Raw genomic sequence first — 72,089 nt, forward strand, 5'->3', positions numbered from 1 at the left:
TTAACCATTTTTCCTAAGGTCGACCAAAATTCCCTTCCACGACTTTCCCAGTTTTCATACGAATAATAAAACAAAATAAAGACAAAGCAAATTATAATTATATACCCTTTGGATTCCCAAACTCCACCCTCCCTTTTCCCAGTTTCAGTCCCCAGCAAGTGTCCATCAATCTCAATATACTATTAGCCTGGAGATCTCATGTCCGAGGCTCTTAAATCTCTCTCAATTCCTCTCTGCCGGCCTTTTTGATAGTCCTTAATGTTGAACCCCAAATCTCGGAGAAGCTCCGGCCCAACAGGACCCATGTTTCTTCCAGCCAGACCTCCATACTTAAAAGTAAAGCCTATGGGGTGTTCCAACTCTTGTTTCATACTCCTTTCCAGTCCAAATATCCCCAAGGCTCCAACTTCCACCTCAATCAAATTTATAATCCTTCGGTCTTCAGATCTCCACATAAGGAGATCTCTCAATTTTTCACTCTCCAATTCAGGCCAGACTTTCCACATCAAGTTTTTATTTTCCTTTGCTGCCATCATGTCAGGCCTCAGATTACAGCTCTCCTTTGACATCTGCAGAATTACAGCTCCTCCCTTTTCTTCAGGAGCAACATATGTCTCCTTTTCCATGTTCTCAAGGCTCTCAGGTTTCTCTATTTGTCCAATTGAATAGGCTTCCTGTTTCAAATCCTTATCAAATTCAACAATGTTTTTTACTGTTAAGTCCAGAGTTGTAACGTTTGTAGCCAAAACATCAATTTGGCCTTGTAGCTTTCCCAAGAGAACAAATGCTCTATCCAATTCAGCCTGGATTTTCCCTCCTCCAGCCATTCTTGTAGTGTCCCTAAACCCCCTCTAGAGGGATTTTGGTTCCTTAATGTTCCTTTCAGCTTAAATCCCAAAAACAAATTAGTTTGTATCAGCCCTTCCTTATTTTCAACAAATTGTAACAAATATAGCCAGCAGAAGCAACAGAAACAAAGTTCTCTTTTCCCGTCTTGACAGCTAACTTGACAGCTGTCAAACTCTTCAATTCTTCGTCAACAGGCTCTCTAAGCGGGACGCTCCCAGGTCCGGGGGGGGTGGAACTTCAACTCCCAAAATTAGTTCTTCATCCTGCAGTAAAATTTCTTATAATGCCAAACCGTGAAATTAAAGTCTTTTACAAAAAAGAAAAAAAAGGATTCTCTCGACCTTAGTTGGCAGGTCCTTTGCTTTAAATTATTTACAAAGGGGGGGGGGTGGACTTCCTTTTTATACCTTCCGCGCTCGTGCCTAATTCATCAAAATTTTCTTTAAAATTCCAATTGCCGTATTACTCACGGGTTGTTGCTTTACAGTCCAATTGTTCAAAGGAAAAAGTGAGCGCTCTCCGACAATGGCATTGCGGCTTCACTCCGCAGAAGAAGCAGTCTACACTCAGCACCGCGCCGCACCCCGTCCCCGTTCCGGAGCCTTTAAAAAGGCTCCTTCGCAGTTTGGGGGGGCGCAAATGGTGCCCGCCGAGTCACCACGCTCACAGGCATCTGCACCTGTGGTTTTTAAGGGTCCCCGCATCGCCGCAGCGGCAAGACCCGATCCTGCAGAGCCGATTCCCTCCGGAGCTCAGAGGGAATCCACCATTAGTTGATGGCGCTAACCCGGAAGTCCCTCAACCTGAAACTGTTCTTAACCTGAAGCACCACTTTAGCTAATGGGGCCTCCCACTGCTGCTGCACCGAAGCTGCGCGATTCCTGTTCTCATCCTGAAGCAAAGTTCTTAACCTGAGGTACTATTTCTGGGTTAGCAGAGTCTGTAACCTGAAGCGTATGTAACCCGAAGTACCACTGTAGTATGTAAATCAGATCAACCAAAGGCCTGGTTAAAAAGGAATGTTTTCACCCGGCGCCTAAAGGTATATAATGAAGTCACCAGGCAAACTTCCCTTCCACAGATGGGGAGCCACTGCATAGAAGGCCCGTTCTCATGTTGCCACCCTCTGGACCTCTCAAGGAGGAGGCACACAAAGAAGGGCCTCAGAAGATGATCTCAGAATCTAGGTAGGTTCATATGGAAAGAGGCGGTCCTTGAGGTATTGTGCTCCTGAGTCATTTAAGGCTTCATAGGTCAAAACCAGCACCTTGAATTAGGCCTGGAAAGTAATTGGTAACCAGTGCAGTTGGACCAGAATCAATGTAATATGCTCAAACCATCTTCCTCTGGTGAGCAACCTGGCTGCTGAATTCTGCACCAGCTAAAATTTCTGAACCGTCTTCAGAGGCAGCCCTACGTATAACACATTGCATTAATCTAACCTTGACATTACCAGAGCATAGACAACAGTAGTTAGGGATCCCTGTCTAGATAGAGGTGCAGCTGGCCCACCAGTTGAAGCTGATAGAAGGCACTCCAACCCACTGAGGCTAACTGAGCCTCAAGCGACAAGAAAGGATCCAGGAGGACCCCCAAGCTATGAACATGCTCCTTCAGAGGAAGTGTAACCCCATCAAGAGCAGGCAACCTCCCTCCCATCTGGTCTAGTGAACCCCCCAGTAACAGTGCCTCAGTCCTATCTGGATTGAGCTTCAGTCATCCAGTCCATTACCAAGGCAAAACACTGGTCCGGCACTTCCACTGCCTCACCTGCAGATGTCAAGGAGAAATAGAGCTGAGTGTCATCAGCATACTGCTGACAAAGTACTCCAAACCTCTGGATAACCCCACCCAGCAGATTCATGTAGATGTTAAACAACATGGGGGATAGGACTGAGCCCTACAGAACCCCACATTGAAGGTTCCACAAGGCTGAAAACCACTCCCCCAGTAATACCCTCTGGGAACACCAAACCAAGTAGTACTGGAACCACTACAAAGCAGTGCCACCCATCCTTAGTTTGGAGAGTCGCTCCAGCAGGATACCATGATTGATGTTATCAAAAGCCACTGAGAGGTCGAGAACAATTAACAGGGACATGATTCCCTTGTCTTTCTCTCAACAGAGGTCATCATATCGGCAGAACCATAGCTAGGTGATCTTGCACCCCTGGAAGAACCATCCAGATTGCGCCCCCAAGCCATGGACAAATTAGCTCTTCTTTCTGCCTCTCCTCCCACACCTCCCCCCCTCCACCCATTCAATTCACCCTCTATTAAAAACCATTTCTTATGAGGCAATAATCAATTTTTATATCAATGGACATATTTTTAGCTGATGTTGCACCACCCCCATCACCTGTGCCCCTGGTGCGGGCCCACCTCACCACCCCCTAGCTACAGCCTTGCATACAGGTTGACCAAAGTGGTTTCTGTGCCTAAACCAGGCCTAAACCCTAATTGAATTGGATCCAGAAAACCAGATGATGATGATGATGACGACGACGACGACGACGATGGAATAAGACATCCCTATTTTGACTGGAGAAATGTTGAGGGGTATGGCCACACATATTTTGGGAGGGTCTTGGTGAGCAGGAAATTCATCCTGTACGTTAATAATGAAGGATACAGACACACTTCATCAAGGGAGGGCATTCCACAAATAGGATACAGGATGCACATATATGGACAAAGCACCCCCCACAACATCTACCCCTTTTTCAAAGTGCCATTCTTCTCACACACACACACCCCTCGCCACTGTTGGCTATTTGCAGTATGGTAGCGCTGCAGAGAGCTTGCTGGGGAGACCATGCATTAAAAAGGGACTCAAAAATAACTAAAACAAGGTTTTAATTACAAAAACAAAAACTCCATTTAAACTAAATACATCAACAACAAACCAGACCCAACCACCAACCCATCCCCCAGGGTAATGGGAGAGCTAGGTGCTGCTCCTTATATACTACACCCAAATGCTGACACACCTTAATCAGTACAACTCAGCAGCACCTGCTATGTTTCACAGCTGTAAAGCTGGGTCTCGTTATTTTGCTCTGGCCCTTTCTCTGGCCCCTTAAAGACATACATATCCGAGGAAGGATAAAAACTTTTTTCTGTACGCTACTACGGCAGCAAGGATTCTTCTAGCAAAATATTGGAAGACACAAGAGCTACCCATGCTGGAGGAATGGCAGGCGAAAGTGATTGACTTTATGGGATTGGCAGAAATGACCGGCAGAATCCGTGACCAAGAGAAAGAGACTGTGGAAGAAGACTGGAAGAAGTTTAAAATATATCTTAAGAGCTACTATAAAATTGAGGAGTGCTAAAATGCTAAGGGAGAGGAAGACGTAGAATTACAGCGGTAAATTTTGTTTGATTTAGGGTGAAATTGAAAAGGAGAATGAATTTAAATTTAATTGGTTAAAAGGGTTGTTGAATAATTGTTAAAAATAAAAAAGGATGCAAAAAAAGGAAGGTATGGGGAAGTCCGAGAAAAGAGGCTTATGAAAATAAGGTTAAGAAATTATGAATATATGTGTTTGTTTGTATGTTGTTTCTGTTGTGTTTTTTTAAAATTGGAAAACTAATAAAAAGATTTATATATATATAAAAAAAGACATACACATCGGGTGGAACAATGATGAACCTTTACATTTAAAGAAACCATTCAACAGCCACAACATTGCGCTAAATACCCAGAAGTATTTGTGAACACTCTGTAACCTGGAGTTCTGCTGAACTCACTTCTCTCTATGTCACTGCTACTTATTAACATATTAAATGGTTGCAATACCTGGAAAAAACCCAGCATATTTTATCCCACCTCCCTTTCCCTCCAATCCTAGGTCTTTGGTAGAAACTGCCCACTACCAGTTCAGAACAAGCTATATGAGTTCTAATACATTTTGTGACTCCCTGCATCAATAGTTAAATAACTCAGGACATGAGTAGATTTATTGAGGGCTAACATTAGGAATGCTGAATGAGAAGGGTAATCCCATTTGGGTCAGGCCCTTCTCCAGATTTTGCAATGCTGACCAATGCACAAGAACTGTGCCCCAAAATATGTATTTTACATGAAAGTTGTGTACATAAATGTGTAGTTTATGGATGAACGAATTGAAAAACATTGAAAAGAATGTATCTGGTATAAAAACATGTGTGTTGCATTTAAAAAGTACATTTGAAATGCATGCAGTTTAAAACAAGGCCTTTCACGCACTATTTTTTAAAAAATTCGATAAAATAAAATACTAGAGTGCTGCATTTGGTTTTGCAAGCATTCGGCCTTCATGAGATAGCTTTATAAAGAGATGTGAAGGTAGGACCTTCTCTAAGTCTCACCACTCTCTCAGGTAGGCTTGGTGGGAACACAGGAAAGGGCCATCTGAGTTGGTAGTCATTACCACATCTTGTGGAAATAAGTTCCATAGGAACATAAAAAAACAACCCTGCAAAATAGCCAGGTCTTCCTGCAAAATACCCAGGTCTTCCTGCAAAATACCCAGGTCTTCCTACAAAATACCCAGGTATTCTTGCAAAATACCCAGGTCTTCCTGCAAAATACCCAGGTATTACTGCATCCTATTCCTCTAGTTGCCAACCACATCCCTATGAGATGCCATCAAGCAAGACAGGGGGGCAGTAGCACTTTTTGGCTTGCGTCCTATAGCAACTGCCATAGAGAAGAATATGGACTCTGCCACTGGAGGTAATGTATAGTCATCATCAATAAGAATTAGAGGTGTACATCAAATCTGGCTGAATCCTGGACCCTGAACTGAACTGGATTGATTCTGATCAACCCAGAATTCAACTAGATTGGGTTCATAGGTTGGAATGCCCTTCTTATGAACATCTGCTGGAAGCAGACAACTGGAGGAGATGGACTTTGGTCTGAATCAGCAAGCCACCTCTGTTCTACTCCAATCTGAAGTCCTTTGTGGAAACACCCCACCAACAACTAGGGAATGGAAAAAAACACCATGTTGCGTAATTGTGACATTTTGGCCACCTTATGTATCCAAAGGGAGGGGGGTGTAGTTTTGTAATACGCTTGAATACCTCTTTAATTTGTAACTCTCAGTGGATTATTAACCCCCCTTTTCTTCTTGGGTTCCACACCAACTTCATAAATAGCCAGCTCCTCAGCTGCCAAATTCTACTTGACCTGACTTTCAGATTCCTGTCTCTAGCAAGGATTGCATTGAGCTTCAACCATGAAGACCCTTTTCCTTATCTTTGCCATTGTTCTGATTTCATCCCAAGCTGTAACAGGTAAGAAGATCACTTAAAAGACCCATAGGGCCTCAATCACAAATAGAGCTGGAAGCGAATTTGCTTGGTAGATGTCTGCTATTTATCAGCAGCCTTGGGAAGTGGTGAGTGTTTTGGTTTACAGAAGTGTTTGTGCGTGTATGTGTCTTCCCAGTGAGAAGGGAATTTAAGGATGACCTCTGGCTCTGGACCTCTTTCTTCATTGTGAGAGAGCACTATAGGCTAATAGGCTGCTGCTGCTGCACTGTGAGTTGGGGAAGGCCGCTTCCTCCTCAGGCTAATTCCATCTGGCCCAGGGGGCGGGGCCTAGACTGACTCACTACCGCCACAGCTTAAGAGGCCTCATGAGGCACTGGAACATCGCTGCTGCTGCACCGTGGGTGTTGAGGAAGGCCGCTCCCTCCTGTAGGCCCACTCCACCAGACCTAGGAGGCGGGGCCCACACCCGCCACCGCTACAGCTTTAAGGACACTGGTGCTGTTGCAGCAAATGTTTAAAATGTTTTTATATGTTTTAAAGTTTTTTAAAGGGGTTTTTACTTTTTACTTTGTTTGTACCACCGTGAATGGTGTATTCCTATTTTGTTCCATTTTATTTTGGTTTGGGGTTGGATATTGAGTGGGGTGGGGATTGGTTTTGTTTGGTATAATTGTTTTTGGTTTGGTTTGTTTTTCTATTTTGTAAATGGAGGTTGGTATGAGGCTTGGGATTGCTACCGTGGAGGGGTGAGGGAGGTATGGCGGTGGGGGCAGATGTCATAGGCGAAGGGGCTCGAGATATGGATATGCTCGTACCCCTTCCAATCTGCGCCCCATCCCGAAGGACGAGGGTAGGGTGAGCAAGGATTACTCACCTCCGTCACTGGTGTTGTGCAATGCCAGGTCTATAGGCAACAAAACCACCACCCTGCGAGATTTCTTCACCTCGCAGGGGGTTGACCTGGCTTGTGTGACGGAGACCTGGGTGCGCGAAGGGGAAACTGTTATCTTACAAGAGATGGCGCCCCCGGGTTTCTCTGTCCTCCACCAGTCGTGGACTGTGGGCCGGGGGGGAGGGGTGGCATTAATAATCCGGGAAGATTGTTCTTTCAGGGCTCTACCATCGCCATCGATCCCCGGCATTGAATGTGTTGGCCTAGTGTGGGGCTCCGAGGTGAGCCTGGCTGTCTGGCTGGTGTACCGGCCACCTAGCGCACCAGCAGCCACCCTGTCAGGCCTGCTAGAGGCGGTGGCTGGCTGGGCCTTGGAGTTCCCTAACCTATTAGTATTGGGGGACTTCAACATCCATGCTGATGCCACTCCCTCCTCACAGGCTCTGGACCTGGTGTCTTCCATGGCGACACTAGGGCTCTCCCAGTTTGTTTCGGGCCCCACACATCAAGCAGGCCACACGCTGAATCTGATCTTTGGCGTCGGTATAGATGTGATCATGTCTCCTTCGATGAAGGTGCCATGGTCTGATCACTACGCTCTGAAAGCCAGGATTGATTTTCCACCCCCACCCTGCTTAGGTGGCGAGCCAATTTGGGCTCGCCCGCAGAGGCTGATGGACCCTGATAGATTCCATCAGGCCTTGCGGGACCTTGCTCCCCCTGGCGACTCATTGACTGAGCTTGTTGAGGGCTGGAATAGCCAGCTCCTGGCAGCCATCGATGATATCGCACCTAAGCGCCCTCTGCGACCCCGCAGAAACCGGGCTCCCTGGTTTACCGAGGAGCTTCGGAAAATGAAGCAGGACCTCAGACGGCTAGAGCGAGTATGGCGGGGTGTCCGTGACAGAGCCTCAAGAACATCTTATAGGGTTTTAATGAAAACCTACGAGATGGCAGTGAAGGCCGCTAAGAAGTCCTACTTCTCAGCCTCCATTGCCTCCGCTAGCTCTCGCCCAGCGCAATTATTTAGTATAATTAGGTCTTTAACGTCCCTTGAAGGACAGCCAAATTTAAATAACAATTTGACACACAACTGTGAGGCATTCGCAAGCTTTTTTGCGGAGAAGGTCCTGTTGCTCCGCCATGACCTCCCTGCCAATTTGGATACAATAAAGGAACTGGAGGCCCCTCGACTGTCCTCGGGTCCAGTATTGGACCACTTTGACCAGATATCCCCAGCCGATGTGGACAGACTCCTCCGAGCTGGAAAGCCCACTACCTGTCCTCTTGACCCGTGCCCGTCTTGGCTGATTAGAGCGTGTCCAGACGAGGTGCGGGCCCCCCGGGTGATATCATCAATTTGTCCCTTGGCACCGGGATATTCCCAGGGGAACTGAAGGAGGCAGTGGTGCACCTGCTCTTAAAGAAAACATCATTAGATCCCTTAGATCTATCCAATTACTGCCCAGTTTCGAATCTTCCATTCCTGGGTAAGGTGATTGAGAGAGCGGTTGCTGAACAGCTTGGTAGGTTTCTAGATGAAACATCAGATCTGGATCCATTCCAGTCCGGCTTCCGCGCTGGTCATGGGACCGAGACGGCTCTGGTCGCCCTAACAGATGATCTCCGCAGGCAGCTGGATCGAGGCGGGTCGGGGCTGCTGATTCTTCTAGACCTGTCAGCAGCCTTCGACATGGTCGATCACGAACTCCTGGACCACCGCCTTGCCGACGTGGGGATTCAGGGCACAGTCCTTCAATGGCTGCGCTCGTTTCTCTCTGGTCGGGGACAGAGGGTGGCACTTGTGGGGGAATTGTCATCGTGCCACTCCTTGGTGTGTGGAGTGCCTCAGGGTGCGATTCTCTCCCCGATGCTTTTTAACATCTTTATGCGCCCCCTCGCCCAGCTTGTCCGGAGTTTTGTGCTGGGTTGCCATCAGTATGCCGATGACACCCAACTCTATCTGTTGATGGATGGCCATCCTGACTCAGCCCCAGACACACTGACCAGATGTCTGGAAGCTGTGGCTGGATGGTTACGTGGGAGCCGGTTGAAGTTAAATCCTTCGAAGACAGAGGTCCTCTGGCTGGGACGGGGCGATATGGGATTGAGGGGGCAACTCCCATCTCTTGCGGGGGTGCAATTAGTGCCAGCATCGTCCGTTAAGAGTTTGGGTGTAATCTTCGATACCTCCCTCTCTATGGAGGCGCAGATTACAGCTATAACAAAGGCAGCATATTTTCATCTCTGCCAGGCTAAGCAGTTGGCTCCTTATCTCTCTCGCCCTGACCTAGCCACTATGATCCACGCGACGGTCACCTCCAGACTGGATTATTGTAACTCGCTCTACGTGGGGCTACCCTTGAGACTGACCCAGAAACTCCAGCGGGTGCAGAATGCCGTGACGAGACTCCTTATGGGGTCTTCGCTGCGAGATCACATTCATCCAGTACTATACCAGCTGCACTGGCTCCCGGTGGAGTACAGGATCAGGTTTAAGGTGCTGGTTTTAACCTTTAAAGCCCTATACGGCCTAGGACCCTCGTACCTACGGGACCGCCTCTCCTGGTATGTCCCACAGAGGAACTTACAGTCTGCAAATAAAAAGATCTTGAAGATCCCAGGCCACAGAGAGGTTAGGCTGGCCTCAACTAGAGCCAGGGCCTTTTCAGCCGCGGCTCCAATCTGGTGGAATGCTCTGTCACAAGAGACTAGGGCCCTGCGGGACTTGACATCTTTCCGCAGGGCCTGCAAGACAGAGCTGTTCCACCAGGCCTTTGGTCAGGGCGCAGCCTGACCCCCCTCCTCTGGCAATCTGCACAGAATTTTGCTTATTGGTTGCCATCAATTTGATTTTAATTAATTTTTATAATGAAATGTTTTTAGAATCGTTGGATTATTTCAATTGTTAGCCGCCCTGAGCCCAGCTTCGGCTGGGGAGGGCAGGATATAAATAAAATTTATTATTATTATTATTATTATTATTATTATTATTATTATTATCATCTTTGTTTTTTTTAAATAAATATTTATTAAAATTTTTAACAAAATACAACAAAAAAGAAAAAACACAAAACACAAAAATTCACAAAACACAAAAAATAGATAAAAATAAAAAGAAAGAAAAAATCCATCATTCTTTTTCTAACTTTGAAGCTCATATCCTTATTTTCTTGACCTCCTCACACCTCCCCTTTTTGTATTCCCATTTACAAAATCAAATCAGCAAATCCTTACACTCTTTCCATTTATCATCTTTAACTTTGTTCCTTAACATATCACAATTCCAATATTTTCATCCATAAATTCATTTTTGCATACTCTTTCTAACTTTGTCACTAATACCACTTATTTTTAATCCAACATCATTTTAACATTCATAAATTTTACACTGTTTCTGTAAATAGTCTTTAAATTTCTTCCAGTCCTCTTCCACCAGCTCTTCTCCCAGGTCTCGGATTCTGCCAGTCATTTCCACCAGTTCCATGTATTCCATTACTTTCATCTGCCATTCTTCCAGAGTGGGTAGATCCTGTGTCTTCCAATACTTTGCGATGAGTATTCTTGCTGCTGCTGTAGCGTACATAAAAAAAGTTCTATCCTTCTTTGGCACCAATTGGCCGACCATGCCCAGGAGAAAGGCCTCTGGTTTCTTCAGGAAGGTGTACTTAAACACCTTTTTCATTTCATTATAGATCATTTCCCAGAAAGCCTTACTCTTTGGGCACGTCCACCAAAGGTGAAAGAATGCACCTTCATTCTCTTTACATTTCCAACATTTGTACCACCTGTATATCATGTACCACCTGTATATCATTTTCATAATATTCTCTCTTAAGGCATTACATGCCGTGAATTTCATACCGGTGGTCCATAACTGTTCCCAGTCAGCAAACATAATGTTATGACCAATATCATGTGTCCATTTAATCATAGCTGATTTAACCGTTTCATCCTGCGTGTTCCATTTTAACAGCAAGTTATACATTCTTGATAGTATCTTAGTTTTGGGTTCTAGTAATTCTGTTTCCAATTTTGATTTCTCCACCTGGAAGCCAATTTTTTTGTCCGAATTGTAGGCCTCTTATTTGAAAATAATGAAGCCAATCTCGCACTTTATCTTTTAATTTCTCAAAACTCTGCAATTTCAGTTTGTCTCCTTCTTGTTCTTATATTTCCCAATACTTCGGCCATTTGGCCTCCATATTGAATCTTTTAAAAGCTTTTGCTTCCATTGGTGACAACCACCTTGGGGTTTTATTTTCCAATAAGTCTTTATATCTTATCCAGACATTAAACAATGCTTTCCTGACAATATGGTTTTTAAATGCTTTATGTGCTTTAACCTTGTCGTACCACAAATATGCATGCCACCCAAAAGCATTATTGAAACCTTCTAAGTTCAAAATGTCTGTGTTCTCAAGAAGCAGCCAGTCTTTCAGCCAGCAGAATGCTGCTGATTCATAGTAAAGTTTAAGGTCTGGCAGGGCAAATCCGCCTCTTTCCTTTGCATCAGTTAATATTTTAAATTTTATTCTGGGCTTCTTGCCCTGCCAGACAAATCTAGAGATATCTTTCTGCCACTTCTTGAAACAGTCCATTTTGTCCACAATTTGCAATGATTGGAACAAAAATAACATTTTTGGCAATACATTCATCTTTATAACTGCAATTCGACCCAACAAGGAAAGCTTCAAATTTGACCATATTTCTAAGTCTTTTTTCACTTCTGCCCAACATTTTCTTTAAATAAATTATCTTTAAATAAATTTAGGTTCTTAGCAGTCATATTAACCCCTAAATATTTTACTTTCTTAACCAAAGTCAGACCTGTCTCCTTCTGAAACCTCTCTTTCTCAATCGGTGTAAGATTTTTCTCTAACACTTTAGTTTTTGACTTGTTCAATTTAAATCCAGCCACATAACCAAATTCTTGAATCAGTTCTAATACCCTTTTCATACTAGATTCTGGCTCCTGTAACGTCAAAACTAGGTCATCTGCAAAGGCTTTCAATTTGTATTGTTTTGCTCCGACCTGAATACCTTTGATCAGACGGTCCCTCCTAATCATATTCAGCAAAACCTCCAGGACTGAAATAAAAAGCAGTGGGGAAATAGGACAGCCTTGTCGTGTCCCTTTTTCTATCTTAAATTCTTCTGTCACCACATTATTAACTATCAACTTAGCCTTTTGTTCTGAATAAATTGCACTTATACCATTTTCAAACCCTTGTCCCACCCCCATTCCCTGTAACATCTCCAAAATGTTAATTATATTCCTCGTGTTATCAGACAAGTGTCTACCTGGGAGGAAGCCAGCTTGGTCCTTGTGTATTTCTTCAACTAATAACTTTTTTAGTCTGTTGGCCAAAATGTCAGCAAAAATTTTGTAATCCACATTTAACAAGGATATGGGGTGGTAGTTCTTAAGTTGTGTCTTTTCAGACTCAGTTTTCGGTATAAGTGTAATAAAAGCCTCCTTCCATGACTCAGGCGCCTTCCCCCCCAAAAAAATCTCATTGCAAACCTGCTTTAGTGGTTGAATTAACCAATCTTTCAAAGACTTATAGTATTTTGAGGTTAGTCCGTCCGGCCTTGGAGATTTGCCTAGCTGCATATTCTGAATGGCACCTTCAACCTCCTGTTCTGTAATTTTATAGTTCAACATTTTCTTATGTTCTTGAGAGATTTTTTGTAGTCCATTTGTTCTTAAGAATTGATCTATATCAATCTCTTTTTGTGGCCCTTGTGTGTAAAGTTGTTTAAAGTATCCCTGGAAGCACCTTCTAATCTCCAATGGATTCTGAATGTTCATTCCTTCCACCTTTGGATTTGTAATGGTGTTTAGTTTCTGTCTTTTTTTCAACTGCCAAGCTAGCAGCTTCCCACATTTATTAGCCGATTCAAATGTCTTTTGTCTCATCTGCTTAATTTTCCATTCTACTTCCTGATTTATCACTTTCATATATTGTACTTGATATAACTTAATTTCTCTCAGAATCTCTTGAGATTTTGGTTTCGCTCTTAATTTCTTCTCTCCTTCTTTTATTTTTTCCAAAATTTTATCTTTTTTCTCATTTTGAGTTCTCTTTTTTATTGCATTCTGTTGAATCAGGAACCCTCTCATAACCGCTTTGCTTGCGTCCCAGATTCCTCTATTTTCAACCGTGGTTTTCAGATTTACCTCAAAATAGTCTCTCAAGGTTTTTTGGGCCTTCTTGGTAATCTCTTGGTCTCTAAATAAGGTGTCATTCATCCTCCATCTAAAGGAACTGATTGGTGTTAGTTTCATCTCCATCTTTACTGCATTATGGTCGGAGCAAGTTTTTGGGCAAATTTCCACTTTTCGTGTCTTAGGTACCAGACCTCTAGTTATCCATATTCGGTCAATTCTTGTCCATGTCATTTTGGCTTCAGAGAAGAATGTACCCTCCCTTCCAAGGGGGTTCTTAGTTCTCCAAATGTCAATCAAGTCCATATTGTCAGTCATTTCAAAAAAGGTTTTCGGTAGTCTGCCGTCTTTAGTTATAAACTGTCTCTGCGACTTGTCCATATTTGTAGATACCACCCCGTTCATATCTCCCATCATAATGATGTTGCAGTCCATGTAATCCAACAATGTTTCATGCAATTTCTTGTAGAATTCCGATTTCCCCTCATTTGGTGCGTAAACTCCTACAATCAAAAATGTTTCTCCTTGTGATTGAATTTCAATTGCCACGGTTCTTCCTTGTTCATCTTTAAAAACAAATTTTGGTGATAGGCTCTCTTTAGCATAGATAACAACTCCTCTCTTTTTAACCTTGTCCGATGAAATAAACTCTTGGCCCAATCTTTTATTAATCAATACTTTTCTATGTAGCCTAGTCACATGAGTTTCCTGTACACAAATTAAGTCCAATTGTTCCTTTTTTAATAAATGAAAAACTTTCCTCCTCTTCTCCGGGGAATTCAAACCGTGAATGTTCCAACTTAATAATTGCAGAGACATGACGTGTTTTTCTATTTTCCTCCAACTGCTCCCAAAAGTTCTTCTTCCTCTGATGGTGGTATTACTTTGCTTAATTTGTCCAACCCCAAAGGTATCAATACCTCTTCAAGTTCTCCTTGTTTCACAGATCTTGGTACTTCTAAATCTCCTTTTTGAAGGTCTTCTTCATAGTCTCTCAAGAATTCTTCCACTGAATTATCTTCCACTGATCTTATTTTAAACTTTTTCCCTTTGAAAGTAAAGGACAGCCCCTGGGGGAATTCCCATCTAAAGACAATTCTGTTTCTTCTCAACAGGGCCACCAAGTCTCTGTAGTTAGTTCTGAGATCCAATAAATGTTTCGGAATGTCCTTAAAGATTTCCACTCTTGAATCATTAATTTCCAAGGTCTTCTTGAAGTGCGCACTCAGTATTTTATCTCTCTCTTCTTTCGTTCGGAAGGTAACCAAACAGTCTCTCACCCTGTTTTTCCTCCCTCCTTTCCCAAGTCTAAACGCACTTACTATCTTGAAGTCTTCCTCCACCTCCAGATCCCAAAATGCTTCAAATTCCTGTGGGAGGTAGTTACTTAGGCTCTCTTTTTCAAGTTCTGGAACTGCCCTGATCCTCAAATTATTCTGTTTATCTCTCAATTCAATCATAGAAAGAAGTGCTTGGTGGTCCCCAATCTGTTTGCGGATTGGTTTTATTTCTTCTTTTTTTTTTTAAGTACTTTTTATTCAAGTTTTGAAAATACACATGTCTATACAAATATACGCTATACAGATCATCATATCACCCAACTTACAAGCATACATGTAGATATACAAAAGCATACATGTAGATATACAAGCATACATGTAGATATACAAAAAAGAAAGAAAGAAAAAAAAAAGAAAAAAAAAGAAAAAAGAAAAGAAAAACCTTTGGACTTTAGTTAGTCCTGGACTTCCCTCCACCCTATTGGTAAGTATCAAATAATCCTACATTCACGTATTTTCTCTTAAATTTAAATATTAGTTATTCTCTGTTAGAGTTAGTCGAAGCCCACCAGTGTCATCTACAATTTATTTTCAGTATATTTCCAGTATTTACTCCAATTTTTATGAGATATTTGCTCATCTTGGTCTCGTATTCTAGCCGTTAGTCTAGCAAGTTCGGCGTATTCCACCATTTTAACTTGCCAGTCACTTATATTAGGTATAATTTCCGTTTTCCAGTTTTGTGCCAGCATGATTCTTGCGGCTGTGGTGGCGTAGAGGAATATATTCTTATCTTCTTTTTTAATCTCTTTACCCAGCATTCCTAGCAGAAAGGCTTCAGGTTTTTTGGGAAAGGTATATTTAAGAATTTTTTTAAGTTCATTATATATTAGTTCCCAAATTTTTTTCACTTTGTTACATATCCACCACATGTGGTAGAAATCGCCTTCTGCTTCCCCACATTTCCAACATCGTTTGTTCTTTAACCTATAAATCTTAGCTAATTTCACCGGTGTATGATACCACCTATATATCATCTTCCACATATTTTCCCTCAATGCCATACACGCCGTAAACTTTATATTATTATTCCATAATTCTAACCACCTTTCAAAATCGATGTTATAGCCCACGTCTATCGCCCACTTTGTCATTGCCTCCTTCACCTCCTCATCTTTAGTGTACCACTCCAGTAGTATGTCATATATCCTGGACAGTGCTTTACTCTTTCCCTGTATTACCTCCACATTAAACCTAGATTTTTTATCTTCAAATCCTAATTTCTTTTTATCTTCAGTTAGCAGACCATTCACCTGGTAATATTGTAACCAACTTGTAAAAAGAGATTTTATCTCCTCATAAGGTCTAAGTTTCAAACCGTGTTCCGATTTAGTTATAAGTTCTTCATAAGTGGCATTCTTCTCTTCCATATTAGTTTTCTTAATAGTCAACACCTCTATTGGAGAGATCCACCAAGGGGTTTTCCTTTCCAAGAGATTTTTGTTCCTCTCCCATACCTGGAATATTGGACCCCTAAAAATATGGTTTAGGAAGCCCCTGTGTGCCTTCACCTTTCCGTACCACAGGTACGAGTGCCACCCGAACCTATTATCGAAGCCCTCCAGATCTAATAATTCTCTATTTTCCAATCTTATCCAATCTTTTAGCCACAATAAACATGCCGCTTCATAGTATAAACTCAAATCTGGTAGGGAAAAGCCCCCTCTTTCCTTTTTATCTACTAATATTTTCATTTTAATTCGTGGTCTTTTTCCCTGCCAGATGTATTTCGCCAAGGTTCTCTGCCATTCTTGGCATTGCTTTAGACCTTTGAGCACCGGGATAGTTTGAAATAGGAACAACATTCTGGGTAGAACATTCATTTTTACAACTGCTATCCTTCCTAAGAAGGATAGTCTCATTCTGTCCCAAATTTCCAAATCTCTCTTAATATTTTTCCAGGTGACCTCGTAATTATCTTTAAATAGGTTAATATTTTTAGCTGTAATCCATACCCCAAGGTATTTTACCTTTTTTACCGTCATTATTCCCACCCTTTGCTCTAGTTCTACCGTTTCTTCCTTGGTTAGATTTTTGACCAACATCTTAGTTTTATTCTTATTAACCTTAAGTCCTGATACGGTGCCAAATTCTTCAAATTTTTGTAGAGCTTCTTTTACACTATGCTTTGGGTCTTGAAGAGTTAGTACAATATCATCGGCGAAGGCTTTGATTTTATATTCATTCAATCCTACCTTAATTCCTTTAACTTCTGTTGTTTCCCTCAGTCTTTTATTAAATATTTCCAGTACTGTTATAAATAGTAGGGGAGATAAAGGACAGCCTTGTCTAGTTCCTTTGTGTATCTCGAAAAATTCTGATGTTGTATTATTTATTACAAGTTTTGCCTTTTGTTCGTAGTAAATAGCTTCTATACCTTTTCTAAATCTTTCTCCCATCCCCATCGCTGTCAGACTTTTCTTCAGGAAGTCCCATGAAACATTATCAAATGCCTTTTCGGCATCTATGAATACCAGGGCGCCCTGAACATCTATTCTGGTATCTAAGTATTCAATAATGTCTATTACGTTTCTTACGTTATCCCTCAGTTGTCTCCCTGGAAGGAAGCCCGTTTGATCTTTGTGAATTCTGTTGTTCAAGACCTTTTTTAATCTTTCTGCCATCACATCTGCGAACAGCTTATAATCGTTATTTAATAACGAAATCGGTCTGTAGTTCTTTACTTCTAAAGCATCTAGATCTTTTTTAGGAATTAATGTAATATATGCTTCCTTCCAGGAGTTGGGGATTTTCCCCTCTTTTAGAATATTGTTCATCACTTCACACAATATTGGGGATATTTGTTCATTTAATGTTTTGTAATATTTGGCTGGTAGGCCATCCGGCCCCGGTGCTTTCCCGATTTTCATCTTTTTTATGGCCTTTTTAATCTCTTCTTGTGTAATCATCTGGTCTAAGAGCTCTTTTTCTTCCTTTGCAATTTGTGGTAGATGTTGTTTTTGGAGAAAGTTATTTATTTCGTCGTCCGTTTCCTTTCCTCTTTTATATAAATTCTTGTAGTAGTTCTGGAATATCTTTTTTATTTCTTTTGGTTGCTCTACGATTCTATCTCCATCCTTTATCTTACAGATCGTATTTTGTTTCCTCCTCTCTCTTATTTGCCACGCCAAGTATTTCCCTATCTTATTAGCTGATTCAAAGTTTCTCTGTTTCATCATTTTTATTTTCCACTCAATCTCTTGATTAATTATCATAGAGAATTTAGTTTGCAATATCTTTATGTTATGCTTTATGTTCTCTTCATCAGGATTAATAGTTAATTTTCTTTCGTTTTCCATAATCTGTATTAGAATTTGCTCTTTATTTTTCTCTCTTTCTTTTCTTAAATGGCAGTTTTTCTGAATCAGGAAGCCCCTCATGACTGCCTTTCCCGCATCCCATACTGTCTCTACCGCTGTTTCCCCATTCAAGTTCCACTTAAAGTATTCCTCAATGGTTTCCTTAGCCTTAGTTACTACCCTCTGATCATTGAATAAAGATTCGTTCATTCTCCATCTGCCTGGTCTATTATCTTTACCTTTTATTTCCATAAAGACTGAATTATGATCGGATATAGTTTGGGCGGAAATTTCCGCCTTACTTAGATTCTGAGTTAGTTCTTTAGATACCCAAATACTATCTATTCTCCCCCAACTCTGCTTTGGGTTTGAAAAAAAGGTATATTGCTTTGTCGTGGGGTTTTTAAATCTCCAAGCATCTATCAAACCTAGATTGTTAATCAGGTCAAAAAATGACCTGGGTAGTTTACCTTCTTTCGAATCTTGTTTTTTTGTTGATTTATCCAAGTTTGGTGAAACCACCCCATTGAAATCTCCCATTAGTATTATTTTTTGGTCCATCCATTCCGTTAACTTATTGCCTAATTCAAGGAAGAAATCTGATTTTTTATCATTTGGGGCATATATTCCTACCACAATTATTTTTTCTCCTTGAAACACCATCTGTACTACTATCACCCTCCCTTGATCATCTTTATACAGTAATTGTGGATCAAATTTTTCCTTTATATATAGAACCACGCCTCTCTTCTTAACCTTGTCAGAAGTCACAAAATCAAGTCCTAGTTTCTTATTACTTAAAATTCTCTTATGCTTATTGGTTACATGAGTCTCCTGTAGACAGATTAAGTCAAGATTCCTTTTCCCTAATATATGTACAATCTGATTCCTTTTATTTTTATTGTTCATGCCATTCACATTCCAAGTCAACGCTTTTAATGCCATTATTATACGTTATATATAGGTTATCAAATCTGAATAAGAGTTACTATTTATCTTCTTTCTCTACTTCTTCCCTTTCTTCTGTTACTTCTCTTAATTTTATCTCTCTTTCTTCTTCTTCACTTTGTTCATCCTCTCCCCCCTCCCCCATTTTCCCCAGGTCCTTCTCGTATCTCCTTGCAAATTTTTGAAGTTCTGAGATAGTGGACAGTTTAAACTTTTTTTCTTTGAAATAGAATGAAATACCTTCCGGAAACTCCCATCTATACAAGATCCCATTTTTCTTCAGTTGATTTGTTAATTTTTTATATGGGTCCCTCCTTCTAAGAAATCTCAAAGGAATCTCTTTGTAAATAATAATTGGGTTTTCTTCAATATATAACCTTTTGACATAGTTCTGTTTCAAAATTTCGTTTCTTATCTCCAATGAGTTAAACATGGCTATTACATCTCCTGGCAATTTTTTCCCTCTGGCCTTGGCCGATTTTGTTCTTATTCGAAATATGTTTACCAAGCAATGGTTTATCTCTTCTTCTTTTCTATCTAGCCATATTGCCAGCTCTTTCACCACTTTAACTCTAATATTCTCATTTAAGTCCTCTGGTATTCCTCTAAGTTTTAGGTTAGATTGATTTTGACGCATCTGCGTCATAGCCATGTTGTCCAGCAACTCTTCCTGTGTTGCTCCTATTTCTTTAACTTCTAATCTAATCCTGTCCATCTCTTTCCTACTGTCTTTCGTGTCCTTTTGAACCCTTTTCACTGAATCCTCCAAAACCTTAGCTTTTACCGAGAGATCCTTAACTTTCCCTTTCAGTTCCCCTACCACTTCCTCCAATTTTTTGTCTAGAGTATCTTGTACCTCCATCAATTTTCTCTCAATATACTGTTCATTATTTTTAAATTCTTTTCTTATTTCGGCCATCAAGCTGTCATAATCTCTAATATCTCTTGCCTCCTTCCCCTCTTCTTGTTTTGAAGGCCTCCTTTCCGCTGGTGTTGCCACCCCCTTCTTAGAACCGTTCGGCATTTGTATATTTAAGTTTAGTTCTTCCTAGTATACTGTATAATGTAATATACTATGTGGGTAAGATATAGAGGTAACAAGGTTAACAAGGTTAACGTCTCTCAGATATTGCAACAAGAGTCCAAAATTGACTAAATTGGTACAGCACAAAAATTAACCCTTAATTAAGATCAGATATTAATAATACAGTTTTAACTGTACCTAAATTCAGACACGTATTTAAATCCTCAGAGTCTTATAATTAAATGTAGTAAACACCTGAACCTCCAGAAACACTTCCAGATTCAGGGGGTTCTCAAACTCATGAGCAAGGAAGGTCCTGCGAAAGCGTATTCTTTAACTTTGCATCCCGGGGTGTATGTCTCTTTAAATCCCGAAGAATCAAGAGAATCACAGCTGTCTCTGAAACTCAAGAACGTATCCGGTTGAGGATGAAGAAGGCGGGTCCCCTTTAACTCACTCAATATGGCAGTCCTTTCACAGTCTCACCATCTTTAAGCAAACTTTAAACAAACTTTAAACACAGTCTCACAGTCCCTGTCTTTAGACACAGAGCGCTGCTAAGGCACCTATATTCCACACTCCGTTTAAGTCCCAATTCTCCCCAATCCTGAGGTTTAAAAGCAAAAGTCCTCCACCGAAACCCGTGCTGGTTAAAGCGCTCTCCGTCCCGATGAAACAGAAAAGTCTTTTTCCCCTCTCCCTAATCGATATAGTAGTTCAACTGTTACCTTGCCTCTGACACTTTATACTTTGTGTCTGAGGTCTTTCCACCACACACTCACTGGCAGCTTGTTTCCTCTTTTCCTCTTTTGTTTCCTCTCTGCCAGCGTCTCGCTATACTTTCTTTTCACCTTACCGCCAGGAATGGACCCCTCCTCCTTTTCACCAATTATTTCTTCTCCGCTGGGTTCTTATCAAAACGTTCCTTTAATCTTATCTAAGTAATTTCCAGTATTTCTTTATCCCCACTGCTTTTTCCACAGTGATTTATAGCTACTTCCCAGCTTCTCCGCTGTTGTTGGAGGTCCGCCGCTTTCCCTCGGAGTTTGAGGCTTCACAGCATGGAGTCTGTTGCCTCCCCTTTACACTGCAGCTCCAGCCTTGTTAAACGCCGGCAACACAGGCGAGCACAGGCAGCGTCGCAGGGTACCTTGTCCCGCAGGATTCCCTACTGTGGTTTCAGGGTTCACGTAGCCTTCGCGACCCCTCTAAATCTCCATACTGTTCGAGACTCCCCAGAGGAGTTATCTCACACTCCTTTTCAGCGGCCGCGGCGTCCCGGAAGTCCCCAGTTCGGTTTTATTTCTTCTTCTACAGCCATTGCTTTTTCTAATGCTTCCTCAGCTATTTTTTGATTAGACGCAGATTCTTCCAGTAATTTTCCAATAGATTCCTTGTTAGAATTCACCTTCTGCCCCAAGTTGTTAATACTGGCAGTATTTTGGTCTATTTTAGTTGATTGTTCAGTAACTTGTTTACTTATAACTTCCAATCTTTCATAAATTTTATTTAGCACTGAAGTAAAATCCCCTTCTGAAGCCATTCCTTTTAGTCCAGCTTGTGTAAAATCTTCCCTCTGTGTAACAGGAGGGCCAGGGACAGATGATCTGCATTGCGGGGAAATTATACTGGGCTGCTCGGCTTTAGTGTTGGCCGATCTTGTTATCCTACCAGTCATCACACTTCTGTCTATAAGTCAAGGTCAATCCCACAGTAGACTCTTCCCGTGGGAAAATGCCAAAGGTCAAGAATGGAAAAATCCCCCAGTTGAGTGCACAATTTCAATATTCCTCTAGGGACAGTATAACAGTCATTTAGTTACAGTTTAAGAGCTTTATCAAACTTTCCAAATTGTCTCTTCAATAAACAGGCAACAGTTTCAAATCCGAAGAAAACCTTCACAGTTTCACTTTTGCAGAGTTAATCTCAAAGAGTTACTCTTTTGCCCAGTTGATTCTTAAGAAAGTTACAATGTCTATATGGAGTGCGGATCTCAAATGTAACAGTTCTAAATAGCCTGGCAGTCCGTTCTCGGGAGTTGAATAGTTTTCTTTATTTTACTCCACAAATAAAAGGAAGACAATCAGTTTCCCTCCCCCCCCTTTGTTAATGCAGGGGGGAGTTCTTCTGCTTTGATGTTCAGATTTGGAACTTTAAAGCACCACTCTCCAGGTCATTAGCTTTAAGAGTCTTTGCTTTGAGCTATATACAGAAACAGAAGGCGGACTTCCTGTTTACACCTTCCCGCTTCAGTGCCAAATTAATCCTTTTTTTCCCTTTAAGTCCCAAATTCTTAAACTTCACCGACTCACGGGTAGTTATTTGACAGCCGAATGGTCACAGGAAAAAGGACAGCGCTCTCCGGCAACAGCTTTTGCGGCTTCACCCCACGGAAAAAGCGATTGACTCTCAGCACCACGCCAGACTCCCGTTCCACTCCGGAGCCCCTTACGGGGTCCCTTTGCAAGGCTCCTTCTGCCTGTGATTTTTTTTGCAAGGGTCTCCGCTTCGCCGTAGCGGACGACCCGTTTCCGCGGAGCTTCCCCTTCCAGAGCTAGAAGGAGACAGCCATTGCAGTTGGCGCCGCCTCCGGAAGTCTTCAATTATTAGTGTCTTTGCAATGTATGCTTGTTTACAAATATACAAGCAGAGCATATTGAGAGCAAGGCAGCTCCTGAAGCTGATAGCACAACCACCGATCCTGAATTGATTTCCCAAAGAAAATCCTTTACTTTCACCAACCCACACTCAGCACTGCTAGAAGACAACTTGGTTAGCTAAATCAAGCCAAGTTCCCTACTCTGGGTTCAACTATTCTTCCCAAATTGATTGAAGGTACATAAGTAAAGGTAAAAGGACCCCTGACCATTAGGTCTAGTCGTGACCGACTCTGGGGTTGCGGCACTCATCTCGCTTTATTGGCCAAGGAGGCCGGCTTACAGCTTCCAGGTCATGTGGCCAGCATGACTAAGCTGCTTCTGGTGAACCAGAGCAGCACACAGAAACGCCATTTACCTTCCCGCCGGAGTGGTACCTATTTATCTACTTGCACTTTGACGTGCGAGGTTAGCATGGTTCAGTGAAGGCATCAGATTGGCTACGCACAGGGATTCATTAGTGAGGTTGAAGGGCTGGGGACCCCTCCTGCTGTCCCCTTGAACTCCAGAGAAAGCAGGAAAGGAGGATTGGAAAGTGGTCCTAAGGCCTTGGCAAATTGCAGGTGTAATAATAAGCAGTGCTTCCAATGATTTACAGGGTCTTAACATATCAATTGAGCTCCCGTTGCTCGGTCACAGCTCCTGCCAACCTAGCCATTCGAAAGCACGGCAAAAAAAGTGGATGTAGATAAATAGGTACCACTCTGGCGGGAAGGTAAATGGTGTTTCCGAGCTCTGCTCTGGTTTTGCCAGAAGCGCCTTAGTCATGCTGGCCACATGACCCGGAAAAACTGTCTGCGGACAAATGCCAGCTACCTTGACCTGTAAAGCGAGATGAGCGCCGCACCCCCAGAGTTGTCTGTGACTGGACTTAACTGCCAGAGGTCCTTTACCTTTACCTTTTTAACATATCAATAACATTAATGTCCTATATAATTACAGAGGTCATCCCCCTGTGCATCCTTATTATTAGTATTATTAATAATAACAATATCTTGGTGGGGGGACATAAAATCATGAAAAGGAAGAGTGGAATGAAGTATCCTGGCACAGGGCATGGCCTCCTTCTGGAATCTTGAGCAGGAGCCAACCCACAATGCAACATTTTGTTGCAGGTCTCACTCAATTGGTAATTTATTAACAGCAGTTCTGAGGGCAGGAGGGCAGGGGAAATAACCTTTCTTCTTTTTAAGAGCATTAACAAGCCATGATCACAATTAAAAAAAGAAAGAAAGCAAAACAGGGACAGAAGTGCCTCCAGCACTAAAGTAGTTTGCACAGCTCAGGAGAGGGCAAGCTTCTTTCGCTGTGGAAGGACGAGGGTGTGAGACGAGGTATTGCAGACCAGGAGCATTCGCAAAAAAAGTTTTCTGCTCTGCCCCCTGTATTTCCCCTACTCAGCTCCTACAAGCCAACTCAGGAGGTTCTTTCCCTTTCTCTTTTTTTATTGTAAAAGGAAGGGCTGGATATCCTGCAGATGATACCATGGAATGCAGGCTTGCAGAAGGTTTTTGTGCAATTGTACAATGCCCCCCTACGACAGAACATACTGGGGGAACATGCCACAACGGACGTCTACTATGCTGCAAAAGGTAATGCAACTGTCACCAGGATGGTGTCGGGCAGTGTGGTGGCAAGGTTAGCATGGTTGAGGCATACTGCTGGGGGCATCAGATTGGCTCCACCAGTGTGCCTGAACCACCCGAACCTTTCCACTGCCATGCCATCCCCTCTTGCTTTCCTGATCTGCAGCAGTGATCTTGCTGCCAGGAAACCAGGTTTTGGGCACTGCGCCTCCCCACAGGGGTCTTAATACAATCATGTTTTCAATTGGACAATTCCAACACTCTTTTCATTCATTCATTCATTCATTCATTCCATCCATCCATCCATCCATCCATCCAATCTGTATCTGGCCTTTCCACCAATTTGTCACCAAATTGTGCTCAGGACAGTTAAAAGCAGTAAGAGAGAGAACAAAGCATACAAGGTAACCATGGAAAACATCATTACCTATCAATAAATCCAATAAAAACAACAGTCAAACAGAATGCAACATATTTACAAATGGTATAAGGTCAGATTATAAGGCCCAAGACATGCCTCAATAATAATAATTAAAAAATCCCTATCTCTGTACAAACATCTTAAGGCACTTTCTTGATTTAACATGGGGTACTTTTATTCAAGCTCAGCCCCACCAAATGAGCACTGAATGGTAGAAATGTGAAGAATTGGCTGCTTTCCCCACATACACTTTCCCCTACGCTGCGTCCTCTTTTGGCTTGAGTTTTTCAAGAGTTACATAATGTTGGATGCTGCTACTCTTATGTCATGGTTCCTCTACAATTCTATGATTCTGTCTCCAGTCTGCTGCTGTAAAGGGTTGAAAACGTGGCTGTCTGACATATAAACCCCTTGTCGCCAACTGTAATCCTTGCAAGTCATTGCCATTCAATTCCCACATGAAATGCTCCCATTTATATACATGCCACCCAAGTTTTCACTTCACACGTCTGACAAAGTGGGCTAGAGTCTGTGAAGTCCATTATGCTGCAATCAATTATAGCTAGTCTCCAAGACTCCAGTTGTTTTTTTCCTGCAAGAGACTATAATGTCTACCCCTCTGAAAATTCCTAATTCTAGGAACTCATCAATAGAATCCTACTCATTTGTACCCAGAAGTACAAATGATGTCTGGACCAGGATGCCTGAAAAACTCCTTACTCCCATCGTCATTACCAATACAGACCACAATTTTGTGAGTCAATAATTAGATAAACTGTCTCAGTTAATATGAGATGAAGCATAACCATTACGTCACTGCCTCGTTTATTTTGTCCCATAAGGAGAGATTAAGGAGAGATCCATAAGGAGAGATCAAGACAGCTCCTAATTGTAACTTTATCAGTATATTCCCTGTTCAGGGAAGTTTTTAACGTGTGATATTTTATTGTATTTTTGCTTTCTATGGAAGCCGCCCAGAGTGGCTGGGGAGGCCCAGCCAGATGTGCGCGGTATAAATAATAAATTATTATTATTATTATTATTATTATTATTATTATTATTATTATTATATCATTGTCTTAGGTTAGGTTGTACAGCTGTAGAGTGTGGGAATTGTAGAGACTTACCATTTAAGAGTGTCTCAGACAAAGTATGACCAGAGTTGGGTATTCATGATCTGTCTTTTCTTTCGGTAGTTCTTGGAGTCAATGAGCCAAATACAGTCAATGCAAGACCTCTGATATTCTTCTCTGTCTACTTCTGAAATGGCTGAGATCAGCTTTGGAGTCAAGGGTGAAGAGCTGCTTATCTGAACTGCAAAGGATTTAAGTGCTGGAGAAAATCGACCCCTTCCTCGATTCTCACAGTTCTGTACGCAACATTCTGGAAATGAAACAAACTCCCAATAGTTAATAAAACGTTTAAAAAAGGGATTTCTCTGCTGTGACATTGAAAACCAATGGTGTTGAAAGATGGATAAGGAAAATATTTTTTAATAATAATCTGTTTTTCTAGATTTATTAAAAGTTATGTATTAAATTGAGGAATATTTGTTATAAAAATACATAAAGTGAAATGTATTATCTATTGCCTTGTGATATGCATTATAACATGCATATTTTAAAAGTCTTCTCTTTCATGCACCTTTTGGTTTGGAGTGGAGCAAGGCTTCCAATCATGCTAGGAGAAGAACAATGGATTGTAATAGGTCTACTCTAAACATCACTAATTATGGTTTTATGTCCATACCTCCCAGTCCCTCTCTTTCTCTGGCACTCTGCAAGTACTATGTGGCATTGTCTTATATCCCATGTTAATTGTGATCCCTGTAGATCACCACAACCTCATATGGATCTTTGGACAGACACACTAGGGTAAAAAGTCTTTGGTCATTGTGAATGCAAACATGCAATATGGGGTGTGTTATTTGCACTGATTGATCATTCTGTGTTTTTTCTCCTGCTAAACCTTAATAAAAAAAGTTCATCTTCAACAGGACAATTTGAAGCATTTATTTTCTTTCTGTCTGTGGATCCACAAATAATGGCTTACTCTCTCCGTTTCAAATTCAAAACACTTATCCATCTCTTCCCCATTGCCAACCTTTATCAAGCCAATGGCCACATTGATCCATGGCCAGCCCTCTGAGGCCCACATTTCAAAGGGAGCATGGCAAGAAATGCTGCTCTGAAGGTTGCCTTCCAAAAGAGTTTCTCAAGCAGTTATTTCTCTCTCCCTCTCCCTCTCCCTCTCCACCCCCCTCACACACACCACCCTTCCAAGTGTCCCTATTTTCCAGGGAGGGTCCCAGATTTACAGAAGCCATCCCAGAATGTCCAGCTGCAGAAAGTGTGCTGGGGAGACCACACGTTCAGTAAACAATGAAGAAATGCAAAAATATATTTTGCTTGGCTTTAGTTACAAAACCAAAAAGTCTTCTTACATTAAATCTATAAGTATGATCAATCCATTCACCAGGGTACTGAGAGAGGTACACACTGCTCTTTATATACTATACCCAATTGCTGACACAGTTTAATTACCACAACTTCACAGTTATACTAGTTATACTGCTTCACAGCTGTAAAACTAGGTCATGATATTTACTCTGGCCTTTAAAGAGATACACAAATCTTTTGAAACAATAATGAACCTTAGTATTTAAATAAACCATTCAACAAAGATGTCCCCATTTTCATTGGTGAAATATTGGAGGGTATAGTAGGATGCCCCTTTTTCATCAGTGATGGGTTGGAGGGTATTGAGTTATGTGAGCCACTGAACCAAGGAGACAAGAAATTAGATAACCTTTGGAAGACATCTGAAAGGAGCCCTGTATAGGGAAGGTTTTACTATACAGTGGTAGCTCTGGATGCGAACGGGATCCGTTCTGGAGCCCCATTTGCATCCTGAAAAGAATGCAACCCGCATCTGCGCATCTGCGCATGCATGGGTTGCGATTTGCCGCTTCTGCACGTGACATCATTTTGAGCGTCTGCACATGCGTGAGCGGCGAAACCCGGAAGTAACCCGTTCCATTACTTCCGGGTTGCCGCAGAACGCAACCTGAAAATGCTCAATCTGAAGCAACTTTAACCCGAGGTATGACTGTATGTTTTACTATATTTTTATATGTGTTGGAAGCCCCAGAGTGGCTGGGGCAACACAGTCAGATGGGCAGGGTATAAATAATGTATCATTATTATTATTTATATACCACCCTATGCCCCCAGGTCTCAGGGCGGTTTACAGAATAAGATCAAGATATAAAACCACAAAATACATAATAAAAATAAAAGCAACAACCCAATAGCCTCCCTGCTCCCTGTACAAAAAAAATATATCCACATTTTATTTTTTTTATTTTTTTAATTTTTTTATTATGAGTTTTGTAAATACAATAAAGAAAAAAAGAAGACAGAATAAACAAAGAACAAAGAATAAAACAAACATGAAATTATACATCTTGTAATAACCATCTTTTCTTCATTTGGACTTCCTCACGTCTCTCGCTCCTACTTTCCAGGTTAATAAAACTTTGGCCAGCAACTTATCACCTTATTTTCATTCTTATTGTACAGAATTCCAATATTTTATCCATAACTTTGAATATTTTTGTCAAAATCCTAAATACCTAAATTTTAAAATAGTATTTATTCAAAATTTATTACTCTCATACAATTCACTCATTCTCATAATCTTTTCAACTAACTTTATGGTGCCCTGTTGTTTTCAAATCTCTCATCCTTCTTAACACTCATAAAGTTTACAATGTTTTTGTAAATAGTCCTTAAATTTCTTCCAATCCTCCTCCACTGCTTCTTCTCCCAGATCTCGGATTCTGCCAGTCATTTCTGCCAGCTCCATGTAGTCCATCAGTTGCATCTGCCATTCTTCCAGGGTGGGCAAATCTTGAGTTTTCCAATGTTTAGCTACGAGTATCCTTGCTGCTGTTGTTGCATACATAAAAAATGTTCGATCATTCTTTAACACCTTCTGGCCAACAATGCCCAAAAGGAAGGCCTCTGGTTTCTTAGGGAAGGTATACTTAAATACCTTTTTCAACTCATTATATATCATTTCCCAGAAGACCTTAACCCTAGGGCAAGTCCACCAGAGGTGAAAGAACGTTCCTTCAGTTTCCTTACATTTCCAACACTTATTGTCTGACAGGTGATATATTTTTGCTAGCTTGACTGGGGTCATGTACCACCTGTATATCATTTTCATAATGTTTTCTTTCAAGGCATTACATGCCGTAAACTTCATACCGGTGGTCCATAACTTTTCCCAGTCAGCAAACATGATGTTATACCCAATATCCTGTGCCCACTTTATCATGGCTGATTTAACCGTTTCATCCTGTGTATTCCACCTCAGCAACAAGTTATACATTCTTGAAAGTACCTTAGTCTTAGGTTCTAACAATTCTGTTTCCAGTTTCGATTTTTCCACCTGGAATCCTAACTTTTTATCCAATTTAAAAGCCTCTTTAATCTGAGCATAATGTAACCAATCTCGCACTTTATCTTTTAGTTTCTCCATACTCTGCAATCTCCAATTGTCTCCATCTCTTTCTAATATTTCCCAGTACTTCGGCCATTTGACCTCCATATTGGGTCTTTTCACAGCTTTAGCTTCCATAGGTGAAAGCCACCTTGGGGTCTTGTTTTCTAATAAGTCTTTATATTTTGAGGTAAAAACAAAACCCTATCTAGAATCTATGACATACTTTTAGAGTGGTATACAAAGGACGAGGAGGTGAAAGAGGCAATGATTAAATGGGCAATTGACTTTGGTTATAATATCGATTTTGAAAGGTGGCTGGAAGTGTGGAATTGTAATATAAAGTTTACAGCATGTATGCCTCTGAGAGAAAATGTTTGGAAGATGCTATATAGGTGGTACCACACCCCTGTGAAGTTGGCCAAACTGTATAGACTAAAAGATAAGAAATGCTGGAAATGTGGGGAGGTGGAGGGTGACCTATATCATCTATGGTGGACATGCAAAAAGGTGAAAGGCTTTTGGGAATCGGTTTACAATGAGCTTAAAAGAATATTTAAATACACTTTTCCCAAAAGACCCGAAGCCTTTTTGCTGGGAATGACGGGTAAAGATATTAAGAAAGAAGATAGAACGATATTCCTCTATGCCACCACAGCAGCGAGAATTTTATTGGCACAATATTGGAAAGTGGAAACTATCCCCAATATAAATGATTGGCAAATTAAAATGATAAATTATGCTGAGCTTGATAAATTAACAGGTAAATTAAGAGACCACGATGAACAGAAATCTCTGAAAAATTGGAGTAAATACTGGAACTATATTGGAATAAATGCTTAATGTGATTGGCGGGGTCAGAACAATACTACCAGCGTGTGAATTTAGGCCTATAGATTAAAAATCAAATACGTAATGGAAGCAGATATTTGATACTTACCAAAAGGATGGAAGGAAGTCCAGGAGGTGGTTTTTGCGTGTGTTTTTTTTTATTATTATTATTTATTTATTTATTTATTTTTATTTTTTAATCGTTTACTGTTTTGTGGAACAGCCAGATTAATCTATCTTTGTATAGTTAGAGAGAGGAAAAAGTTGGCTTGTATATCCTGACGCTTTTTTTGTGGTTTTTTTGTTATAATTTTTTCTTTTGTATCTGTTTGTATGTTTCTTATGTGTATAACCTCAATAAAAATGTATTTGGAAAAAAAAAAAAGTCTTTATATTTTGTCCAGTCATTAAACACTGCTTTCCTTACAATATGGTTCTTAAAATTCTTGTGAATCTTAACCTTGTCATACCACAAATATGCATGCCATCCAAAAGCATTATTAAATCCTTCCAAATCTAAAACATCAGTGTTTTCAAGAAGCAGCCAATCTTTCAGCCAGCAAAAAGCTGCTGATTCATAGTACAACCTTAAGTCTGGCAGGGCAAACCCCCCTCTTTCTTTAGCATCAGTTAATATTTTAAACTTAATTCTGGGCTTTTTGCCCTGCCAGACAAATTTAGAGATATCTCTTTGCCACCTCCCGAAACACTCCATTTTATCCACAATCTGTAAAGTCTGAAATAGAAACAGCATCCTTGGCAATACATTCATTTTTATAGCAGCAATTCGGCCCAACAAGGAAAGTTTCAATCTTGACCAACTTTCTAAATCTCTCTTAATTTCTGACTAACACTTTTCATAATTGTCCTTAAATAGATTTAAATTTTTTGCTGTTATGTTCACCCCTAGATATTTTACTTTTTTAACCACGTTTAACTCTGTCTCTTTCTGAAACCTTTCTGACTCTGAAGCTGTCAAGTTTTTTTCCAATACCTTAGTTTTTTGTTTGTTTAGTTTAAAACCCACCACCCGACCAAAGTCTTGAATCAATTGTAATGCCCTTTTCGTGCTAGATTCTGGCTCCTGTAGAGTCAAAACTAGGTCATCTGCAAAAGCCTTAAGTTTGTACTGTTTCGCTCCGACCTGAATTCCTTCCACCAACCGGTCCCCTCTAATCATATTCAAGAGCACCTCCAGGACCGAAATAAATAACAGAGGGGAAATAGGGCAACCTTGTCGTGTTCCTTTTTCAATCTTAAACTCTTCTGTCACCACATTGTTAACTATCAATTTAGCCTTTTGTTCTGAATAGATTGCATCTATCCCATTTTCAAATCCCCGTCCCACTCCCATCCCTTCCAGATTTTTCTTCATAAATTTCCAAGAAATATTATCAAAGGCCTTCTCCGCATCTATAAATATTAACACTGCTCTTGTATTGATGTTTGTTTGCAAAAGTTCCAAAATGTCAATAATATTCCTTATGTTAGCAAACAAATGTCTCCCTGGGAGAAAGCCTGCCTGATCTTTATGGATCACTTCACTTAAAACTTTTTTAAATCTGTTTGCTAAAATGTCTGCAAAAATTTTGTAATCCACATTTAGAAGGGAAATGGGGCGGTAATTCTTAAGTTGTGTCTTTTCCAATTCTGATTTAGGTATCAATGTGATGAAGGCTTCTTTCCACGTTTCCGGTGCTTTCTTCCCCTCCATAATCTCATTGCAAACCTCCATTAGTGGATGTATCAAGTAGTCTTTCAGTACCTTATAATATTTGGAGGTAATCCCATCTGGTCCTGGGGGTTTGCCCAATTGCATATTCTGAATGGCAATTTCAATCTCTTGTCGTGTTATTTTACAATTCAGGATTGATCTATTTTCTTGAGACAACCTTGGTAGTCCATTTTTTATCAAAAATTGATCTATCTCAGCCTCATTTTGTGGCCCTTGGGTATATAGTTGTTTAAAGTATCTCTGGAAGCACTTCCTTATCTCCACAGGGTTCTGAATGTTTCTTCCTTCAGTCTCTAGGTTGGTGGTCGTGTTTAGTTTTTGTCTCTTTTTCAACTGCCATGCTAGCAGTTTTCCACATTTATTTGCCGAGTCGAATGATCTTTGTTTCATTAACTTAACTTTCCACTCCACCTCCTGATTTATCCATTTGGAGTATTGTGCTTGGTAAAATTTAATTTCTTTCAAAATCTCCTTTGACTTCGGTTTCGATCTTAGCTTCTTCTCACATTCTTTAATTTTCTCCAGAATCTTATCTTTTCCCCCTTTTTCTGATCTTTTCTTCACAGCGTTCTGTTGTATCAGAAACCCTCTCATCACCGCCTTACTTGCATCCCAGATGATTCTTTTTTCCACCGTGGTGTTCAAATTTATCTCAAAGTAGTCCTTAAGAACTTTTTGGGCCTTTTGGGTAATCTCCTGATCTCTAAACAGATTGTCATTCATCTTCCATCTAAAGGAGCCGGTTGGAATTAGTCTCATGTCCATCTTTACAGCGTTATGGTCAGAGCAGGTCTTTGGGCAGATTTCCACCTTTCTCGTCTTAGGTGCCAGACCTCTAGTTATCCATATTTGGTCGATTCTTGTCCATGTCAGTTGGGCTTCAGAAAAGAATGTTCCCTCTCTTCCCAGGGGGTTCTTTGTCCTCCAGATGTCAATCAAGTCCATATTGTCAGTCAGTTCAAAAAAAGTTTTAGGTAGTCTGCCGTCTTTTGTCACGTTTTGGCTTTGAGACTTATCCATGTTGGTTGACGCCACCCCATTCATATCACCCATCATAATGATGTTATCATAGTCCAGATAGTCCAGCATTATCTCATGCAGCTTCTTGTAAAATTCCGATTTCCCCTCGTTTGGTGCATAGATTCCTAATATCAAAAACTTTTCTCCCTGATTTTGTATCTCAATTGCCAAAATTCTTCCTTGCTCATCTTTAAATAAGAATTTTGGTGACAGGCTCTCCTTTGCATATATCACCACTCCTCTTTTCTTGACTCGGTCCGAAGAGATAAATTCCTGGCCTAATCTTTTATTTATTAACACTTTTCTATGGAGCCTAGTCACATGTGTTTCTTGTAAACAGATAATGTCCAATTGTTCTTTTTTCAAAATATGAAATATTCTTCTCCTCTTTTCCGGGGAATTACAGCCCTTAATATTCCAGCTAAGAAGTTGCAGAGACATCCTGAACAAATCTGTTATCCCTCTGGTGGTGGAATCTTTTTCTCCAAATCTTCAGGTCCCGAAGGTGCAGGTGGAAGTGATGGTCCAGACCCTGAGGGCGTTCAAATAAGTCTTGAGGGAAAATGCCAAATTGTTAAAGTCCTGTTACTTTTCCAAAGAACCTTCAATTTTCCTTAGTTAGCAGAGTTGGTTTAAAAAGCACAACAATGTCTCTAGCAAGTGCCAGAAAAGATGTTTCAGTGTAACAAATCCAAAAAGACTCAGATTGTAGCAGACCCAAATCACAAAGTATCAAATTCTGCAATCTGACAGTTCTGTTAAACAGGCAGTCCAGCAAACTGGGCTTCTCAGTAGAATGGTAATTTCAGCAGAAGAGATAAAGCACAGTCCATATAAAAAGTAAGTCACTTAAAAAAGAATTAAATCTTAAATTTACACAGAAGCAGCTTCAATGGATGCACAGAATAGTTGATTTAAGCGCCTCTTCAAAGGCTCCCAAGATCAAAGTCCTTTGCTTTAGATCTTAAGCAGAGGCGGAAGACGGACTTCCTGTTTGCGTCTCCCGCTTTTAGCCGAATTTATAGCAATTTAATTTCCAATTCTTACTGTCTTTTCTTACTCACGGGTTGTTGCTTTTCAAAGTCGAATGTTTCCAGGAAAAAAGGTCAGCGCTCACCGACAGCAGCTATGTGGCTTCACTCCACCGGAATAGCGATCGACTCACAGCGCCGCGATACCCCCTCCATGTTCAGAGACCCCTTACGGGGTCCCTTCACTGTTTTGGGGGACGCTTTTGGCGCCCGCCGAGTCCCACGGCCACAGGCTCTTGCTGCCTGTGGGTTTTTGGTGCGGGTCTCTGCTTCGCCGTAGCGAACGACCCGTTTCCGCGGAGCTTCCTCCTCACAATGTAAGAAGGACCGCCATTGCCGTTCGCGCAATGCCACATTTTAAAAGGGCATAGAGTGGTACCTCTGGTTACGTACTTAATTCTTCCTGGAGGTTCATTCTGAACCTGAAACTGTTCTTTTTTTTTAATGAATATTTATTAGCATTTTCAATAACAACACAAGAACAAAAATAGACAAAAAAAGAGATAAAAATAAAAAAATACAAAACTTAAAAGCAATTAAAAACACGTAAAATTTCAATTGCTTATTTTCTTTTAACTTGCTTCTCAGACCTCCTCACACCTCCTCTTCTTGAATTCCAATTCAAATTATTAGCTCAGCAAATCCTCATTACTTATTTCTCAACTTTAACTTGGTAATTTATTTTAACATGTTATTATTTTATTTTTTCTCTTTCATCCATTTCCTCAATTTATTTTTACAAACCTTATTTTCATTTAATTTAGATCTTTTTAAAGACCAGTTTTAGCTTATCCAAACTTAAACATCAATACTTATACATCAATACTCATTCTTAACCATTTTTCCTAAGGTCGACCAAAATTCCCTTCCACGACTTTCCCAATTTTCATACGAATAATAAAACAAAATAAAGACAAAGCAAATTATAATTATATACCCTTTGGATTCCCAAACTCCACCCTCCCTTTTCCCGGTTTCAGTCCCCAGCAAGTGTCCATCAATCTCAATATACTATTAGCCTGGAGATCTTACGTCCGAGGCTCTTAAATCTCTCTCAATTCCTCCCTGCCGGCCTTTTTGATAGTCCTTAATGTTGAACCCCAAATCTCGAAGAAGCTCCGGCCCAACAGGATCCATGTTTCTTCCAGCCAAACCTCCATACTTAAAAGTAAAGCCTATGGGGTGTTCCAACTCTTGTTTCATACTCCTTTCCAGTCCAAATATCCCCAAGGCTCCAACTTCCACCTCAATCAAATTTATAATCCTTCGGTCTTCAGATCTCCTTGAGATCTCTCAATTTTTCACTCTCCAATTCAGGCCAGACTTTCCACATCAAGTTTTTATTTTCCTTTGCTGCCATCATGTCAGGCCTCAGATTACAGCTCTCCTTTGACATCTGCAGAATTACAGCTCCTCCTTCCTTTTCTTCAGGAGCAACATATGTCTCCTTTTCCATGTTCTCAAGGCTCTCAGGTTTCTCTATTTGTCCAATTGAATAGGCTTCCTGTTTCAAATCCTTATCAAATTCAACAATGTTTTTTACTGTTAAGTCCAGAGTTGTAACGTTTGTAGTCAAAACATCAATTTGGCCTTGTAGCTTTCCCAAGAGAACAAATGCTCTATCCAATTCAGCCTGGATTTTCCCTCCTCCAGCCATTCTTGTAGTGTCCCTAAACCCCCTCTAGAGGGATTTTGGTTCCTTAATGTTCCTTTCAGCTTAAATCCCAAAAACAAATTAGTTTGTATCAGCCCTTCCTTATTTTCAACAAATTGTAACAAATATAGCCAGCAGAAGCAACAGAAACAAAGTTCTCTTTTCCCGTCTTGACAGCTAACTTGACAGCTGTCAAACTCTTCAATACTTCGTCAACAGGCTCTCTAAGCGGGACGCTCCCAGGTCCGGGGGGGGGGTGGAACTTCAACTCCCAAAATTAGTTCTTCATCCTGCAGTAAAATTTCTTATAATGCCAAACCGTGAAATTAAAGTCTTTTACAAAAAAGAAAAAAAAGGATTCTCTCGACCTTAGTTGGCAGGTCCTTTGCTTTAAATTATTTACAAAGGGGGGGTGGACTTCCTTTTTAAACCTTCCCCGCTCGTGCCTAATTCATCAAAATTTTCTTTAAAATTCCAATTGCCGTATTACTCACGGGTTGTTGCTTTACAGTCCAATTGTTCAAAGGAAAAAGTGAGTGCTCTCCGACAATGGCATTGCGGCTTCACTCCGCAGAAGAAGCAGTCTACACTCAGCACCGCGCCGCACCCCGTCCCCGTTCCGAAGCCTTTAAAAAGGCTCCTTCGCAGTTTGGGGGGGCGCAAATGGTGCCCGCCGAGTCACCATGCTCACAGGCATCTGCGCCTGTGATTTTTAAGGGTCCCCGCATCGCCGCAGCGGCAAGACCCGATCCTGCAGAGCCGATTCCCTCCGGAGCTCAGAGGGAATCCACCATTAGTTGATGGCGCTAACCCGGAAGTCCCTCAACCTGAAACTGTTCTTAACCTGAAGCACCACTTTAGCTAATGGGGCCTCCCACTGCTGCTGCACCGAAGCCGCGCGATTCCTGTTCTCATCCTGAAGCAAAGTTCTTAACCTGAGGTACTATTTCTGGGTTAGCAGAGTCTGTAACCTGAAGCGTATGTAACCCGAAGTACCACTGTAGTATGTAAATCAGATCAACCAAAGGCCTGGTTAAAAAGGAATGTTTTCACCCGGCGCCTAAAGGTATATAATGAAGTCACCAGGCAAACTTCCCTTCCACAGATGGGGAGCCACTGCATAGAAGGCCCGTTCTCATGTTGCCACCCTCTGGACCTCTCAAGGAGGAGGCACACAAAGAAGGGCCTCAGAAGATGATCTCAGGATCTAGGTAGGTTCATATGGAAAGAGGCGGTCCTTGAGGTATTGTGCTCCTGAGTCATTTAAGGCTTCATAGGTCAAAACCAGCACCTTGAATTAGGCCTGGAAAGTAATTGGTAACCAGTGCAGTTGGACCAGAATCAATGTAATATGCTCAAACCATCTTCCTCTGGTGAGCAACCTGGCTGCTGAATTCTGCACCAGCTAAAATTTCTGAACCGTCTTCAGAGGCAGCCCTACGTATAACACATTGCATTAATCTAACCTTGGCATTACCAGAGCATAGACAACAGTAGTTAGGGATCCCTGTCTAGATAGAGGTGCAGCTGGCCCACCAGTTGAAGCTGATAGAAGGCACTCCAACCCACTGAGGCTAACTGAGCCTCAAGCGACAAGAAAGGATCCAGGAGGACCCCCAAGCTATGAACTTGCTCCTTCAGAGGAAGTGTAACCCCATCAAGAGCAGGCAACCTCCCTCCCATCTGGCCTAGGGAACCCCCCAGTAACAGTGCCTCAGTCCTATCTGGATTGAGCTTCAGTCATCCAGTCCATTACCAAGGCAAGACACTGGTCCGGCACTTCCACTGCCTCACCTGCAGATGTCAAGGAGAAATAGAGCTGAGTGTCATCAGCATACTGCTGACAAAGAACTCCAAACCTCTGGATAACCCCACCCAGCAGATTCATGTAGATGTTAAACAACATGGGGGATAGGACTGAGCCCTACAGAACCCCACATTGAAGGTTCCACAAGGCTGAAAACCACTCCCCCAGTAATACCCTCTGGGAACACCCAACCAAGTAGTACTGGAACCACTACAAAGCAGTGCCACCCATCCTTAGTTTGGAGAGTCGCTCCAGCAGGATACCATGATTGATGGTATCGAAAGCCACTGAGAGGTCGAGAACAATTAACAGGGACATGATTCCCTTGTCTTTCTCTCAACAGAGGTCATCATATAGGCAGAACCATAGCTAGGTGATCTTGCACCCCTGGAAGAACCATCCAGATTGCGCCCCCAAGCCATGGACAAATTAGCTCTTCTTTCTGCCTCTCCTCCAACACCTCCCCCCCTCCACCCATTCAATTCACCCTCTATTAAAAACCATTTCTTATGAGGCAATAATCAATTTTTATATCAATGGACATATTTTTAGCTGATGTTGCACCACCCCCATCACCTGTGCCCCTGGTGCGCGCCCACCTCACCACCCCCTAGCTACAGCCTTGCATACAGGTTGACCAAAGTGGTTTCTGTGCCTAAACCAGGCCTAAACCCTAATTGAATTGGATCCAGAAAACCAGATGATGATGATGACGACGACGATGATGGAATAAGACATCCCTATTTTGACTGGAGAAATGTTGAGGGGTATGGCCACACATATTTTGGGAGGGTCTTGGTGAGCAGGAATGTTTCTAAATTCATCCTGTACGTTAATAATGAAGGATACAGACACACTTCATCAAGGGAGGGCATTCCACAAATAGGATACAGGATGCACATATATGGACAAAGCACCCCCCAGAACATCTACCCCTTTTTCAAAGTGCCATTCTTCTCACACACACACACCCCTCGCCACTGTTGGCTATTTGCAGTATGGTAGCGCTGCAGAGAGCTTGCTGGGGAGACCATGCATTAAAAAGGGACTCAAAAATAACTAAAACAAGGTTTTAATTACAAAAACAAAAACTCCATTTAAACTAAATACATCAACAACAAACCAGACCCAACCACCAACCCATCCCCCAGGGTAATGGGAGAGCTAGGTGCTGCTCCTTATATACTACACCCAAATGCTGACACACCTTAATCAGTACAACTCAGCAGCACCTGCTATGTTTCACAGCTGTAAAGCTGGGTCTCGTTATTTTGCTCTGGCCCTTTCTCTGGCCGCTTAAAGACATACACATCCGAGGAAGGATAAAAACTTTTTTCTGTACGCTACTACGGCAGCAAGGATTCTTCTAGCAAAATATTGGAAGACACAAGAGCTACCCACGCTGGAGGAATGGCAGGCGAAAGTGATTGACTTTATGGGATTGGCAGAAATGACCGGCAGAATCCGTGACCAAGAGAAAGAGACTGTGGAAGAAGACTGGAAGAAGTTTAAAATATATCTTAAGAGCTACTATAAAATTGAGGAGTGCTAAAATGCTAAGGGAGAGGAAGACGTAGAATTACAGCGGTAAATTTTGTTTGATTTAGGGTGAAATTGAAAAGGAGAATGAATTTAAATTTAATTGGTTAAAAGGGTTGTTGAATAATTGTTAAAAATAAAAAAGGATGCAAAAAAGGGAAGGTATGGGGAAGTCCGAGAAAAGAGGCTTATGAAAATAAGGTTAAGAAATTATGAATTTATGTGTTTGTTTGTATGTTGTTTCTGTTGTGTTTTTTTTAAAATTGGAAAACTAATAAAAAGATTTATATAAAAAAAAAAGACATACACATCGGGTGGAACAATGATGAACCTTTACATTTAAAGAAACCATTCAACAGCCACAACATTGCGCTAAATACCCAGAAGTATTTGTGAACACTCTGTAACCTGGAGTTCTGCTGAACTCACTTCTCTCTCAATGTCACTGCTACTTATTAACATATTAAATGGTTGCAATACCTGGAAAAAACCCAGCATATTTTATCCCACCTCCCTTTCCCTCCAATCCCAGGTCTTTGGTAGAAACTGCCCACTACCAGTTCAGAACAAGCTATATGAGTTCTAATACATTTTGTGACTCCCTGCGTCAATAGTTAAATAACTCAGGACATGAGTAGATTTATTGAGGGCTAACATTAGGAAGGAGATATGAAAGGAACATTTCGTACAAAGATTTCCATAATAAAGGACAAAAGTGGAAAGGACCTAACAGAAGCAGAAGACATCAAGAAGAGGTGGCAAGAATACACAGAGGAATTATACCAGAAAGAAACGGATGTCTCATATACCCCAGGTAGTGTGGTTGCTGACCTTGAGCCAGACATCCTGGAGAGTGAAGTCAAATGGGCCTTAGAAAGCACTGCAAATAACAAGGCCAGTGGAAGTGATGGTATTCCAGCTGAACTATTTAAAATTTTAAAAGATGATGCTGTTAAGGTGCTACACTCAATATGCCAGCAAGTTTGGAAAACTCAGCAGTGGCCAGAAGATTGGAGAAGATCAGTCTACATCCCAATCCCAAAGAAGGGCAGTGCCAAAGAATGCTCCAACTATCGCACAATTGCACTAATTTCTCACGCTAGCAAGGTTATGCTTAAAATTCTACAAGGAAGGCTCAAGCAGTATGTGGACCGAGAACTCCCAGAAGTGCAAGCTGGATTTAGAAGAGGCAGAGGAACCAGAGACCAAATTGCAAACATGCGCTGGATTATGGAGAAAGCTAGAGAGTTCCAGAAAGACATTTACTTCTGCTTCATTGACTATGCAAAAGCCTTTGACTGTGTCGACCATGGCAAACTATGGCAAGTTCTTAAAGAAATGGGAGTGCCTGATCACCTCATCTGTCTCCTGAGAAATCTCTATGTGGGACAAGAAGCTACAGTTAGAACTGGATATGGAACAACTGACTGGTTCAAAATTGGGAAAGGAGTACGACAAGGCTGCATTTTGTCTCCCTGCTTATTTAACTTATATGCAGAATTCATCATGCGAAAGGCTGGGCTGGATGAATCCCTAGCCGGAATTAAGATTGCCGGAAGAAATATCAACAACCTCAGATATGCAGATGACACAACCTTGATGGCAGAAAGTGAGGAGGAATTAAAGAACCTTTTATTGAGGGTGAAAGAGGAGAGTGCAAAATATGGTCTGAAGCTCAACATCAAAAAAACAAAGATCATGGCTACTGGTCCCATCACCTCCTGGCAAATAGAAGGGGAAGAAATGGAGGCAGTGAGAGATTTTACTTTCTTGGGCTCCATGATCACTGCAGATGGTGACAGCAGCCACGAAATTAAAAGACGCCTGCTTCTTGGGAGAAGGGCAATGACAGGCCTAGACAGCATCTTGAGAAGTAGAGACATCACCTTGCCAACAAAGGTCCGTATAGTTAAAGCTATGGTTTTCCCAGTAGTAATGTATGGAAGTGAGAGCTGGACCATAAAGAAGGCTGATCGCCGAAGAATTGATGCTTTTGAATTATGGTGCTGGAGGAGACTCTTGAGAGTCCCATGGACTGCAAGAAGATCAAACCTCTCCATTCTGAAGGAAATCAGCCCTGAGTGCTCACTGGAAGGACAGATTGTGAAACTGAGGCTCCAGTACTTTGGCCACCTCATGAGAAGAGAAGACTCCCTGGAGAAGACGCTGATGTTGGGAAAGATGGAGGGCACAAGGAGAAGGGGGCGACAGAGAACGAGATGGTTGGATAGTGTTTTCGAGGTTACCAGCATGAGTCTGACCAAGCTGCGGGGGGCAGTGGAGGACAGGAGTGCCTGGCGTTCTCTGGTCCATGGGGTCACGAAGAGTCGGACACGACTAAACGACTAAACAACAACAACAAAACATTAGGAATGCTGAATGAGAAGGGTAATCCCATTTGGGTCAGGCCCTTCTCCGGATTTTGTAATGCTGACCAATGCACAAGAACTGTGCCCCAAAATATGTATTTTACATGAAAGTTGTGTACATAAATGTGTAGTTTATGGAGGAACGAATTGAAAAACATTGAAAAGATTTTATCTGGTATAAAAACATGTGTGTTGCATGTAAAAAGTACATTTGAAATGCATGAAGTTTAAAACAAGGCCTTTCACGCACTATTTTTAAAAAAATTCGATAAAATAAAATACTAGAGTGCTGCATTTGGTTTTGCAAGCATTCGGCCTTCATGAGATAGCTTTATAAAGAGATGTGAAGGTAGGACCTTCTCTAAGTCTCACCACTCTCTCAGGTAGGCTTGGTGGGAACACAGGAAAGGGCCATCTGAGTTGGTAGTCATTACCACATCTTGTGGAAATAAGTTCCATAGGAACATAAAAAAACAACCCTGCAAAATAGCCAGGTCTTCCTGCAAAATAGCCAGGTCTTCCTGCAAAATACCCAGGTCTTCCTGCAAAATACCCAGGTATTACTGCATCCTATTCCTCTAGTTGCCAACCACATCCCTATGAGATGCCATCAAGCAAGACAGGGGGGCAGTAGCACTTTTTGGGTTGTGTCCTATAGCAACTGCCATAGAGAAGAATATGGACTCTGCCACTGGAGGTAATGTATAGTCATCATCAATAAGAATTAGAGGTGTACATCAAATCTGGCTGAATCCTGGACCCTGAACTGAACTGGATTGATTCTGATCAACCCAGAATTCAACTAGATTGGGTTCATAGGTTGGAATGCCCTTCTTATGAACATCTGCTGGAAGCAGACAACTGGAGGAGATGGACTTTGGTCTGAATCAGCAAGCCACCTCTGTTCTACTCCAATCCAAAGTCCTTTGTGGAAACAGCCCACCAACAACTAGGGAATGGAAAAAAACACCATGTTGCGTAATTGTGACATTTTGGCCACCTTATGTATCCAAAGGGAGGGGGGTGTAGTTTTGTAATACGCTTGAATACCTCTTTAATTTGTAACTCTCAGTGGATTATTAACCCCCCTTTCTTCTTGGGTTCCACACCAACTTCATAAATAGCCAGCTCCTCAGCTGCCAAATTCTACTTGACCTGACTTTCAGATTCCTGTCTCTAGCAAGGATTGCATTGAGCTTCAACCATGAAGACCCTTTTCCTTATCTTTGCCATTGTTCTGATTTCATCCCAAGCTGTAACAGGTAAGAAGATCACTTAAAAGACCCATAGGGTCTCAATGACAAATAGAGATGAAAGCGAATTTGCTTGGTAGATGTCTGCTATTTATCAGCAGCCTTGGGAAGTGGTGGGTGTTTTGGTTTACAGAAGTGTTTGTGCGTGTATGTGTCTTCCCAGTGAGAAGGGAATTTAAGGATGACCTCTGGCTCTGGACCTCTTTCTTCATTGTGAGAGAGCACTATAGGCCAATAGGCTGCTGCTGCTGCACTGTGAGTTGGGGAAGGCCGCTTCCTCCTCAGGCTAATTCCATCTGGCCCAGGGGGCGGGGCCTAGACTGACTCACTACTGCCACAGCTTAAGAGGCCTCATGAGGCACTGGAACATCGCTGCTGCTGCACCGTGGGTGTTGAGGAAGGCCGCTCCCTCCTGTAGGCCCACTCCACCAGACCTAGGAGGCGGGGCCCACACCCGCCACCGCTACAGCTTTAAGGACACTGGTGCTGCTGCAGCAAATGTTTAAAATGTTTTTATATGTTTTAAAGTGTTTTAAAGGGGTTTTTACTTTTTACTTTGTTTGTACCACCGTGAATGGTGTATTCCTATTTTGTTCCGTTTTATTTTGGTTTGGGGTTGGATATTGAGTGGGGTGGGGATTGGTTTTGTTTGGTATAATTGTTTTTGGTTTGGTTTGTTTTTCTATTTTGTAAATGGAGGTTGGTATGAGGCTTGGGATTGCTACCGTGGAGGGGCGAGGGAGGTATGGCGGTGGGGGCAGATGTCATAGGCGAAGGGGCTCGAGATATGGATATGCTCGTACCCCTTCCAATCTGCGCCCCATCCCGAAGGACGAGGGTAGGGTGAGCAAGGATTACTCACCTCCGTCACTGGTGTTGTGCAATGCCAGGTCTATAGGCAACAAAACCGCCACCCTGCGAGATTTCTTCACCTCGCAGGGGGTTGACCTGGCTTGTGTGACGGAGACCTGGGTGCGCGAAGGGGAAACTGTTATCTTACAAGAGATGGCGCCCCCGGGTTTCTCTGTCCTCCACCAGTCGTGGACTGTGGGCCGGGGGGGAGGGGTGGCATTAATAATCCGGGAAGATTGTTCTTTCAGGGCTCTACCATCGCCATCGATCCCCGGCATTGAATGTGTTGGCCTAGTGTGGGGCTCCGAGGTGAGCCTGGCTGTCTGGCTGGTGTACCGGCCACCTAGCGCACCAGCAGCCACCCTGTCAGGCCTGCTAGAGGCGGTGGCTGGCTGGGCCTTGGAGTTCCCTAACCTATTAGTATTGGGGGACTTCAACATCCATGCTGATGCCACTCCCTCCTCACAGGCTCTGGACCTGGTGTCTTCCATGGCGACACTAGGGCTCTCCCAGTTTGTTTCGGGCCCCACACATCAAGCAGGCCACACGCTGAATCTGATCTTTGGCGTCGGTATAGATGTGATCATGTCTCCTTTGATGAAGGTGCCATGGTCTGATCACTACGCTCTGAAAGCCAGGATTGATTTTCCACCCCCACCCTGCTTAGGTGGCGAGCCAATTTGGGCTCGCCCGCAGAGGCTGATGGACCCTGATAGATTCCATCAGGCCTTGCGGGACCTTGCTCCCCCTGGCGACTCATTGACTGAGCTTGTTGAGGGCTGGAATAGCCAGCTCCTGGCAGCCATCGATGATATCGCACCTAAGCGCCCTCTGCGACCCCGCAGAAACCGGGCTCCCTGGTTTACCGAGGAGCTTCGGAAAATGAAGCAGGACCTCAGACGGCTAGAGCGAGTATGGCGGGGTGTCCGTGACAGAGCCTCAAGAACATCTTATAGGGTTTTAATGAAAACCTACGAGATGGCAGTGAAGGCCGCTAAGAAGTCCTACTTCTCAGCCTCCATTGCCTCCGCTAGCTCTCGCCCAGCGCAATTATTTAGTATAATTAGGTCTTTAACGTCCCTTGAAGGACAGCCAAATTTAAATAACAATTTGACACACAACTGTGAGGCATTCGCAAGCTTTTTTGCGGAGAAGGTCCTGTTGCTCCGCCATGACCTCCCTGCCAATTTGGATACAATAAAGGAACTGGAGGCCCCTCGACTGTCCTCGGGTCCAGTATTGGACCACTTTGACCAGATATCCCCAGCCGATGTGGACAGACTCCTCCGAGCTGGAAAGCCCACCACCTGTCCTCTTGACCCGTGCCCGTCTTGGCTGATTAGAGCGTGTCCAGACGAGGTGCGGGCCCCCCGGGTGATATCATCAATTTGTCCCTTGGCACCGGGATATTCCCAGGGGAACTGAAGGAGGCAGTGGTGCACCTGCTCTTAAAGAAAACATCATTAGATCCCTTAGATCTATCCAATTACTGCCCAGTTTCGAATCTTCCATTCCTGGGTAAGGTGATTGAGAGAGCGGTTGCTGAACAGCTTGGTAGGTTTCTAGATGAAACATCAGATCTGGATCCATTCCAGTCCGGCTTCCGCGCTGGTCATGGGACCGAGACGGCTCTGGTCGCCCTAACAGATGATCTCCGCAGGCAGCTGGATCGAGGCGGGTCAGGGCTGCTGATTCTTCTAGACCTGTCAGCAGCCTTCGACATGGTCGATCACGAACTCCTGGACCACCGCCTTGCCGACGTGGGGATTCAGGGCACAGTCCTTCAATGGCTGCGCTCGTTTCTCTCTGGTCGGGGACAGAGGGTGGCACTTGTGGGGGAATTGTCATCGTGCCACTCCTTGTTGTGTGGAGTGCCTCAGGGTGCGATTCTCTCCCCGATGCTTTTTAACATCTTTATGCGCCCCCTCGCCCAGCTTGTCCGGAGTTTTGTGCTGGGTTGCCATCAGTATGCCGATGACACCCAACTCTATCTGTTGATGGATGGCCATCCTGACTCAGCCCCAGACACACTGACCAGATGTCTGGAAGCTGTGGCTGGATGGTTACGTGGGAGCCGGTTGAAGTTAAATCCTTCAAAGACAGAGGTCCTCTGGCTGGGACGGGGCGATATGGGATTGAGGGGGCAACTCCCATCTCTTGCGGGGGTGCAATTAGTGCCAGCATCGTCCGTTAAGAGTTTGGGTGTAATCTTCGATACCTCCCTCTCTATGGAGGCGCAAATTACAGCTATAACAAAGGCAGCATATTTTCATCTCTGCCAGGCTAAGCAGTTGGCTCCTTATCTCTCTCGCCCTGACCTAGCCACTATGATCCACGCGACGGTCACCTCCAGACTGGATTATTGTAACTCGCTCTACGTGGGGCTACCCTTGAGACTGACCCAGAAACTCCAGCGGGTGCAGAATGCCGTGGCGAGACTCCTTATGAGGTCTTCGCTGCGAGATCACATTCATCCAGTACTATACCAGCTGCACTGGCTCCCGGTGGAGTACAGGATCAGGTTTAAGGTGCTGGTTTTAACCTTTAAAGCCCTATACGGCCTAGGACCCTCGTACCTACGCGACCGCCTCTCCTGGTATGTCCCACAGAGGAACTTACAGTCTGCAAATAAAAAAATCTTGAAGATCCCAGGCCACAGAGAGGTTAGGCTGGCCTCAACTAGAGCCAGGGCCTTTTCAGCCGCGGCTCCAATCTGGTGGAATGCTCTGTCACAAGAGACTAGGGCCCTGCGGGACTTGACATCTTTCCGCAGGGCCTGCAAGACAGAGCTGTTCCACCAGGCCTTTGGTCAGGGCACAGCCTGACCCCCCTCCTCTGGCAATCTGCACAGAATTTTGCTTATTGGTTGCCATCAATTTGATTTTAATTAATTTTTATAATGAAATGTTTTTAGAATCGTTGGATTATTTCGATTCTTAGCCGCCCTGAGCCCAGCTTCGGCTGGGGAGGGCAGGATATAAATAAAATTTATTATTATTATTATTATTATTATTATTATTATTATTATTATTATTATCTTTGTTTTTTTTAAATAAATATTTATTAAAATTTTTAACAAAATACAACAAAAAAGAAAAAACACAAAACACAAAAATTCACAAAACACAAAAAATAGATAAAAATAAAAAGAAAGAAAAAATCCATCATTCTTTTTCTAACTTTGAAGCTCATATCCTTATTTTCTTGACCTCCTCACACCTCCCCTTTTTGTATTCCCATTTACAAAATCAAATCAGCAAATCCTTACACTCTTTCCATTTATCATCTTTAACTTTGTTCCTTAACATATCACAATTCCAATATTTTCATCCATAAATTCATTTTTGCATACTCTTTCTAACTTTGTCACTAATACCACTTATTTTTAATCCAACATCATTTTAACATTCATAAATTTTACACTGTTTCTGTAAATAGTCTTTAAATTTCTTCCAGTCCTCTTCCACCAGCTCTTCTCCCAGGTCTCGGATTCTGCCAGTCATTTCCACCAGTTCCATGTATTCCATTACTTTCATCTGCCATTCTTCCAGAGTGGGTAGATCCTGTGTCTTCCAATACTTTGCGATGAGTATTCTTGCTGCTGCTGTAGCGTACATAAAAAAAGTTCTATCCTTCTTTGGCACCAATTGGCCGACCATGCCCAGGAGAAAGGCCTCTGGTTTCTTCAGGAAGGTGTACTTAAACACCTTTTTCATTTCATTATAGATCATTTCCCAGAAAGCCTTACTCTTTGGGCACGTCCACCAGAGGTGAAAGAATGCACCTTCATTCTCTTTACATTTCCAACATTTGTTCTCGGGCAAATGATATATTTTTGCAAGCTTGACTGGTGTCATGTACCACCTGTATATCATTTTCATAATATTCTCTCTTAAGGCATTACATGCCGTGAATTTCATACCGGTGGTCCATAACTGTTCCCAGTCAGCAAACATAATGTTATGACCAATATCATGTGTCCATTTAATCATAGCTGATTTAACCGTTTCATCCTGCGTGTTCCATTTTAACAGCAAGTTATACATTCTTGATAGTATCTTAGTTTTGGGTTCTAGTAATTCTGTTTCCAATTTTGATTTCTCCACCTGGAAGCCAATTTTTTTGTCCGAATTGTAGGCCTCTTATTTGAAAATAATGAAGCCAATCTCGCACTTTATCTTTTAATTTCTCAAAACTCTGCAATTTCAGTTTGTCTCCTTCTTGTTCTTATATTTCCCAATACTTCGGCCATTTGGCCTCCATATTGAGTCTTTTAAAAGCTTTTGCTTCCATTGGTGACAACCACCTTGGGGTTTTATTTTCCAATAAGTCTTTATATCTTATCCAGACATTAAACAATGCTTTTCTGACAATATGGTTTTTAAATGCTTTATGTGCTTTAACCTTGTCGTACCACAAATATGCATGCCACCCAAAAGCATTATTGAAACCTTCTAAGTTCAAAATGTCTGTGTTCTCAAGAAGCAGCCAGTCTTTCAGCCAGCAGAATGCTGCTGATTCATAGTAAAGTTTAAGGTCCGGCAGGGCAAATCCGCCTCTTTCCTTTGCATCAGTTAATATTTTAAATTTTATTCTGGGCTTCTTGCCCTGCCAGACAAATCTAGAGATATCTTTCTGCCACTTCTTGAAACAGTCCATTTTGTCCACAATTTGCAATGATTGGAACAAAAATAACATTTTTGGCAATACATTCATCTTTATAGCTGCAATTCGACCCAACAAGGAAAGCTTCAAATTTGACCATATTTCTAAGTCTTTTTTCACTTCTGCCCAACATTTTCTTTAAATAAATTATCTTTAAATAAATTTAGGTTCTTAGCAGTCATATTAACCCCTAAATATTTTACTTTCTTAACCAAAGTCAGACCTGTCTCCTTCTGAAACCTCTCTTTCTCAATCGGTGTAAGATTTTTCTCTAACACTTTAGTTTTTGACTTGTTCAATTTAAATCCAGCCACATAACCAAATTCTTGAATCAGTTCTAATACCCTTTTCATACTAGATTCTGGCTCCTGTAACGTCAAAACTAGGTCATCTGCAAAGGCTTTCAATTTGTATTGTTTTGCTCCGACCTGAATACCTTTGATCAGACGGTCCCTCCTAATCATATTCAGCAAAACCTCCAGGACTGAAATAAAAAGCAGTGGGGAAATAGGACAGCCTTGTCGTGTCCCTTTTTCTATCTTAAATTCTTCTGTCACCACATTATTAACTATCAACTTAGCCTTTTGTTCTGAATAAATTGCACTTATACCATTTTCAAACCCTTGTCCCACCCCCATTCCCTGTAACATCTCCAAAATGTTAATTATATTCCTCGTGTTATCAGACAAGTGTCTACCTGGGAGGAAGCCAGCTTGGTCCTTGTGTATTTCTTCAACTAATAACTTTTTTAGTCTGTTGGCCAAAATGTCAGCAAAAATTTTGTAATCCACATTTAACAAGGATATGGGGTGGTAGTTCTTAAGTTGTGTCTTTTCAGACTCAGTTTTCGGTATAAGTGTAATAAAAGCCTCCTTCCATGACTCAGGCGCCTTTTCCCCCTCCAAAATCTCATTGCAAACCTGCTTTAGTGGTTGAATTAACCAATCTTTCAAAGACTTATAGTATTTTGAGGTTAGTCCGTCCGGCCTTGGAGATTTGCCTAGCTGCATATTCTGAATGGCACCTTCAACCTCCTGTTCTGTAATTTTATAGTTCAACATTTTCTTATGTTCTTGAGAGATTTTTTGTAGTCCATTTGTTCTTAAGAATTGATCTATATCAATCTCTTTTTGTGGCCCTTGTGTGTAAAGTTGTTTAAAGTATCCCTGGAAGCACCTTCTAATCTCCAATGGATTCTGAATGTTCTTTCCTTCCACCTCTAGATTTGTAATAGTGTTTAGTTTCTGTCTTTTTTTCAACTGCCAAGCTAGCAGCTTCCCACATTTATTAGCCGATTCAAATGTCTTTTGTCTCATCTGCTTAATTTTCCATTGTACTTCCTGATTTATCACTTTCATATATTGTACTTGATATAACTTAATTTCTCTCAGAATCTCTTGAGATTTTGGTTTCGCTCTTAATTTCTTCTCTCCTTCTTTTATTTTTTCCAAAATTTTATCTTTTTTCTCATTTTGAGTTCTCTTTTTTATTGCATTCTGTTGAATCCCTCTCATAACTGCTTTGCTTGCGTCCCAGATTCCTCTTTTTTCAACCGTGGTTTTCAGATTTACCTCAAAATAGTCTCTCAAGGTTTTTTGGGCCTTCTTGGTAATCTCTTGGTCTCTAAATAAGGTTTCATTCATCCTCCATCTAAAGGAACTGATTGGTGTTAGTTTCATCTCCATCTTTACTGCATTATGGTCAGAGCAAGTTTTTGGGCAAATTTCCACTTTTCGTGTCTTAGGTACCAGACCTCTAGTTATCCATATTTGGTCAATTCTTGTCCATGTCATTTTGGCTTCAGAGAAGAATGTACCCTCCCTTCCAAGGGGGTTCTTAGTTCTCCAAATGTCAATCAAGTCCATATTGTCAGTCATTTCAAAAAAGGTTTTCGGTAGTCTGCCGTCTTTAGTTATAAACTGTCTCTGCGACTTGTCCATATTTGTAGATACCACCCCGTTCATATCTCCCATCATAATGATGTTGCAGTCCATGTAATCCAACAATGTCTCATGCAATTTCTTGTAGAATTCCGATTTCCCCTCATTTGGTGCGTAAACTCCTACAATCAAAAATGTTTCTCCTTGTGATTGAATTTCAATTGCCACGGTTCTTCCTTGTTCATCTTTAAAAACAAATTTTGGTGATAGGCTCTCTTTAGCATAGATAACAACTCCTCTCTTTTTAACCTTGTCCGATGAAATAAACTCTTGGCCCAATCTTTTATTAATCAATACTTTTCTATGTAGCCTAGTCACATGAGTTTCCTGTACACAAATTAAGTCCAATTGTTCCTTTTTTAATAAATGAAAAACTTTCCTCCTCTTCTCCGGGGAATTCAAACCGTGAATGTTCCAACTTAATAATTGCAGAGACATGACGTGTTTTTCTATTTTCCTCCAACTGCTCCCAAAAGTTCTTCTTCCTCTGATGGTGGTATTACTTTGCTTAATTTGTCCAACCCCAAAGGTATCGATACCTCTTCAAGTTCTCCTTGTTTCAAAGATCTTGGTACTTCTAAATCTCCTTTTTGAAGGTCTTCTTCGTAGTCTCTCAAGAATTCTTCCTTATCTTCCACTGATCTTATTTTAAACTTTTTCCCTTTGAAAGTAAAGGACAGCCCCGGGGGAATTCCCATCTAAAGACAATTCTGTTTCTTCTCAATAGGGCCACCAAGTCTCTGTAGTTAGTTCTGAGATCCAATAAATGTTTCGGAATGTCCTTAAAGATTTCCACTCTTGAATCATTAATTTCCAAGGTCTTCTTGAAGTGCGCACTCAGTATTTTATCTCTCTCTTCTTTCGTTCGGAAGGTAACCAAACAGTCTCTCACCCTGTTTTTCCTCCCTCCTTTCCCAAGTCTAAACGCACTTACTATCTTGAAGTCTTCCTCCACCTCCAGATCCCAAAATGCTTCAAATTCCTGTGGGAGGTAGTTACTTAGGCTCTCTTTTTCAAGTTCTGGAACTGCCCTGATCCTCAAATTATTCTGTTTATCTCTCAATTCAGTCATAGAAAGAAGTGCTTGGTGGTCCCCAATCTGTTTGCGGATTGGTTTTATTTCTTCTTCTACAGCCACTGCTTTTTCTTTTGCCTCCTCAGCTATTTTTTGATTAGACGCAGATTCTTCCAGTAATTTTCCAATAGAGTCCTTGTTAGAATTCACCTTCTGCCCCAAGTTGTTAATACTGGCAGTATTTTGGTCTATTTTAGTTGATTGTTCAGTAACTTGTTTACTTATAACTTCCAATCTTTCATAAATTTTATTTAGCACTGAAGTAAAATCCCCTTCTGAAGCCATTCCTTTTAGTCCAGCTTGTGTAAAATCTTCCCTCTGTGTAACAGGAGGGCCAGGGACAGATGATCTGCATTGCGGGGAAATTATACTGGGCTGCTCGGCTTTAGTGTTGGCCGATCTTGTTATCCTACCAGTCATCACACTTCTGTCTATAAGTCAAGGTCAATCCCACAGTAGACTCTTCCCGTGGGAAAACGCCAAAGGTCAAGAATGGAAAAATCCCCCAGTTGAGTGCACAATTTCAATACTCCTCTAGGGACAGTATAACAGTCATTTAGTTACAGTTTAAAAGCTTTATCAAACTTTCCAAATTGTCTCTTCAATAAACAGGCAACAGTTTCAAATCCGAAGAAAACCTTCACAGTTTCACTTTTGCAATCTCAAAGAGTTACTCTTTTGCCCAGTTGATTCTTAAGAAAGTTACAATGTCTATATGGAGTGCGGATCTCAAATGTAACAGTTCTAAATAGCCTGGCAGTCCGTTCTCGGGAGTTGAATAGTTTTCTTTATTTTACTCCACAAATAAAAGGAAGACAATCAGTTTCCCTCCCCCCCCCTTTGTTAATGCAGGGGGGAGTTCTTCTGCTTTGATGTTCAGATTTGGAACTTTAAAGCACCACTCTCCAGGTCATTAGCTTTAAGAGTCTTTGCTTTGAGCTATATACAGAAACGGAAGGCGGACTTCCTGTTTACACCTTCCCGCTTCAGTGCCAAATTAATCCTTTTTTTCCCTTTAAGTCCCAAATTCTTAAACTTCACCGACTCACGGGTAGTTATTTGACAGCCGAATGGTCACAGGAAAAAGGACAGCGCTCTCCGGCAACAGCTTTTGCGGCTTCACCCCACGGAAAAAGCGATTGACTCTCAGCACCGCGCCAGACTCCCGTTCCACTCCGGAGCCCCTTACGGGGTCCCTTTGCAAGGCTCCTTCTGCCTGTGATTTTTTTTGCAAGGGTCTCCGCTTCGCCGTAGCGGACGACCCGTTTCCGTGGAGCTTCCCCTTCCAGAGCTAGAAGGAGACAGCCATTGCAGTTGGCGCCGCCTCCGGAAGTCTTCAATTATTAGTGTCTTTGCAATGTATGCTTGTTTACAAATATACAAGCAGAGCATATTGAGAGCAAGGCAGCTCCTGAAGCTGATAGCACAACCACCGATCCTGAATTGATTTCCCAAAGAAAATCCTTTACTTTCACCAACCCACACTCAGCACTGCTAGAAGACAACTTGGTTAGCTAAATCAAGCCAAGTTCCCCACTCTGTGTTCAACTATTCTTTCCAAATTGATTGAAGGTACATAAGTAAAGGTAAAAGGACCCCTGACCATTAGGTCTAGTCGTGACCGACTCTGGGGTTGCGGTACTCATCTCGCTTTATTGGCCAAGGAGGCCGGCTTACAGCTTCCAGGTCATGTGGCCAGCATGACTAAGCTGCTTCTGGTGAACCAGAGCAGCACACAGAAACGCCATTTACCTTCCCGCCAGAGTGGTACCTATTTATCTACTTGCACTTTGACGTGCGAGGTTAGCATGGTTCAGTGAAGGCATCAGATTGGCTACGCACAGGGATTCATTAGTGAGGTTGAAGGGCTGGGAACCCCTCCTGCTGTCCCCTTGAACTCCAGAGAAAGCAGGAAAGGAGGATTGGAAAGTGGTCCTAAGGCCTTGGCAAATTGCAGGTGTAGTAATAAGCAGTGCTTCCAATGATTTACAGGGTCTTAACATATCAATTGAGCTCCCGGTGCTCGGTCCCAGCTCCTGCCAACCTAGCCATTCGAAAGCACGCCAAAAAAGTGGATGTAGATAAATAGGTACCACTCTGGCGGGAAGGTAAATGGTGTTTCCGAGCACTGCTCTGGTTTTGCCAGAAGCGCATTAGTCATGCTGGCCACATGACCCGGAAAAACTGTCTGCGGACAAATGCCAGCTACCTTGACCTGTAAAGCGAGATGAGCGCCACACCCCCAGAGTTGTCTGTGACTGGACTTAACTGCCAGAGGTCCTTTACCTTTACCTTTTTAACATATCAATAACATTAATGTCCTATATAATTACAGAGGTCATCCCCCTGTGCATCCTTATTATTAGTATTATTAATAATAACAATATCTTGGTGGGGGGACATAAAATCATGAAAAGGAAGAGTGGAATGAAGTATCCTGGCACAGGGCATGGCCTCCTTCTGGAATCTTGAGCAGGAGCCAACCCACAATGCAACATTTTGTTGCAGGTCTCACTCAATTGGTAATTTATTAACAGCAGTTCTGAGGGCAGGAGGGCAGGGGAAATAACCTTTCTTCTTTTTAAGAGCATTAACAAGCCATAATCACAATTAAAAAAAGAAAGAAAGCAAAACAGGAACAGAAGTGCCTCCAGCACTAAAGTAGTTTGCACAGCTCAGGAGAGGGCAAGCTTCTTTCGCTGTGGAAGGACGAGGGTGTGAGACGAGGTATTGCAGACCAGGAGCGTTCGCAAAAAAAGTTTTCTGCTCTGCCCCCTGTATTTCCCCTACTCAGCTCCTACAAGCCAACTCAGGAGGTTCTTTCCCTTTCTCTTTTTTTATTGTAATAGGAAGGCCTGGATATCCTGCAGATGATACCATGGAATGCACGCTTACAGAAGGTTTTTGTGCAATTCGACGATGCCCCCCTTTGACAGAACTTACTGGGGGAACATGCCACGACAGTCATCTAGTGTGCTGCAAAAGGTAATGCAACTGTCACCAGGATGGTGTCGGGCAGTGTGGTGGCAAGGTTAGCATAGTTGAGGCATACTGCTGGGGGCATCAGATTGGCTCCACCAGTGTGCCTGAACCACCCGAACCTTTCCACTGCCATGCCATCCCCTCTTGCTTTCCTGATCTGCAGCAGTGATCTTGCTGCCAGGAAACCAGGTTTGGGGCACTGCGCCTCCCCACAGGGGTCTTAATGCAATCATGTTTTCAATTGGACAATTCCAACATTCTTTTCATTCAATCAATCAATCAATCAATCAATCAATCCATTCATCGATCCAACAACTATTCCAACACTCTTTTCATTCATTCATTCATTCCATCCATCCATCCATCCCTCCATCCATCCATCCAATCTGTATCTGGCCTTTCCACCAATTTGTCACCAAATTGTGCTCAGGACAGTTAAAAGCAGTAAGAGAGAGAACAAAGCATACAAGGTAACCATGGAAAACATCATTACCTATCAATAAATCCAATAAAAACAACAGTCAAACAGAATGCAACATATTTACAAATGGTATAAGGTCAGATTATAAGGCCCAAGACATGCCTCAATAATAATAATTAAAAAATCCCTATCTCTGTACAAACATCTTAAGGCACTTTCTTGATTTAACATGGGGTACTTTTATTCAAGCTCAGCCCCACCAAATGAGCACTGAATGGTAGAAATGTGAAGAATTGGCTGCTTTCCCCACATACACTTTCCCCTACGCTGCGTCCTCTTTTGGCTTGAGTTTTTCAAGAGTTACATAATGTTGGATGCTGCTACTCTTATGTCATGGTTCCTCTACAATTCTATGATTCTGTCTCCAGTCTGCTGCTGTAAAGGGTTGAAAACGTGGCTGTCTGACATATAAACCCCTTGTCGCCAACTGTAATCCTTGCAAGTCATTGCCATTCAATTCCCACATGAAATGCTCCCATTTATATACATGCCACCCAAGTTTTCACTTCACACGTCTGACAAAGTGGGCTAGAGTCTGTGAAGTCCATTATGCTGCAATCAATTATAGCTAGTCTCCAAGACTCCAGTTGTTTTTTTCCTGCAAGAGACTATAATGTCTACCCCTCTGAAAATTCCTAATTCTAGGAACTCATCAATAGAATCCTACTCATTTGTACCCAGAAGTACAAATGATGTCTGGACCAGGATGCCTGAAAAACTCCTTACTCCCATCGTCATTACCAATACAGACCACAATTTTGTGAGTCAATAATTAGATAAACTGTCTCAGTTAATATGAGATGAAGCATAACCATTACGTCACTGCCTCGTTTATTTTGTCCCATAAGGAGAGATTAGAATCAAGACAGCTCCTAATTGTAACTTTATCAGTATATTCCCTGTTCAGGGAAGTTTTTAACGTGTGATATTTTATTGTATTTTTGCTTTCTATGGAAGCCGCCCAGAGTGGCTGGGGAGGCCCAGCCAGATGGGCGCCGTATAAATAATAAATTATTATTATTATTATTATTATTATTATTATTATTATTATTATTATATCATTGTCTTAGGTTAGGTTGTACAGCTGTAGAGTGTGGGAATTGTAGAGACTTGCCATTTAAGAGTGTCTCAGACAAAGTATGACCAGAGTTGGGTATTCATGATCTGTCTTTTCTTTCGGTAGTTCTTGGAGTCAATGAGCCAAGTACAGTCTATGCAAGACCTCTGATATTCTTCTCTGTCTACTTCTGAAATGGCTGAGATCAGCTTTGGAGTCAAGGGTGAAGAGCTGCTTATCTGAACTGCAAAGGATTTAAGTGCTGGAGAAAATCGACCCCTTCCTCGATTCTCACAGTTCTGTACGCAACATTCTGGAAATGAAACAAACTCCCAATAGTTAATAAAACGTTTAAAAAAGGGATTTCTCTGCTGTGACATTGAAAACCAATGGTGTTGAAAGATGGATAAGGAAAATATTTTTTAATAATAATCTGTTTTTCTAGATTTATTAAAAGTTATGTATTAAATTGAGGAATATTTGTTATAAAAATACATAAAGTGAAATGTATTATCTATTGCCTTGTGATATGCATTATAACATGCATATTTTAAAAGTCTTCTCTTTCATGCACCTTTTGGTTTGGAGTGGAGCAAGGCTTCCAATCATGCTAGGAGAAGGACAATGGATTGTAATAGGTCTACTCTAAACATCACTAATTATGGTTTTATGTCCATACCTCCCAGTCCCTCTCTTTCTCTGGCACTCTGCAAGTACTATGTGGCATTGTCTTATATCCCATGTTAATTGTGATCCCTGTAGATCACCACAACCTCATATGGATCTTTAGACAGACACACTAGGGTAAAAAGTCTTTGGTCATTGTGAATGCAAACATGCAATATGGGGTGTGTTATTTGCACTGATTGATCATTCTGTGTTTTTTCTCCTGCAAAACCTTAATAAAAAAAGTTCATCTTCAACAGAACAATTTGAAGCATTTATTTTCTTTCTGTCTGTGGATCCACAAATAATGGCTTACTCTCTCCGTTTCTAATTCAAAACACTTATCCATCTCTTCCCCATTGCCAACCTTTATCAAGCCAATGGCCACACTGATCCATGGCCAGCCCTCTGAGGCCCACATTTCAAAGGGAGCATGGCAAGAAATGCTGCTCTGAAGGTTGCCTTCCAAAAGAGTTTCTCAAGCAGTTATTTCTCTCTCCCTCTCCCTCTTCCTATCCACCCCCCTCACACACACCACCCTTCCAAGTGTCCCTATTTTCCAGGGAGGGTCCCAGATTTACAGAAGCCATCCCAGAATGTCCAGCTGCAGAAAGTGTGCTGGGGAGACCACACGTTCAGTAAACAATGAAGAAATGCAAAAATATATTTTGCTTGGCTTTAGTTACAAAACCAAAAAGTCTTCTTACATTAAATCTATAAGTATGATCAATCCATTCACCAGGGTACTGAGAGAGGTACACACTGCTCTTTATATACTATACCCAATTGCTGACACAGTTTAATTACCACAACTTAACAGCATCTGCTATACTGCTTCACAGCTGTAAAACTAGGTCATGATATTTACTCTGGCCTTTAAAGAGATACACAAATCTTTTGAAACAATAATGAACCTTAGTATTTAAACAAACCATTCAACAAAGATGTCCCCATTTTCATTGGTGAAATATTGGAGGGTATAGTAAAGGTAAAGTAAAGGTACCCCTGCCCGTACGGGCCAGTCTTGACAGACTCTGGGGTTGTGCGCCCATCTCACTTAAGAGGCCAGGGGCCAGCGCTGTCCGGAGACACTTCCGGGTCACGTGGCCAGCGTGACATCGCTGCTCTGGCCAGAGCCAGAGCCAGAGCCAGAGCCGCACACGGAAACGCCATTTACCTTCCCGCTGGTAAGCGGTCCCTATTTATCTACTTGCACCCGGAGGTGCTTTCGAACTGCTAGGTTGGCAGGCGCTGGGACCGAGCAGCGGGAGCGCACCCCGCCGCAGGGATTCGAACCGCCGACCTTTCGATCGGCAAGCCCTAGGCGCTGAGGCTTTAACCCACAGCGCCACCTGCGTCCCTTTGGAGGGTATAGTAGGATGCCCCTATTTTCATCAGTGACGGGTTGGAGGGTGTGGAGTAATGTGAGCCACTGAACCAAGGAGACAAGAAATTAGATAACCTTTGGAAGACATCTGAAAGGAGCCCTGTATAGGGAAGGTTTTACTATACAGTGGTAGCTCTGGATGCAAACGGGATCCGTTCTGGAGCCCCATTTGCATCCTGAAAAGAATGCAACCCGCATCTGCGCATGCATGGGTTGCGATTTGCCGCTTCTGCACGTGACATCATTTTGAGTGTCTGCGCATGCGTGAGCGGCGTAACCCGGAAGTAACCCGTTCCATTACTTCCGGGTTGCCGCAGAACGCAATCTGAAAATGCTCAATCTGAAGCAACTTTAACCCGAGGTATGACTGTATGTTTTACTATATTTTTATATGTGTTGGAAGCCCCAGAGTGGCTGGGGCAACACAGTCAGATGGGCAGGGTATAAATAATGTATCATTATTATTATTTATATACCACCCTATGCCCCCAGGTCTCAGGGCGGTTTACAGAATAAGATCAAGATATAAAACCACAAAATACATAATAAAAATAAAAGCAACAACCCAATAGCCTCCCTGCTCCCCGTACAAAAAAAAAATATCCACATTTTATTTTTTTTATTTTTTAAAATTTTTTATTATGAGTTTTGTAAATACAATAAAGAAAAAAAGAAGACAGAATAAACAAAGAACAAACAAAGAATAAAACAAACATGAAATTATACATCTTGTAATAACCATCTTTTCTTCATTTTTTTTCCTTTTGGACTTCCTCACGTCTCTCGCTCCTACTTTCCAGGTTAATAAAACTTTGGCCAGCAACTTATCACCTTATTTTATAAAATACCTAAATTTTAAAATAGTATTTATTCAAAATTTATTACTCTCATACAATTCACTCATTCTCATAATCTTTTCAACTAACTTTATGGTGCCCTGTTGTTTTCGAATCTCTCATCCTTCTTAACACTCATAAAGTTTACAATGTTTTTGTAAATAGTCCTTAAATTTCTTCCAATCCTCCTCCACTGCTTCTTCTCCCAGATCTCGGATTCTGCCAGTCATTTCTGCCAGCTCCATGTAGTCCATCAGTTGCATCTGCCATTCTTCCAGGGTGGGCAAATCTTGAGTTTTCCAATGTTTAGCTACGAGTATCCTTGCTGCTGTTGTTGCATACATAAAAAATGTTCGATCATTCTTTAACACCTTCTGGCCAACAATGCCCAAAAGGAAGGCCTCTGGTTTCTTAGGGAAGGTATACTTAAATACCTTTTTCAACTCATTATATATCATTTCCCAGAAGACCTTAACCCTAGGGCAAGTCCACCAGAGGTGAAAGAACATTCCTTCAGTTTCCTTACATTTCCAACACTTATTGTCTGACAGGTGATATATTTTTGCTAGCTTGACTGGGGTCATGTACCACCTGTATATCATTTTCATAATGTTTTCTTTCAAGGCATTACATGCCGTAAACTTCATACCGGTGGTCCATAACTTTTCCCAGTCAGCAAACATGATGTTATACCCAATATCCTGTGCCCACTTTATCATGGCTGATTTAACCGTTTCATCCTGTGTATTCCACCTCAGCAACAAGTTATACATTCTTGAAAGTACCTTAGTCTTAGGTTCTAACAATTCTGTTTCCAGTTTCGATTTTTCCACCTGGAATCCTAACTTTTTATCCAATTTAAAAGCCTCTTTAATCTGAGCATAATGTAACCAATCTCGCACTTTATCTTTTAGTTTCTCCATACTCTGCAATCTCCAATTGTCTCCATCTCTTTCTAATATTTCCCAGTACTTCGGCCATTTGACCTCCATATTGGGTCTTTTCACAGCTTTAGCTTCCATAGGTGAAAGCCACCTTGGGGTCTTGTTTTCTAATAAGTCTTTATATTTTGTCCAGTCATTAAACACTGCTTTCCTTACAATATGGTTCTTAAAATTCTTGTGAATCTTAACCTTGTCATACCACAAATATGCATGCCATCCAAAAGCATTATTAAATCCTTCCAAATCTAAAACATCAGTGTTTTCAAGAAGCAGCCAATCTTTCAGCCAGCAAAAAGCTGCTGATTCATAGTACAACCTTAAGTCTGGCAGGGCAAACCCCCCTCTTTCTTTAGCATCAGTTAATATTTTAAACTTAATTCTAGGCTTTTTGCCCTGCCAGACAAATTTAGAGATATCTCTTTGCCACCTCCCGAAACACTCCATTTTATCCACAATCTGTAAAGTCTGAAATAGAAACAGCATCCTTGGCAATACATTCATTTTTATAGCAGCAATTCGGCCCAACAAGGAAAGTTTCAATCTTGACCAACTTTCTAAATCTCTCTTAATTTCTGACCAACACTTTTCATAATTGTCCTTAAATAGATTTAATTTTTTTGCTGTTATGTTCACCCCTAGATATTTTACTTTTTTAACCACGTTTAACTCTGTCTCTTTCTGAAACCTTTCTGACTCTGAAGCTGTCAAGTTTTTTTCCAATACCTTAGTTTTTTGTTTGTTTAGTTTAAAACCCACCACCCGACCAAAGTCTTGAATCAATTGTAATGCCCTTTTCGTGCTAGATTCTGGCTCCTGTAGAGTCAAAACTAGGTCATCTGCAAAAGCCTTAAGTTTGTACTGTTTCGCTCCGACCTGAATTCCTTCCACCAACCGGTCCCCTCTAATCATATTCAAGAGCACCTCCAGGACCGAAATAAATAACAGAGGGGAAATAGGGCAACCTTGTCGTGTTCCTTTTTCAATCTTAAACTCTTCTGTCACCACATTGTTAACTATCAATTTAGCCTTTTGTTCTGAATAGATTGCATCTATCCCATTTTCAAATCCCCGTCCCACTCCCATCCCTTCCAGATTTTTCTTCATAAATTTCCAAGAAATATTATCAAAGGCCTTCTCCGCATCTATAAATATTAACACTGCTCTTGTATTGATGTTTGTTTGCAAAAGTTCCAAAATGTCAATAATATTCCTTATGTTAGCAAACAAATGTCTCCCTGGGAGAAAGCCTGCCTGATCTTTATGGATCACTTCGCTTAAAACTTTTTTTAATCTGTTTGCTAAAATGTCTGCAAAAATTTTGTAATCCACATTTAGAAGGGAAATGGGGCGGTAATTCTTAAGTTGTGTCTTTTCCAATTCTGATTTAGGTATCAATGTGATGAAGGCTTCTTTCCATGTTTCCGGTGCTTTCTTCCCCTCCATAATCTCATTGCAAACCTCCATTAGTGGATGTATCAAGTAGTCTTTCAGTACCTTATAATATTTGGAGGTAAGCCCATCTGGTCCTGGGGATTTGCCCAATTGCATATTCTGAATGGCAATTTCAATCTCTTGTCGTGTTATTTTACAATTCAGGATTGATCTATTTTCTTGAGACAACCTTGGTAGTCCATTTTTTATCAAAAATTGATCTATCTCAGCCTCATTTTGTGGCCCTTGGGTATATAGTTGTTTAAAGTATCTCTGGAAGCACTTCCTTATCTCCACAGGGTTCTGAATGTTTCTTCCTTCAGTCTCTAGGTTGGTGGTCATGTTTAGTTTTTGTCTCTTTTTCAGCTGCCATGCTAGCAGTTTTCCACATTTATTTGCCGAGTCGAATGATCTTTGTTTCATTAACTTAACTTTCCACTCCACCTCCTGATTTATCAATTTGGAGTATTGTGCTTGGTAAAATTTAATTTCTTTCAAAATCTCCTTTGACTTCGGTTTCGATCTTAGCTTCTTCTCACATTCTTTAATTTTCTCCAGAATCTTATCTTTTTTCTCATTTTGTGATCTTTTCTTCACAGCGTTCTGTTGTATCAGAAACCCTCTCATCACCGCCTTGCTTGCATCCCAGATGATTCTTTTTTCCACCGTGGTGTTCAAATTTATCTCAAAGTAGTCCTTAAGAACTTTTTGGGCCTTTTGGGTAATCTCCTGATCTCTAAACAGATTGTCATTCATCTTCCATCTAAAGGAACCGGTTGGAATTAGTCTCATGTCCATCTTTACAGCGTTATGGTCAGAGCAGGTCTTTGGGCAGATTTCCACCTTTCTCGTCTTAGGTGCCAGACCTCTAGTTATCCATATTTGGTCGATTCTTGTCCATGTCAGTTGGGCTTCAGAAAAGAATGTTCCCTCTCTTCCCAGGGGGTTCTTTGTCCTCCAGATGTCAATCAAGTCCATATTGTCAGTCAGTTCAAAAAAAGTTTTAGGTAGTCTGCCGTCTTTTGTCACGTTTTGGCTTTGAGACTTATCCATGTTGGTTGACGCCACCCCATTCATATCGCCCATCATAATGATGTTATCATAGTCCAGATAGTCCAGCATTATCTCATGCAGCTTCTTGTAAAATTCCGATTTCCCCTCGTTTGGTGCATAGATTCCTAATATCAAAAACTTTTCTCCCTGATTTTGTATCTCAATTGCCAAAATTCTTCCTTGCTCATCTTTAAATAAGAATTTTGGTGACAGGCTCTCCTTTGCATATATCACCACTCCTCTTTTCTTGACTCGGTCCGAAGAGATAAATTCCTGGCCTAATCTTTTATTTATTAACACTTTTCTATGGAGCCTAGTCACATGTGTTTCTTGTAAACAGATAATGTCCAATTGTTCTTTTTTCAAAATATGAAATATTCTTCTCTTTTCCGGGGAATTACAGCCCTTAATATTCCAGCTAAGAAGTTGCAGAGACATCCTGAACAAATCTGTTATCCCTCTGGTGGTGGAATCTTTTTCTCCAAATCTTCAGGTCCCGAAGGTGCAGGTGGAAGTGATGGTCCAGACCCTGAAGGTCTTTCAATCCCTTTCTGAAGGTCCTCTCCGTAAGCACTCAAAAAATTGTCTTTGTCCTCAGCTGTTTTGATTTTAACCTTCTTCCCTCTGAATGTGAAAGATAATCCTTGGGGAAATTCCCACCTGAAAACAATTGAGTTGCTCCTTAACAAGTTCACTAACTCAGTATAGGTGGATCTAAGGTCCAAAAGTTGTTTCGGGATATCTTTATAAATTTCAACTCTTTTGTCCAAAATATCCAGTGACTTTCCATAGTGTAGGCCCAATATTTTGTCTCTTTCCTCCTTGGATCTCAAAGTGATCAAACAGTCTCTGGGTCTGTCTTTCCTTGCTAATTTTCCAAGTCTAAAAGCAGTCACAATCTTAAAGTCCTTTTCTTCCTCCAAAGGCCAAAACTTGGAAAATTCTTTTGTCAGGAACTCAATTAGATTCCCTTGTTCAAGTTCTGGTATAGACCTCAATCTCAGATTATTTTCCCGATTCCTCAGTGCAATCATAGACAAATACGCCTGCTTTTCACCAATCTGTTTATGCAATGGTTTTACCTCTTGTTGTAGTTCTTCAACTTTTTGGCTAGCTTCCTCAGCCAATTTGCGATTTTCTGCAGTGGCCTCAAATAATTTTCCAATCGATTGTGTATTCAGAGCAACTTGTTCAGTTAATTTGTTAACACTGGCTGTATTTTGGTCAAGCTTAGCCGTCTGTTCATCCGCTTTCTTATCCAAAGCTTCCAATTTTTCAAAATTTTTCTCTAGTACTGAACCAGATCCTCCTGCAGCCATATCTTCCAACAGTGGTTGCTCAATTTCTTCTTCCTCTGCCAGCAAGACAGTAGGAACAGACAATCTGCGCGGCTGTGAAGTTAAAGTCAAAGTTGTTTGTCTAGCTTTCGCTTTAGCTGATCTTGTTTTCCCAGTGCCACTCATTCCAGTTTTGTCTACTAGTCAAGGTCAAACTAAATTGTTCCCATGGGAATCCAGCGGCCCAGAGTGTAAGCAAGCAAATAGGAGAAAAGGAAAGAAAAAGTAAAGTCACGTACAACTGTAAATCCGAAATCCTCTAGAGGGCGTTCAAATAAGTCTTGAGGGAAAATGCCAAATTGTTAAAGTCCTGTTACTTTTCCAAAGAACCTTCAATTTTTCTTAGTTAGCAGAGTTGGTTTAAAAAGCACAACAATGTCTCTAGCAAGTGCCAGAAAAGATGTTTCAGTGTAACAAATCCAAAAAGACTCAGATTGTAGCAGACCCAAATCACAAAGTATCAAATTCTGCAATCTGACAGTTCTGTTAAACAGGCAGTCCAGCAAACTGGGCTTCTCAGTAGAATGGTAATTTCAGCAGAAGAGATAAAGCACAGTCCATATAAAAAGTAAGTCACTTAAAAAAGAATTAAATCTTAAATTTACACAGAAGCAGCTTCAATGGATGCACAGAATAGTTGATTTAAGCGCCTCTTCAAAGGCTCCCAAGATCAAAGTCCTTTGCTTTAGATCTTAAGCAGAGGCGGAAGACGGACTTCCTGTTTGCGTCTCCCGCTTTTAGCCGAATTTATAGCAATTTAATTTCCAATTCTTACTGTCTTTTCTTACTCACGGGTTGTGGCTTTTCAAAGTCGAATGTTTCCAGGAAAAAAGGTCAGCGCTCACCGACAGCAGCTATGCGGCTTCACTCCACCGGAATAGCGATCGACTCACAGCGCCGCGATACCCCCTCCATGTTCAGAGACCCCTTACGGGGTCCCTTCACTGTTTTGGGGGACGCTTTTGGCGCCCGCCAAGTCCCACGGCCACAGGCTCTTGCTGCCTGTGGTTTTTTGGTGCGGGTCTCCGCTTCGCCGTAGCGGATGACCCGTTTCCGCGGAGCTTCCTCCTCACAATGTAAGAAGGACCGCCATTGCCGTTCGCGCAATGCCACATTTTAAAAGGGCATACAGTGGTACCTCTGGTTACGTACTTAATTCTTCCTGGAGGTTCATTCTTAACCTGAAACTGTTCTTTTTTTTTAATGAATATTTATTAGCATTTTCAATAACAACACAAGAACAAAAATAGACAAAAAAGAGATAAAAATACAAAAATACAAAACTTAAAAGCAATTAAAAACACGTAAAATTTCAATTGCTTATTTTCTTTTAACTTGCTTCTCAGACCTCCTCACACCTCCTCTTGAATTTCAATTCAGATTATTAGCTCAGCAAATCCTCATTACTTATTTCTCAACTTTAACTTGGTAATTTATTTTAACATGTTATTATTTTATTTTTTCTCTTTCATCCATTTCCTCAATTTATTTTTACAAACCTTATTTTCATTTAATTTAGATCTTTTTAAAGACCAGTTTTAGCTTATCCAAACTTAAACATCAATACTTATACATCAATACTCATTCTTAACCATTTTTCCTAAGGTCGACCAAAATTCCCTTCCACGACTTTCCCAATTTTCATACGAATAATAAAACAAAATAAAGACAAAGCAAATTATAATTATATACCCTTTGGATTCCCAAACTCCACCCTCCCTTTTCCCGGTTTCAGTCCCCAGCAAGTGTCCATCAATCTCAATATACTATTAACCTGGAGATCTCACGTCCGAGGCTTTTAAATCTCTCTCAGTTCCTCTCTGCCAGCCTTTTTGATAGTCCTTAATGTTGAACCCCAAATCTCGGAGAAGCTCCGGCCCAACAGGATCCATGTTTCTTCCAGCCAGACCTCCATACTTAAAAGTAAAGCCTATGGGGTGTTCCAACTCTTGTTTCATACTCCTTTCCAGTCCAAATATCCCCAAGGCTCCAACTTCCACCTCGATCAAATTTATAATCCTTCGGTCTTCAGATCTCCACATAAGGAGATCTCTCAATTTTTCACTCTCCAATTCAGGCCAGACTTTCCACATCAAGTTTTTATTTTCCTTTGCTGCCATCATGTCAGGCCTCAGATTACAGCTCTCCTTTGACATCTGCAGAATTACAGCTCCTCCTTCCTTTTCTTCAGGAGCAACATATGTCTCCTTTTCCATGTTCTCAAGGCTCTCAGGTTTCTCTATTTGTCCAATTGAATAGGCTTCCTGTTTCAAATTCAACAATGTTTTTTACTGTTAAGTCCAGAGTTGTAACGTTTGTAGCCAAAACATCAATTTGGCCTTGTAGCTTTCCCAAGAGAACAAATGCTCTATCCAATTCAGCCTGGATTTTCCCTCCTCCAGCCATTCTTGTAGTGTCCCTAAACCCCCTCTAGAGGGATTTTGGTTCCTTAATGTTCCTTTCAGCTTAAATCCCCAAAACAAATTAGTTTGTATCAGCCCTTCCTTATTTTCAACAAATTGTAACAAATATAGCCAGCAGAAGCAACAGAAACAAAGTTCTCTTTTCCCGTCTTGACAGCTAACTTGACAGCTGTCAAACTCTTCAATACTTCGTCAACAGGCTCTCTAAGCGGGACGCTCCCAGGTCCGGGGGGGGGGTGGAACTTCAACTCCCAAAATTAGTTCTTCATCCTGCAGTAAAATTTCTTATAATGCCAAACCGTGAAATTAAAGTCTTTTACAAAAAAGAAAAAAAAGGATTCTCTCGACCTTAGTTGGCAGGTCCTTTGCTTTAAATTATTTACAAAGGGGGGGGTGGACTTCCTTTTTATACCTTCCCCGCTCGTGCCTAATTCATCAAAATTTTCTTTAAAATTCCAATTGCCGTATTACTCACGGGTTGTTGCTTTACAGTCCAATTGTTCAAAGGAAAAAGTGAGCGCTCTCCGACAATGGCATTGCGGCTTCACTCCGCAGAAGAAGCAGTCTACACTCAGCACTGCGCCGCACCCCGTCCCCGTTCCGGAGCCTTTAAAAAGGCTCCTTTGCAGTTTGGGGGGGCGCAAATGGTGCCCGCTGAGTCACCACGCTCACAGGCATCTGCGCCTGTGATTTTTAAGGGTCCCCGCATCGCCGCAGCGGCAAGACCCGATCCTGCAGAGCCGATTCCCTCCGGAGCTCAGAGGGAATCCACCATTAGTTGATGGCGCTAACCCGGAAGTCCCTCAACCTGAAACTGTTCTTAACCTGAAGCACCACTTTAGCTAATGGGGCCTCCCACTGCTGCTGCACCGAAGCCACGCGATTCCTGTTCTCATCCTGAAGCAAAGTTCTTAACCTGAGGTACTATTTCTGGGTTAGCAGAGTCTGTAACCTGAAGCGTATGTAACCCGAAGTACCACTGTAGTATGTAAATCAGATCAACCAAAGGCCTGGTTAAAAAGGAATGTTTTCACCCGGCGCCTAAAGGTATATAATGAAGTCACCAGGCAAACTTCCCTTCCACAGGTGGGGAGCCACTGCATAGAAGGCCTGTTCTCATGTTGCCACCCTCTGGACCTCTCAAGGAGGAGGCACACAAAGAAGGGCCTCAGAAGATGATCTCAGGATCTAGGTAGGTTCATATGGAAAGAGGCGGTCCTTGAGGTATTGTGCTCCTGAGTCATTTAAGGCTTCATAGGTCAAAACCAGCACCTTGAATTAGGCCTGGAAAGTAATTGGTAACCAGTGCAGTTGGACCAGAATCAATGTAATATGCTCAAACCATCTTCCTCTGGTGAGCAACCTGGCTGCTGAATTCTGCACCAGCTAAAATTTCTGAACCGTCTTCAGAGGCAGCCCTACGTATAACACATTGCATTAATCTAACCTTGACATTACCAGAGCATAGACAACAGTAGTTAGGGATCCCTGTCTAGATAGAGGTGCAGCTGGCCCACCAGTTGAAGCTGATAGAAGGCACTCCAACCCACTGAGGCTAACTGAGCCTCAAGCGACAAGAAAGGATCCAGGAGGACCCCCAAGCTATGAACTTGCTCCTTCAGAGGAAGTGTAACCCCATCAAGAGCAGGCAACCTCCCTCCCATCTGGTCTAGGGAACCCCCCAGTAACAGTGCCTCAGTCCTATCTGGATTGAGCTTCAGTCATCCAGTCCATTACCAAGGCAAGACACTGGTCCGGCACTTCCACTGCCTCACCTGCAGATGTCAAGGAGAAATAGAGCTGAGTGTCATCAGCATACTGCTGACAAAGTACTCCAAACCTCTGGATAACCCCACCCAGCAGATTCATGTAGATGTTAAACAACATGGGGGATAGGACTGAGCCCTACAGAACCCCACATTGAAGGTTCCACAAGGCTGAAAACCACTCCCCCAGTAATACCCTCTGGGAACACCCAATCAAGTAGTACTGGAACCACTACAAAGCAGTGCCACCCATCCTTAGTTTGGAGAGTCGCTCCAGCAGGATACCATGATTGATGGTATCGAAAGCCACTGAGAGGTCGAGAACAATTAACAGGGACATGATTCCCTTGTCTTTCTCTCAACAGAGGTCATCATATAGGCAGAACCATAGCTAGGTGATCTTGCACCCCTGGAAGAACCATCCAGATTGCGCCCCCAAGCCATGGACAAATTAGCTCTTCTTTCTGCCTCTCCTCCAACACCTCCCCCCCTCCACCCATTCAATTCACTCTCTATTAAAAACCATTTCTTATGAGGCAATAATCAATTTTTATATCAATGGACATATTTTTAGCTGATGTTGCACCACCCCATCACCTGTGCCCCTGGTGCAGGCCCACCTCACCACCCCCTAGCTACAGCCTTGCATACAGGTTGACCAAAGTGGTTTCTGTGCCTAAACCAGGCCTAAACCCTAATTGAATTGGATCCAGAAAACCAGATGATGATGATGACGACGACGACGATGGAATAAGACATCCCTATTTTGACTGGAGAAATGTTGAGGGGTATGGCCACACATATTTTGGGAGGGTCTTGGTGAGCAGGAATGTTTCTAAATTCATCCTGTACGTTAATAATGAAGGATACAGACACACTTCATCAAGGGAGGGCATTCCACAAATAGGATACAGGATGCACATATATGGACAAAGCACCCCCCACAACATCTACCCCTTTTTCAAAGTGCCATTCTTCTCACACACACACACCCCTCACCACTGTTGGCTATTTGCAGTATGGTAGCGCTGCAGAGAGCTTGCTGGGGAGACCATGCATTAAAAAGGGACTCAAAAATAACTAAAACAAGGTTTTAATTACAAAAGCAAAAACTCCATTTACACTAAATACATTAACAACAAACCAGACCCAACCACCAACCCATCCCCCAGGGTAATGGGAGAGCTAGGTGCTGCTCCTTATATACTACACCCAAATGCTGACACACCTTAATTAGTACAACTCAGCAGCACCTGCTATGTTTCACAGCTGTAAAGCTGGGTCTCGTTATTTTGCTCTGGCCCTTTCTCTGGCCCCTTAAAGACATACACATCCGAGGAAGGATAAAAACTTTTTTCTGTACGCTACTACGGCAGCAAGGATTCTTCTAGCAAAATATTGGAAGACACAAGAGCTACCCACGCTGGAGGAATGGCAGGCGAAAGTGATTGACTTTATGGGATTGGCAGAAATGACCGGCAGAATCCGTGACCAAGAGAAAGAGACTGTGGAAGAAGACTGGAAGAAGTTTAAAATATATCTTAAGAGCTACTATAAAATTGAGGAGTGCTAAAATGCTAAGGGAGAGGAAGACGTAGAATTACAGTGGTAAATTTTGTTTGATTTAGGGTGAAATTGAAAAGGAGAATGAATTTAAATTTAATTGGTTAAAAGGGTTGTTGAATAATTGTTAAAAATAAAAAAGGATGCAAAAAAGGGAAGGTATGGGGAAGTCCGAGAAAAGAGGCTTATGGAAATAAGGTTAAGAAATTATGAATTTATGTGTTTGTTTGTATGTTGTTTCTGTTGTGTTTTTTTAAAATTGGAAAACTAATAAAAAGATTTATAAAAAAAAAAAGACATACACATCGGGTGGAACAATGATGAACCTTTACATTTAAAGAAACCATTCAACAGCCACAACATTGCGCTAAATACCCAGAAGTATTTGTGAACACTCTGTAACCTGGAGTTCTGCTGAACTCACTTCTCTCTCAATGTCACTGCTACTTATTAACATATTAAATGGTTGCAATACCTGGAAAAAACCCAGCATATTTTATCCCACCTCCCTTTCCCTCCAATCCCAGGTCTTTGGTAGAAACTGCCCACTACCAGTTCAGAACAAGCTATATGAGTTCTAATACATTTTGTGACTCCCTGCGTCAATAGTTAAATAACTCAGGACATGAGTAGATTTATTGAGGGCTAACATTAGGAATGCTGAATGAGAAGGGTAATCCCATTTGGGTCAGGCCCTTCTCCGGATTTTGCAATGCTGACCAATGCACAAGAACTGTGCCCCAAAATATGTATTTTACATGAAAGTTGTGTACATAAATGTGTAGTTTATGGATGAACGAATTGAAAAACATTGAAAAGAATGTATCTGGTATAAAAACATGTGTGTTGCATTTAAAAAGTACATTTGAAATGCATGCAGTTTAAAACAAGGCCTTTCACGCACTATTTTTTAAAAAATTCGATAAAATAAAATACTAGAGTGCTGCATTTGGTTTTGCAAGCATTCGGCCTTCATGAGATAGCTTTATAAAGAGATGTGAAGGTAGGACCTTCTCTAAGTCTCACCACTCTCTCAGGTAGGCTTGGTGGGAACACAGGAAAGGGCCATCTGAGTTGGTAGTCATTACCACATCTTGTGGAAATAAGTTCCATAGGAACATAAAAAAACAACCCTGCAAAATAGCCAGGTCTTCCTGCAAAATACCCAGGTCTTCCTGCAAAATACCCAGGTATTCTTGCAAAATACCCAGGTCTTCCTGCAAAATACCCAGGTATTACTGCATCCTATTCCTCTAGTTGCCAACCACATCCCTATGAGATGCCATCAAGCAAGACAGGAGGGCAGTAGCACTTTTTGGCTTGCGTCCTATAGCAACTGCCATAGAGAAGAATATGGACTCTGCCACTGGAGGTAATGTATAGTCATCCTCAATAAGAATTAGAGGTGTACATCAAATCTGGCTGAATCCTGGACCCTGAACTGAACTGGATTGATTCTGATCAACCCAGAATTCAACTAGATTGGGTTCATAGGTTGGAATGCCCTTCTTATGAACATCTGCTGGAAGCAGACAACTGGAGGAGATGGACTTTGGTCTGAATCAGCAAGCCACCTCTGTTCTACTCCAATCCGAAGTCCTTTGTGGAAACAGCCCACCAACAACTAGGGAATGGAAAAAAACACCATGTTGCGTAATTGTGACATTTTGGCCACCTTATGTATCCAAAGGGAGGGGGGTGTAGTTTTGTAATACGCTTGAATACCTCTTTAATTTGTAACTCTCAGTGGATTATTAACCCCCCTTTTCTTCTTGGGTTCCACACCAACTTCATAAATAGCCAGCTCCTCAGCTGCCAAATTCTACTTGACCTGACTTTCAGATTCCTGTCTCTAGCAAGGATTGCATTGAGCTTCAACCATGAAGACCCTTTTCCTTATCTTTGCCATTGTTCTGATTTCATCCCAAGCTGTACCAGGTAAGTAGATCACTTAAAAGACCCATAGGGTCTCAATGACAAATAGAGATGAAAGCGAATTCGCTTGGTAGATGTCTGCTATTTATCAGCAGCCTTGGGAAGTGGTGGGTGTTTTGGTTTACAGAAGTGTTTGTGCGTGTATGTGTCTTCCCAGTGAGAAGGGAATTTAAGGATGACCTCTGGCTCTGGACCTCTTTCTTCATTGTGAGAGAGCACTATAGGCCAATAGTGTCTTTGCAATGTACGCTTGTTTACAAATATACAAGCAAAGCATATTGAGAGCAAGGCAGCTCCTGAAGCTGATAGCACAACCACCGATCCTGAATTGAGTTCCCAAAGAAAATCCTTTACTGTCACCAACCCACACTCAGCACTGCTAGAAGACAACTTGGTTAGCTAAATCAAGCCAAGTTCCCCACTCTGTGTTCAACTATTCTTCCCAAATTGATTGAAGGTACATAAGTAAAGGTAAAAGGACCCCTGATCATTAGGTCTAGTCGTGACCGACTCTGGGGTTGCGGCACTCATCTCGCTTTATCGGCCAAGGAGGCTGGCTTACAGCTTCCAGGTCATGTGGCCAGCATGACTAAGCTGCTTCTGGTGAACCAGAGCAGCACACAGAAACGCCATTTACCTTCCCGCCGGAGTGGTACCTATTTATCTACTTGCACTTTGACGTGCTTTCGAACTGCTAGGTTGGCAGGAGCAGGGACCGAGCAATGGGAGCTCACCACGTCATGGTGATTCGAACCGCCGACCTTCTGATTGGCAAGTCCCAGGCTCTGTCGTTTAACCCACAGCACCACCCGTGTTGGCAAGCAAAAAAGGGTTTTTTCTTGGGGCGGGGGGATGGGGTCATAAAATTATAGGGACAGACCAGTTCTAATGATCAAAGCATTGGAACGATAAAAATGTGCCTGTCTCTAATAAAAGAGAGTGTATCTTTGTAAGTTGACACCAGTGACTTTTTAAACTAGTGAATCTATCACAAGACTGACTTCTCATAGCAACTGGCATAGAATAAACCAATGACTTTATTATGGCATCTTTTCATGCAGGCATTGAGATGAGATTTGTCTGTTTGACTCCTGTTAGACTGTTTTATTGGCTGGAAATGTTAAATTGATGTGTTTTAAATGCAGCTTTATGGGTGGTTGTTGACTATGTTAGATTTCACTTTTGGTATTTCCCAGCCTGAGTCAAGCACTATTTATGCCACATAACCTCTCGACAAATGACAGTCAATCAATCAATAAGGTGATGTTTGTTGTTTCCTAGGCTAGGAAATAGGTCTGAGGTGAGGATAGGAATGGAAGGAATGACTGCTGATGTCATAAAGACATTTATATCTTGCTAAAGCTGGGGGAAGGGGTACCTTTATGTAGTTTGCCCCTTCCAGCTACACAATTGTATAGGAAGTGGTATTTGGGAGACTCTTGGGGAAAGGCTACAGTTTCACCAAGCACAGATAGTTATCTTCCCAGAAGAAACTCTC

The 72,089-nt window shown here is 41.8% G+C and overlaps 2 long non-coding RNA genes across 2 annotated transcripts in view; both read left to right on the top strand.

The window, feature by feature from the left end:
- The first annotated feature begins 23,676 nt into the window (after nt 1-23,676).
- On the top strand, nt 23,677-55,640 carry LOC307211991. Its single transcript, XR_013836696.1, has 3 exons — nt 23,677-23,780; nt 23,903-24,038; nt 55,377-55,640. It is a non-coding gene; the product is annotated as an uncharacterized lncRNA (long non-coding RNA).
- Nucleotides 55,641-70,434: 14,794 nt separating this feature from the next.
- Nucleotides 70,435-72,089, top strand: part of LOC307211949 — a 5,514-nt gene continuing 3,859 nt past the window's right edge. The window contains exon 1 of the long non-coding RNA XR_013836633.1: nt 70,435-70,594. This is a non-coding gene — a long non-coding RNA (uncharacterized lncRNA). The remainder of the gene's footprint in view (nt 70,595-72,089) is intronic.

Source organism: Podarcis cretensis, assembly GCF_951804945.1.
Source record: "Podarcis cretensis genome assembly, chromosome: 3".
Taxonomy (NCBI): domain Eukaryota; kingdom Metazoa; phylum Chordata; class Lepidosauria; order Squamata; family Lacertidae; genus Podarcis; species Podarcis cretensis.